General features: G+C 45.7%; 4 protein-coding genes across 10 annotated transcripts; 2 read left to right on the top strand and 2 right to left on the bottom strand.

Annotated features, from left to right (window-relative positions):
- Positions 1-29,542: 29,542 nt before the first annotated feature.
- Positions 29,543-32,592, top strand: stmn4 (stathmin-like 4). The gene is made up of 5 exons (XM_034527674.1): positions 29,543-29,620; positions 30,140-30,235; positions 30,444-30,649; positions 31,260-31,451; positions 32,431-32,592. The coding sequence occupies exons 1-5, from the start codon at positions 29,608-29,610 to the stop codon at positions 32,488-32,490; spliced, it is 567 nt and encodes a 188-aa protein (XP_034383565.1). The 5' UTR covers positions 29,543-29,607; the 3' UTR covers positions 32,491-32,592.
- A 1,562-nt stretch (positions 32,593-34,154) lies between these two features.
- On the bottom strand, positions 34,155-36,206 carry il17a/f3 (interleukin 17a/f3). Of its 3 annotated transcripts, none has more exons than XM_034527841.1 (4): positions 36,186-36,206; positions 35,779-35,954; positions 35,481-35,624; positions 34,155-34,635 (listed from the first exon to the last, which is right to left on the bottom strand). In XM_034527841.1, the coding sequence occupies exons 1-4, from the start codon at positions 36,192-36,194 to the stop codon at positions 34,500-34,502; spliced, it is 465 nt and encodes a 154-aa protein (XP_034383732.1). In that variant the 5' UTR covers positions 36,195-36,206; the 3' UTR covers positions 34,155-34,499. The 3 variants fall into 3 exon arrangements, with proteins under 3 accessions (XP_034383732.1, XP_034383733.1, XP_034383734.1); XM_034527842.1 differs by having other exon boundaries at positions 36,094-36,195; XM_034527843.1 differs by lacking the exon at positions 34,155-34,635 and adding an exon at positions 35,046-35,191.
- A 4,062-nt stretch (positions 36,207-40,268) lies between these two features.
- On the bottom strand, positions 40,269-48,637 carry mcm3 (minichromosome maintenance complex component 3). Its single transcript, XM_034527976.1, has 17 exons — positions 48,390-48,637; positions 48,005-48,117; positions 47,562-47,770; positions 47,312-47,442; positions 44,225-44,463; positions 44,033-44,141; positions 43,775-43,928; positions 43,540-43,671; positions 43,243-43,451; positions 42,993-43,167; positions 42,786-42,912; positions 42,494-42,644; positions 42,246-42,386; positions 42,044-42,147; positions 41,885-41,958; positions 41,262-41,358; positions 40,269-40,811 (listed from the first exon to the last, which is right to left on the bottom strand). Exons 1-17 carry the CDS (start codon positions 48,462-48,464, stop codon positions 40,613-40,615), a joined length of 2,439 nt encoding a protein of 812 aa, XP_034383867.1. The 5' UTR covers positions 48,465-48,637; the 3' UTR covers positions 40,269-40,612.
- A 10,361-nt stretch (positions 48,638-58,998) lies between these two features.
- znf395b (zinc finger protein 395b) lies at positions 58,999-69,965 on the top strand. Of its 5 annotated transcripts, none has more exons than XM_034527095.1 (10): positions 58,999-59,299; positions 61,222-61,322; positions 61,546-61,703; positions 61,877-61,989; positions 62,683-62,882; positions 62,998-63,098; positions 63,335-63,659; positions 65,584-65,679; positions 65,898-66,004; positions 67,099-69,965. In XM_034527095.1, the coding sequence occupies exons 1-10, from the start codon at positions 59,275-59,277 to the stop codon at positions 67,208-67,210; spliced, it is 1,338 nt and encodes a 445-aa protein (XP_034382986.1). In that variant the 5' UTR covers positions 58,999-59,274; the 3' UTR covers positions 67,211-69,965. The 5 variants fall into 5 exon arrangements, with proteins under 5 accessions (XP_034382986.1, XP_034382985.1, XP_034382988.1 ...); XM_034527094.1 differs by having other exon boundaries at positions 63,332-63,659; XM_034527097.1 differs by having other exon boundaries at positions 59,000-59,249; positions 63,332-63,659.
- The last annotated feature ends 885 nt before the right edge of the window (positions 69,966-70,850 follow it).

The following is a 70,850-nucleotide window of genomic DNA, read 5'->3' as shown; positions in this document are numbered from 1 at the left end:
GCCAGGAACTTTGTCTAGTATGTGCCAGCTGCGGGGGGAGGCCAGCCACCTTGACCTCAGCATCAAACCAGAGATAGGCAGGGCTCACTGATCTGTGAACAAGATTTCTTTTTATCTCTGAGAACTGGCAGGCAGAGCCCTTTGGGCTTATCGGGGGCATGTTCTCGTGCCAAACCATGATACCACCCCCTTTGATCCAAACACTGGGTATATTTCAAATGCATGTGTCTGACGGGGCTCAAGCGAAGGAATAGAAATGGTTCAGTGGTTCAAGACGTTGGGAAATGTGACGATGTTTCCCTTTTCACTCCTATGCCTTAATTTGTCCAACGTTGTCAAGCCACTCCTTCATCTTTATGCTTCACTGGATTGTGGGAAATACACACACTGAGTCAGCACCTCCCTCCATGGGCCTAATGTTATGGTATAACATTCCTTTGACATTACCTTATTTCTTCTTTCTAATTTCACACTGTCTTTTGGGAATCTCCCTTTTCACAGGCCGCAGCGCCGGGTCCAGTCGATGAATGTCTGCCAAGGTTGGAGCTTGTGTGTGTGTGTGTGTGTGTGTGTGTGTGTGTGTGTGTGTGTGTGTGTGTGTGTGTGTGTGTGTGTGTGTCTGTGTCTGTGTGCGTGGGTTTGTAAAAGTGTGGGAGAGACGGTAGGCCTACTTTACAGCGTATGCCTAACATTTGGGGAAATATAATTTGTGTGACTGTCTGATCATCAAAGGCAAGAAATAACATGAACCAGGATGAACAAATCCGCCGTGCGCATGGTGCACAACGCACGTTTCCATAAGCAGGCCAGGTATTTGAGCATTGGAGTATCAGTGACAGAAAGTATTGTGGTTGCAGAGACCCAGTAGCCGTGCAGATTAGCAGCCGGTAGCCGACGACTGGCTGTTTGGGGGGGCCGGAGGGATCCGGCCCACTTGTTTACTTGACCTTGGCCTTCCATCAGGTTCTCCCGACCCACAGTGGGACTGTTTATAGAGGAATCTAAGCGGCTCCCGAACATTATTAACTTCTCACACAAACCATTGTTACTCATACTCACATCAATATTTCGCAACTATTTAACAATATAAGCAAAGAAAATACAAAAAGATGAATATATAGTTTCAACCAATAATATCATGACATCCATGCAGCAATCAATCTGCAACTTTTAGCGACAAGGGAGATGTGCGTGGAGCCACAGTCCTCTGTAGTCACATTATAAGCCCGCCCACATTTTAGTGGTCCAATCAAATGCTTAGCATTTAATTAAATTAAAATCCCTCTTGTGAATTAAAAAAACGCTCACATATTCCGTTTAAGTGGGGGAAACGCAAATTATCATATGTGTACAGGTACATCTGGGAAATTTGACATTTAACTATCCTAAACATTTAGCATTTAATCACCGTCTTGTCAGAGCCGGGCTTTATGGTTTCCAAACTGACCGTAATTCCAAGATTAAAAGACATAAAGGCAAATGTGTCACTTGAAGAAACCTCAGACGTTTCACTTTAGACACACACGTGAGAGCAGCGCTTTCATCACTTCCACTAATTCTGAGTCAAGGACATTTGAATTATTTTTCATGTTCAAAATCATCAAGTTAAAGTGAGATCCTAAAACTTGGAGTCATAACTGGACAGAAACGCTTCTGTCTGATTATGCGATGGCAGTCTCAGGAGCTGAGGAGCCCTGCTGGTCTGGGATCAGAGGCTGGAGGCTGTTGGCTGTGGATATCAGCTGCAACAGTGAGGAGCTGTCATGTACGTTTAACCCCGAGACTAAATGGAAGGAGACAGAAGTTAATTTACCACACACAAACACACACACACACACACACACACACACACACACACAGTAGTAATAGCACCAACAAAGCATAGCTTCTGCAGACCTGCCAGGCACTGTAACACACACACACACACACACACACACACACACACACACACACACACACACACACACACACCGACTCGTTTAACACCCAGCCCTCCTCCCAGGCCTCTCCCCAATAAAACCCCCAAAGCTCGGAGCACACTCCCTGTCGGGCAGTTTAATCATTGCACACTTCCTCTGAGCTGCCACGGTGACAGTTTGAGAAACAGCCAATGGTCAACGGTCATGTGAAGTTATGGTTGCTGTCAGGTAAAAACCTTGAATGTCCAATAAGTCACTTTCTCACACGTCTTCCAAACTGAAGAACAACATCAGGTTGTTTCTGCTTTTGCCAATAAAGCTGTCCTAGCTGCAGTGCTGTAGTCAAGACTGGAGCAACTGAATTAAACAGGTGGATCTGTTATCGGTGGCAATTTGTTAATCTGGTATCTGACTGTTATTCTAATAAGTAACAATTCAGTACATGTATATATATATATATATATGTATTTAGTTTTACAAAGTTAGCAAATGTAGTAGCAATGTTGCAATGTTTAAATCAGGCTTGATGCTGCCTTACACATCCAGCTTATTACAAAACTGGTAATAATTCAGAACTGGTTATCGGCCGATACTCAAAGCCCATGTATCGCCATCCCTAGTGAAGACCAGCTCAACCGAGTCAAAGTCATGGCCAAGACCAGAGTGTATTGAGGCCGAGACAAGACCAAGGCGTTGTGTCAGGACCAAGGCAGGTCAAGACCAGACCAGACCAGACCAGTCCGAGTCCCACACTGCATGATATGCTGACAATAAAATGTGGAACATGCAAACCATAGAAACTCCTCACATTGATCTGAAAGACCTACATGAACATAAAAACAGATGAAGATTTCTCTTCTTTCACCTCTTTTATTGCCATATGTATATATTTAAGAGTACCATAAGAAGGAATATTCCTTTGCTTTCTATGAGCAATCACAGTAATGATGAAAACAAATAAATCAAACAATGCATACACAGTTTAGTAAGTAGTCTTGAAATACAATCCAGACAACGCTGCTCTCCTGTGTCATTGGATGAAAACAGACTCATTTAATTGGTTGAGAAGCAGAACAGATCCACAGGAACATTTGCATGAGGTCATCATCACAACTTTTCAGAGGCAGAAATCACAAGAGTAGTAAAAAAATTAGTTTTTATGTGTTTCATCAACCAACAACCACTACGTGTATCATCAAAAGGTTCATTTCTGGGTCGCCTAATGGTCAAGCTGGATTGATAATACATGCTTTTCTGAAAGAGCACGAGATGGCCCGGTTGACGTCCTGCTTCAAAAGCATGAAGCTAATCTTTAAAGAACATTGTGCACAATGAGATCACAGGGATGGACTGTAAAACTGTAACTAATGTAACCGCTATAGCTATATAGCTCTGTGTAACTGTACATGAGCACAGCAGTGCTTTGACCTGAATGCTCACAATCACATTTCCATGCAACATCTACCACGTAGCTGTATTACAAAGTGAATGAAACACTGTAAACACACAGGGGTAACGTATAATTCCAAACATGCAACACAGGTTTCTCCGGCGTACTTCCCGTTAATCCATAGTATATAAATCCAGCTAGATTAGTGTGTTAGCCAATGGGAATAAGTTTTGGAGGTATCAAACAGATTGTTATTTGGACCTGTTATGGCACTGGATAGAATTCAGGGGACCTCCAACTTTGGCTGCATACAAACCACGAATATTTCTACCCAATTTCTCGCCAATGCATCAAGTAGCTGCTAGATGTCGTATTTTGGGGGCATAATTAAAAACTTTTGACCCGCTTGCGGTGCTTGATGAAAAGTCTGGAAATGACCAGCGTCATCACCTGGAGACATTTTATATCTGCACCAAGTTTCATGGCAATCTGTCAAATAGTTGCTGAGATATTTCACACAAAAAACAAAGATGGTGATCCGAGACAGATCACAGAAGACTTACTGTAGATGTTTCCTGGGGACCGTGTGGGCCACCCATCCACCAGCTGAGAATCCATTCTAAAGACATGATAGATATTCCAGATTACAGGCTACATCAAATCTGATTTTAATCTTGTGTTTTGATTATCTCTACCACTGGATGACTTACTTTTGCAATCGGTCTTCACACCACCTTTGCTGTAGTTGCACTAAGTTTAACCAAATCCATATAAAACTGTCAGCGGTGCTTCGTGTCTGACTGCTTCTCCCTCACATTATACCAGATGTCTGAGCTTCACTGTCCAGCGCCATTCTTAGCATGCACACACACACACACACACGCACGCACACACACACGCACGCACACACACGCACAAGCACACACACACACACGCACTCACGCAAGCACGCACACACGCACGCACAGACACACACACGCACACACACACACACACGCACTCACGCAAGCACGCACACACACACACGCACGCACACACACACACACACGCACACTCGCACACACACACGCACACACGCACACACACACGCACACACGCACACACACACTCACGCAAGCACGCACGCACGCACACACGCACACACGCACACACGCACTCACGCAAGCACGCACGCACGCACACACACACGCACGCACGCACACGCACACACGCACTCACGCAAGCACGCACACACGCACGCACGCACACACACACGCACGCACGCACACACACACGCACGCACACACACGCACAAGCACACACACACACACGCACTCACGCAAGCACGCACACACGCACGCACAGACACACACACGCACACACACACACACACACGCACTCACGCAAGCACGCACACACACACACGCACGCACACACACACACACACGCACACTCGCACACACACACGCACACACGCACACACACACGCACACACGCACACACACACTCACGCAAGCACGCACGCACGCACACACGCACACACGCACACACGCACTCACGCAAGCACGCACGCACGCACACACACACGCACGCACACACGCACATGCGCACACGCACACACGCACTCACGCAAGCATGCACGCACACACACACGCACGCACGCACACACGCACTCAAGCACGCACACACACACACACTCACGCACGCACACACACTGTCCTGTCTGAAGTGCTGCTCCGCTCCTAATTGATTGCCAGTGTCAGTCCTGACACATTGAACTGTCGCTGAAAGGAGGCGACGAGGGGAAATGATCAGCATTTCAAAACAAAAGCCCATATGATAAGCCCATATGATAAGGCCATATGATAAGCCCATATGATAATCCTCGGTGAAGTCCCGGGGCAGAAGTAGCGCTGTGTTTTGGAAGGTGATTCAAACCAGGCCTGGGCCTTGCAGAAACTTTCCAATAACCTTCTTCTTTTTTTCTAGCACTCCGCTGAGAACCAGATGGGGAGGCTTATCAGACGCATTCCGATTATGTCAAGTGACTTATTGCATTTATTTTTAAATGCTCTTATCTGGCTGCTAATTAGGCCAAAGATGTCCCACCTCAAATTAAAAACAATATTAATGTCTTTTAAAATGCCACCTACTGAAGTGTTACTGAGTGTTTGAGGCAGTGTAAGAGGGTGGCTTATGTTTTCCCCCGGCACGTGTCCGAGTCGGGGGGGAAGGGGCTGCATTAGTTCAGGGTATCCATCCATCCATCCCTCTTCCATTTATTCATCTGTATCTGTCCTGCCTTCAGCTCCCAGGAGTCGTCCTGCCCGTCACAGTCTTTCATGCATGTCCGAGCTGCAGTATTTCATGTTCCCCTCTGCCCCCTGCAGGCCCTGCTGCTGTGATTTAGGGTGAGGGGAGAGGAGCAGAAGCAGGAGGCCCTGGATGGAGGAATGCTTCCTGCTTTTTAACAGCACCGCTGGGGGAAACACCAGCGGGGAGCTGTAAAGGTAAAATCTAAGATGTGACACTGCGGGTTGTACGGAAAAGGCCAACGTGGGGGTCATACTTTTAGAGGCACTCTTACTACTCATGTCTTTATGGCTGCTAGTAAACCTTCAAATAAATACATGAAGTCACAAGGTTGTTAAATTATTTCAGGCATGAAGGTGAAATTATGGAAATTGTGGATTTTAACTTAAAACAAAACAAAAATTAATTTACAGTGTTGACACATTTGTTTGTGTGCAAATAAAAAAAAGCACGTAAAAGCAGGTGGTTTAAAACAAACTCATACAGTATATAGCTGACATGTTAGCATTCACTCTCTTTTAGCTCTGTTTTGGTCCCGAGCGACTGTCGACGGAAACATCTGTCTGTCTAATAATACCCACTAACTTTATTTGTGTCCGTTGCTGGGAGGATAAAGTGCACCAACCACAAGCAAAACAATCAGAGTTGGGTGATAGCTCTTTCAGGAAGTGTTTCACCACACATGTTAATATAAAAATATTGATTAGCTCGGCTTTAAATAGTGATCTTTTTGTGTGTTTTCCACTTGTCCTGGTTCTCGTGCTCTTTTCCAAAGACGATACTTGTTTTGTAATGCAGTGTTTCTGTGTTGACGGAGCACCAGTAAATCTCCGTCTAAGAAAACACTGATGGAACACGGGAGGAATGCATCAGATCATCGGATCTCTGAGCGCCCCTTTAAGGCGGTGATATATACGAAGCAGTTCTTCAAGGTGCAAGGTGATCAAAGGCGTGGCAGGAGTCTGGCCTCGGTTTACGAGAGTGCGCTGGTCAGGTGACGGGCCCCCGGTTCACAGTGAGGGAAATTCACTTTTCCACAAGCAGACATCTGTGTTCGACCCCATAAAGGCGCTGAACTAATGCAGAATGGTCTCTTCGGACCTCTTCACCAAATTCCTGTAAATTAGGGAGACTTGTGTTCCTCAAACGGCGTCTTGTTATCAGTGACAGGGTCAATTGTATTCCTCCTGTCTTCACAGAACACCCTTACTGTCCCAAAAGGAACCGTCTGCCAACATGTTTTCACGTGTTTTGCTTTGTGCCAGGGACAGAAAACAATGTTCTACTCATGCAAGGTCAGGCTCGGGACAAACAGAATCCATTTTTTAATTCATAAAGCAGCAGAATAGTCTTCTTTGATAATATGAAGCATCTGTACCGCATGTGTGTTTTCTCACAAGAGCCAGATTTATTTGATTTAAAAAACCAGGTGAGGCTTGGACAAACTTCAACATCGTGAAACAATATCTTAAATATGTTTTCGTTCCCTGAAGTTATAGGTTGACACGGACTATTTAGCCAAACCACATGAAATGAAATGAAGTTTAGTCCATGCATGACAAGCAGTATTGTGGATCCTGGCAGACAAAACAAGGTATAGATTTTGACAAAATTGGTTAATTGATGGAAATATGATTACATCTAAGAATAGAAGACAGACCCCTGACTGACTCAGCCGAGGAATTTCCAAGGTTGAAGTGCACCCATCAAAAGGAGCCCATACTGGAACTGCTTATGCTGTATTGTAGATCCAAATCCCCAGCATTCACTGCTGGACCACTGGAGAACACAACATTGTTAGCACAGACTGAAGAATAAGGAGAGGCTAAAAACAGTTTATTTTCTTCTTTTCACATCTTGGTATACTTTGCTCACTCTCTTATTTCTTTGCAATATTCTTAACTTAACCCTAAATCACTTGAGCTTTTGAAATGTCTTAATCTCTGTCTGTTTCCATGCACCACAAACAACAGCTCACGCAATAAGTGTAGCTTAGTGCTACATTTTAGAGGTGTCACACAGCAGTCAGGGTCTGATGTGCTGTCCAAGTGTTGCTTAAAGGAACATCCATCCATCCATCCATCCATCCATCCATCCATCCATCCATTTTCAATACCGCTTATCCTCATTAGGGTCGCGGGGGCGCTGGAGCCTATCCCAGCTGACATAGGGCAAAGGCAGGGGACACCCTGGACAGGCCGCCAGTCCATCGAGGGCACATGTAGGGACATACAACCAATCTCACATTCACACCTATGGGCAATTTAGAGATCAATTAACCTGCAGCATGTCTTTGGACTGTGGGAGGAAGCCGGAGAGCCCGGAGAAAACCCACGCTGCCACGGGGAGAACATGCAAACTCCACACAGAAGGACCGCTCCGACCGGGAATCGAACCCGCGGCCCTCTTGCTGTGAGGCGACAGTGCTAGCCACTACACCACCGTGGAGCAATGTCTAGTATTTAGTTTGTAGTATTAAGGATGTATTGGCAGTTCGAGACTTGTCGTGATTTCATTAGCTTAGAATGAGGCCTTCGTTTCTACATGTAGCAGGTCCGCCATGTTGCACCGCCATGTTTCTACAGTAGCCCAGAATGGACAAACCAAACACTGACTGATCAAATCACCTAAAGGCCACCGTAGTTCTCTGCTATCAGAGGGGTGTTCAGTCAGGTGGAATTTGGGGGGAAATATCTGTTTCTAGCTGCTAAATGCTCACTAGCTAGTTGCTATCTTTGTCTGCTGTTGTTGCTGTACAGCTTTTACAGCGTTGTTTCTGCTGTTGCTGGAAACAATGCTGATGAGAGCCGTGAGAGTGAATCAAACAGTGAAGTTCTGCTCAGTAAAACAAAAGCCACAATTAGCATTGAGGTGATAATTATTCATGGGCTGACCCCTTTGACATAATGTAGTCGTTTGAACCATTGTTGATGTCAAAATATATATTAGTAGTTGTAGATATTCAGTAATAAAGTAGTGATTCCTTACTGACTTTGTTAGTTAGTCACAAATCCCCCAAAACAGTCCTTAAACCTGTCTTAAAATAGTCTCAAAGTCAATGTGTTTTTTGTTTGTTTTTTTAATGTGTTTTTAGTTGGATGCCTGAAATAAAAACTGGTTAACACAAGCTTACATTTTATTGTTTTGTTCTACGATATAATGAATTTGGACATTTTTACGTGTGGTTTAATGAGAAGACAAAACGCCATTGCGCCGACTTGTCTGCTTTCACAGCCGCACTGTGTGTACTTGTGCTCATGTGACCAAGGTAGTTTGCTTATAGCCTACACGTTTTTACATCCTGCTTAACAAAACGTGTCAGTATCATACGGGTTTGTTTGCCCGAGAGCTTATTTTTCGACAATAATACAAAATCCAATGGAAAAATCCCATTGACTTCTTGTCAGGGCACCCAGCAGGGGGTGGGCCCACAAAAACACATCATCCCTGCAGCACTCTGTTTCTTCTCAGTTTCTCAGTTCCCTGCTCATGTTTGCACAGTTCACAGCTGAGGTTCAACACCATTATTCCCCCACAGCCACGAGGTTAACGGTAGCCGTAAATGAAGGGTGCGCTTTGTTAAATGAGCCTTGACAGCAGCCGCCAAAAACACATGCTCAGTCTCAAGAAGAAAAGGCCGGGTGTGTCCCCCAGAGAAAATGTTTAAGCGATTTGCCCGAGGGGTCAAAGGTCAGCCCAGAGTGACCCTGACGCTTTGTTTGTTCAGCGGGTCACCACCTGGATCTGTTTCTAATTGTGGACGCTGGCCTAAAATATGCCTTTGTTACAGTAGGGGGGTGGAGTCGTTTATTAAACAGGTGGGGGGGAAACAGGTTCACAGCTCACTTTGGTCTGATAGTTGGAGCCGGGGTGGAGGAGAGTGTATATATATAGATATATATATCTATATCTATACATAGATATGTGTGTGTGTGTCACTTCTGTTACTCTTTCCGTCCCCAGTTGTTTTCTGTATCTGCTGCTCGTTCTCCTCCCTCTGTCTTTGGTCTTTGTGTCTCTCCCCCACTGTGCGGAGGTCACTCGTCCTGCTCAGTTGTTTCTTTCTGTCAGAAAGGGGAACAAAGATAATGGATAATTGCACCTTTTAAAAACACACAGTGTCCCTCCTCACAGGCACTGAAAGACAACGCAAGTGTCATTCTCTTCACTCATTAACTCGCAGTCGTTATCCTAAAAACAACACGCACAGCCTTTGAAGGGCGGGCCCATTATTTTTAAGGGGGCGGGGGGAGTTTCAAGGGGTGTTCCTTATGTATTTAAATAACAACATTCATATTTTGGTTGAAAACGTAGGTGCCTGCATAATTAAGCTGCTCCACATCCTTATAATCAGCTGGGGCCTGAGGCTCCAAAATCCACCAATCCGGCCTCGCTCCTTTGTGAAGACCATCTCTCCGGGACCCAGTTGCAAGAGCAGTTTTCTGACGTGTTCTCTCTCCTGCCAGGACGCACAAACCTCATCATGCACCAGATTGAGACTCCTCCAGGCGTGACGGTGCGGTTACGGCCCTACAGGTTATTTAACCTACTGGCGGATTCCTCTGTCGCCAGAGTCCAAGGAAAAGACTGCCTTCTCCACTCCGTTTGGTTTGTACCAATTTACCACGCTTCCCTTTGGGTTGTTCGGGGCCCCAGCCACTTTTCAGCGCCTCATGGACCGGGTGCTGCGTCCGCACTCTGCATATGCCGCCTACAGCAACACCTGGGCGGAGCATGTGCAGTGGGTGGGCGCGGTGCTGGAGTCCCTGAGGCAGGTGGGGCTCATCGCCAACCCAGGGAAGTGTGCAGTTGGACTGAGGGAGGTACGGTATCTGGGGTACCACTTGGGCGGCGGGCAGGTGCGCCCTCAGGTAGACAAGACTGCTGCTATCGCAGCCTGCCCGCGGCCCAAGACTAAAAAAGAGGTGAGGCGTTTTTTGCGGCTAGGAGGATACTATAGGCGGTTCATCCCAAATTTTGCCGATTTGACCAGCCCCTTGACCGACCTGTGGTGCCTCAGATCCGGTCCAGTGGACGGAGCAGTGCCAGTTGGTGTTTGAGAAGGTAAAGCAAGCTCTCTGTGGGGAACCACTCCTCCACACCCCTAACTTCTCTCTTCCCTTTACTCTGCAGACTGATGCGTCGAACAGAGGGCTGGGGGCTGTTTTGTCCCAGCAGGTGGAGGGGGTTGACCTGGAGCAGTAGCAACTGGGAAGAGGATGGCGGCGCGGCAAGAGTTTGCAGATACAGCTGTCGTGTGAGACTATGCAAATAAAAAGGTTTTGGAAACCACAACCAGCCGTGTCATTTCCTCTATTCTGTCCAAGACTCACGGGATAACAGGGAAACTCATTACAATAGTATTTGCAGACCTCTGGGCACCTGTGCAGAGCAGACGGGGTCCAAGGGGCCACTGGACTCCAGCTTCACGCCCCTGATCCACGTTTTTTCTGGGTCGTGAATAACTGTATCCTTTCAAATGCGATAACCAACCCCGGCCGATCCCAGCTCCCCGTGTCCCGTCGGCGCCCGACCGACTCAGGCTCCCTGTGTTCGGTCGCCACCCTGGCCGCTTCCGGCTTCTACATACTTCTGTATGAAGGAAAGCCCACTGACACACAGACGGTGAAGAAAAGCCCACTGACATACAGACAGTGAAGGAAAGCCCACTGACACACAGACAGTGAAGGAAAGCCCACTGACATACAGACGGTGAAGGAAAGCCCACTGACACACAGACGGTGAAGGAAAGCCCACTGACATACAGACAGTGAAGGAAAGCCCACTGACACACAGACGGTGAAGGAAAGCCCACTGACACAGACTGTGAAGGAAAGCCCACTGACACAGACAGTGAAGGAAAGCCCACTGACATACAGACAGTGAAGGAAAGCCCATGACAAAGACGGTGAAGGAAAGCCCACTGACACAGACAGTGAAGGAAAGCCCACTGACGTACAGACGGTGAAGGAAAGCCCACTGACATACAGACGGTGAAGGAAAGCCCACTGACATACAGATGGTGAAGGAAAGCCCACTGACACAGACAGTGAAGGAAAGCCCACTGACACACAGACGGTGAAGGAAAGCCCACTGACACAGACAGTGAAGGAAAGCCCACTGACATACAGATGGTGAAGGAAAGCCCACTGACATACAGAGGGTGAAGGAAAGCCCACTGACATAAAGACGGTGAAGGAAAGCCCACTGACACAGACAGTGAAGGAAAGCCCACTGACACACAGACGGTGAAGGAAAGCCCACTGACACAGACAGTGAAGGAAAGCCCACTGACATACAGACAGTGAAGGAAAGCCCACTGACATACAGACGGTGAAGGAAAGCCCACTGACACAGACAGTGAAGGAAAGCCCACTGACATACAGACAGTGAAGGAAAGCCCACTGACATACAGAGGGTGAAGGAAAGCCCACTGACACAGACAGTGAAGGAAAGCCCACTGACATACAGATGGTGAAGGAAAGCCCACTGACATACAGACGGTGAAGGAAAGCTTACTGACATACAGACAGTGAAGGAAAGCCCATGACAAAGACGGTGAAGGAAAGCCCACTGACACAGACAGTGAAGGAAAGCCCACTGACATACAGACGGTGAAGGAAAGCCCACTGACACAGACAGTGAAGGAAAGCCCACTGACATACAGACAGTGAAGGAAAGCCCACTGACATACAGACGGTGAAGGAAAGCCCACTGACACAGACAGTGAAGGAAAGCCCACTGACATACAGTGAAGGAAAGCCCACTGACAAAGACGGTGAAGGAAAGCAGTGGTGGTTTTCCTTCACTGTCTGTCAGCACAAACAAATATACTAAATACACTTCAAATTGTGCTTTATTACTATTTAATCACAACTAAAATATATTTAGTACAACATGATTTGTTCCAAAATAGCACTCTTTAAGTATACTTATAATTAGTAGGGCTTTAAGTATACTCAAGTATGCTAAGATTAAATATACTTAGCATATTTATTTTTCACCTGGTAAATAATGGGATTTTAAGGAATAATCTTGAATGTATTTAACAAAACAAAAACATTACTGCCAGACAGACAGATGTTTATGTGAATGGTATAATATATTCATTTTTTCCTAATAAGGGAAGTTTTATTTCTGATATATAAAATGATATATAAAAATACAAATCAAAATAATTCAATCAATATAAAAATATCTTTTTTTTAAAAGATTTTGTCTACCTAATAGATGAAATACAACTAAAATGGTCAGAGGGACTCAGATCGTACTGTATTTTTGTGGGATGATTCATATTCCAGTATGATTTCCTGCTGCATATCACTGCATCGATATTAAAGTCAACTGAGGCTGGTGGGAAATGGAGTCATCATCACAGGCACCAGAGGGTGACAGAGCACTGCAGCCTCAATGGTTTACTGCAGCTCAGTTTGTGGCAGCAGTGAGAATAAACTCATTCTCTTTTTCTCAAAATCAAAAAATATATATGTATGTTTTTTCGGTGTTTTTTGTGAATGGCTTGTCTCTCAATCGGCGGTTCGATCCCCGGCTCCTCTTGTCCATGTCGATGTGTCCTTGTCAAGACACCTAATCCCAAATTTCTCCCGAAGGCCGTGCTAATGCAAATGTTAGTTAGTCTGATGTCAGGTGGCACCTTGCATGGTAGCTCCTCCCATCAGTGAATGATGACACGTAGGGTTCAAGAGCTTTGAGTGGTCGAGAGACTAGAACATTTCTACAGTCTGTAACGGATCCCCGTATATGAAGTGGCATGAAACTTACTGCTGGTGAAATTACACTTTTATTTTCTTCTTTTGGGTCACAATACATTCATTAAACGTGTAAACTATCACCACCGTAAGAGCTTTAGCCTCATACGGGTCCATTAAACTATTACACTTTCTTGGTCCGTAAGACGTTCCGTAGTCGTACCGTCAAGTTCGCATTCGAACGTAAAACAAAACTGCGTTTCCTTTTAACCTTTTCAGAATAAAAGTCTTATTTACCTATTAGAGAGGAAGTAGCATAAAGCCTCTATAAATTCTTCAAACAATACAATAACTATGCATACGTCAAAGGCAATAAGGCAAATACAATGCAGGCAATAAAAACAAAACAATAAACCTTCCATGGGGTTATTTACACAGTCCATTTACTATTTACTTGTGAATCTATGTAAGAAATTTCTAATAACTCAATACATTATTATTCAATCATTCTCATCTTCTATTTTTTATAAGACCATTTTTCTCAATAACACTTCAATTCTTTATTATGTTCTTTTTATCATTTTCATAATGTCTTTCATACTTAAATATTCAATATTGGACACTTTGGGCCCTCAATGAGTTGTTATTCAATAAAATATTCACATTTCCCATACTTTGACACTAATTGAAATATAATAACTATTTAACCTAATGATGACTATAGAAGCCGCTTGTTGTATTACACACAATTCTATAATTATTTAATTCCTTTTTACCATAACTTCAGACGCAGCAGCAGTGTAAGTCAGGCTTCAGTAGGAGCTGCAGGTAAATGTTCACAGTGGTCAATGTCTCCCTGTCTGTCTTGACGTCATAATAAATAGACGCTGTTGACAGCAGGTCCATCCGTGGGAGTTATTCACAGAGAACCGTTTCATCACGCTGCCTTTGAGGAAGGCCTCGCCCACGGGATACTCAGAACCGTCATACCGGCCCATCACTGGAGAGCTGCCGTTTTAAACCTCTGACGCTGCTGCACACACACGCACACACACACGCACACGTTGGCCCTGCGCTTAGCATGTGCACTGCATAAAGGGAATAGCAAGAATAAATACCTGGAACACCTGACCTTTGAACCTCAGGACCCCGCTGCACCCAGGGGATTTTAGAGGGGTTTAAAGGTGTTTGCAAGAGGAGACGCAGTGGAAAGAAAAGAAAACACAAGGGAATCTTTACCAGTGCAGAAGTCGGGGCCTGGTTCCAGAGAGCAGGTTCAGTGAAGACTCTCAGGGTTAGTTAGTCCACTCAGGGTTCAGGGTTAGGCTCAGAGTTTGTTAAACCTGCTCTCTGAAACAGGGCCCTGGTGTATTCTAACTGTGCAGGAGGCCATCGCCACTGCTGGGACTAGTTACTGTACGTATACCTCTTTTATACCTGCAGGAAAATGACTGTGATTGGCCAGAAGAGGGCACTAAAATGTGACCAGATAAAGACAAACGATGCCTGTTTTTCTCTTGTGCATCACAGAGTGTATGATGTAGTTTTCCAGCTAAGCTGGCAGGCTTTGACATGATACATTTTCTTATTGAATTAATTTAGTCATTTCCTTACACGTATCAGGCACTGCCCTGAGTAGTAGTATTATTATATTTGTATGTATGTATGTATATATATATATATATATATAGAGAGAGAGAGAGAGAGAGATAGAGAGAGAGATAGATAGATAGATATAGATATATAGATACACTAGTAGAAGTAGTAAAACGTTATAAATCACTGCTTGGATGTATTGATCAGCTAAAAATTGCAGCAACTCATAATTAAACTTCAGTTGTTCTGGCCCTGTAGAGGAAGATGGGGGGCGCCATGGAAACACATGGCACTCCCCCCTCCCCCAGTCAACAGCCTTTGTTTCTTACTAACTGGCATCTTGCAGTAGACCAGTGAAAAACTATGTGTGTTCTGTGCTGCCAGGTTGTTATTTATACCTTTAAGTACCTTCAGTGTCCCTTGAGGAATGTGTCTTGCGTTGTGGGCCTTCAGAAACATTCAGAATATAGACCCTTATATATAACTATAGTTAATTATAAATTATTTAAATATAAATAAAGCATATTCAGCATCATGCCAGTTTAATATTATTAAAAAGAGAGCTGGCGTTATACTCAGTGTGTCAGTTACAATAGCAGTCCTCAATCTTTTTTTGCACCACGGACCGGTCTGGTGTAAGACAATATTTTCACGGACTAGCCTTCATGGTCTGGGGGATAGATATGACGAAATAAAATGATACGACCGGCATAAAAATAAATATAAAGTGTGCAACAACTCCTGTCACAATCCCCCTGGTTTCCCCCCCAGCACCAAGGAATGAGCACAATTAAGGTCATGTTTGGCTAGATACTTTATTGTGTGTCTCTGCCGGTCCCGTGCCTTCATCTCTATTACACCTGATATAGGGAGGAGACACAATACCCCTGATCCACGACAGCTGAGGCCAATTAGGCCAATTAGGCCTCTTCCCGGCACCTGTACGCTGAGCCACTCCCCTCCGCAACTCAGCCTAACCTCGCACCAGCCACCACATACTGTTTCTTATAAACATCAATTAAACATATTTGAACATCAATGTATATACATACATTTATAACAAATACCACATCTCCTCTTTCTAGAGAACTAAGAGGTAGAATGCTTTGTCTCTTCAGGCCTTAGAGGATTATTCTGCCTCTTTCGTTGGTAGGTCTGTTCCTATCTAAACCTGAACATCAATGTATATAATATATATAAAAGTGGTTTAAAGAACCGCTTTTAAACACTTTTTTCGGCTGAATGGAGTGTCATCCATGGCTCTATAATTCGGCGTGCAGCGTCCGTGTGGCAGCGGGGTGTGGTCTCAGCTGCAGAGTGGGTGGAGCGGGGTGAGGGGGGGTTCAGGGAACGGTGCGGGATGAGGTCTAATCAGCCTCAGCTGGGGTTAATCTGTGTGTGTGTGTGTGTGTGTGTGTGTGTGTCTGTCCCCAAAAGGAGCAGTCGCGACATAGAAGGGGGAGGAGCAGGAGGCAAGAGTTCGCGATATACAGCTGTCGGTGTGTCCATGTGAATAAAAAGGTTTTGTGAAACCCAAGATTCAGTGTTGCTGCCTCTGTTCAGTCCGGGACTCAGGGGATAACGTGGAAAGCTGTTACAGTAGGAAACCCAGTTTCTAAAAAAGGGCTTTCCATGATTATAAGAGGGACTTTCACAGACAGCACAGCCGAATGAGAGAGCATCCTGCCTGGATGTCGTGCATGGTCGGCTCATTTTACCCAATTTTTGGAGCTTTTATGGGCGGTTAAAGCAAAAGTTTGTATTCGATTTTCGAGCATTTTCCCAGGTTAAAATGAGTTAACTGACCCAGCCAATGGGCCGAATGGAGCACCATCCCAGGCTCTATAATTCGGCATGCTGGGCGTAAATGTGGCATCCGGATTTCGAAATTGTACCACACATATTGCTTTTGTTTTCCATTTGCATGTTGCAAGTGTCTTCTCAGAAGCAGGCTGTAGAGTTTGTTTCTGTGATGGAGACCGTCTGTCTTGAGCAGCTATGTGTGTAGGGGTATCAGGTGATTTTAGGACATAGGGAGAAACCTCTGAAAGGCTTTTGGAAGAGAGGTCACCTCTCCTTGGACAGCTGGACACTGGTTCCTCAGCGTTGACCTCTGCAGCATGGTAACAAGCATTGGTACCACTTTCTCCTCGGCTGCCTGTTGGAGATCTGGTTTTGGAGGTCTTCAAGCTGCAAATTGAAGGAGCTCTCGCTGGTCTGCCGCTCCTGTTGCTGGTCCTGCAGAGTCTGCTGGAGGCTCTGTGTGGCCTCAAGGAGGGAGGTATTTTCCTTCTGCCACGTCATGTTCTGGAGCTCCACCAGCTTCTCAGCCTGGGTCACAGCAGCCAAGAGGTTTCTGTTGTCCTACTTTTGGTTGGCGAGCTGGACCCCAAAGGAGTCTTTCTCCTGCTGCCATCGGAGATGCTCACTCTAGCTGGTCTTCAAATGTGTCCTTTAGAGCAGCAATGAGGTTCTTGTTCTTGCAGCTCCAGCTTGGCAAGAGTGCAGCTCTGGGATGTTTCCAGTGCTCGGTAGCAGCCACGCATATTTTCCAGAACTCCTTCTGTACTGGTTACAGTGGCCTTCACCTTCTGGTTGGCCTTCCACAGGTCGGCCTTCAGCCTCCCAGTTCTACCCTGCTGGATGTCCAGAGCCTGCTGGTTGGTGGATGACTGTGCATTCTTGGTATTTATCAGGGCTTCGGCCATTTTCTTATTTTCAATGGTGAGTCTCTGTGTTTCATTCCTCTCGTGGACCAGGTAGTTCTCCAACTGGATCTCTGTGTTGACCATCGTCTCAGTCATATCCTTCACCTTCTGGTTGGCCTTCCACAGGTCGGTCTTCAGACTCTCATTTTTACTCTGCAGGATGTCCAGAGCCTGCTGGTTGGTGGATGACACTGGATTCTTGGTATTTTTCAGGGCTTCGGCCATTTTCTTATTTTCAATGGTGAGTCTGTGTTTCATTCCTCTCGTTGACCAGGTAGTTCTCCAACTCCAGCTCTTTGTTGGCCATTATCTCAATCACAGCCTTCACCTTCTGCTTGGCCTTCCACAGGTCGGTCTTCAGCCTCTCATTTTTACCCTGCAGGATGTCCAGAGCCTCCTGGTTGGTGGATGACACTGGATTCTTGGTATCCATATTTTCAATGGTGTGTTTCAGCCCTCTCGATGACCAGGTAGCTTTCCAGCTCGAGCCCGGTGTTGGTTTTGACCTCCGCCATCATCCGGCAGTGTGCCATGTTGTCTGCCTCTTTCTCTCTGGTGATCTTTACCAACTGGACTTTGTGCTCATGGATGATGCAGGTCTTCTACTCCAGCTGTTTAACATGGGCTGGAGACTGGCCCTTTTTAGCCTCCCACAGCTGGGCTTTAAGGCTACGAATGGCCTTCTGCAAATCTCCATTAGATTTCTTGAAATCATCCATGGAATGCGCGTCCTCCGTGTTTCCCAGCTGGATCTTCATGTTTTCTAACTTCGGTCCTTGGCTTGTCTTCTTCTGTGTGTTTGCCATCGGGATACTCACATTTGTCTCTGTACTAAAATGCATTGAGTAAAATTTGTGTGAGCACAGAACTTGTTTTACTTCTATTCATAACCTTCTCAGAAGCAAATAAACACACTAAATACATTATTTTTTTAAACAAGGGCTCATATTTTCTCAATATTTGTTATTAAGATACTGAAATACTTGATAGAACTTGAGTTATTTTGAATTGTCTTCTTTCATGCTTATATCTCTGACAGTGTAAAACGTGTTCTATTGTTCCCTCTTGACAACAATTTGAATGTCTGGTCTGAATGTCTGGTCTGAATATCTGATCTGAATGTCTGGTCTGAATGTCTGATCTGAATGTCTGGTTGGTCTGAATGTCTGGTCTGAATGTCTGGTCTGAATGTCTGGTCTGAATGTCTGGTTGGTCTGAATGTCTGGTCTGAATGAACTGGTCTGAATGACTGGTCTGAATGTCTGGTCTGAATGACTGGTCTGAATGTCTGGTCTGAATGAACTGGTCTGAATGTCTGGTCTGAATGACTGGTCTGAATGTCTGGTTGATCTGAATGTCTGGTCTGAATGTCTGGTCTGAATGTCTGGTCTGAATGTCTGGTTGGTCTGAATGTCTGGTTGGTCTGAATGTCTGGTCTGAATGTCTGGTTGGTCTGAATGTCTGGTCTGAATGAACTGGTCTGAATGACTGGTCTGAATGTCTGGTCTGAATGTCTGGTCTGAATGACTGGTCTGAATGTCTGGTTGATCTGAATGTCTGGTCTGAATGTCTGGTCTGAATGTCTGGTCTGAATGTCTGGTTGGTCTGAATGTCTGGTTGGTCAGAATGTCTGGTTGGTCTGAATGTCTGGTCTGAATGACTGGTCTGAATGGCTGGTCTGAATGTCTGGTCTGAATGACTGGTCTGAATGTCTGGTTGGTCTGAATGTCTGGTCTGAATGTCTGGTCTGAATGTCTGGTCTGAATATCTGGTTGGTCTGAATGTCTGGTCTGAATGTCTGGTCTGAATGAACTGGTCTGAATGTCTGGTCTGAATGAACTGGTCTGAATGACTGGTCTGAATGACTGGTCTGAATGACTGGTCAGAATGTCTGGTTGGTCTGAATGTCTGGTCAGAATGTCTGGTTGGTCTGAATGTCTGGTCTGAATGACTGGTCTGAATGTCTGGTCTGAATGTCTGGTTGGTCTGAATGTCTGGTCAGAATGTCTGAATGACTGGTCTGAATGTCTGGTCTGAATGTATGGTTGGTCTGAATGTCTGGTCTGAATGTCTGGTCTGAATGTCTGGTTGGTCTGAATGTATGGTCTGAATGTCTGGTCTGAATGTCTGGTTGGTCTGAATGTCTGGTCTGAATGTCTGGTTGGTCTGAATGTCTGGTCTGAATGTCTGGTTGGTCTGAATGTCTGGTCTGAATGTCTGGTCTGAATGTCTGGTTGGTCTGAATGTATGGTCTGAATGTCTGGTCTGAATGTCTGGTTGGTCTGAATGTCTGGTCTGAATGTCTGGTTGGTCTGAATGTCTGGTCTGAATGTCTGGTTGGTCTGAATGACTGGTCTGAATGTCTGGTCTGAATGTCTGGTCTGAATGTCTGGTCTGAATATCTGGTTGGTCTGAATGTCTGGTCTGAATGTCTGGTCTGAATGAACTGGTCTGAATGTCTGGTCTGAATGTCTGGTCTGAATGTCTGGTCTGAATGTCTGGTCTGAATATCTGGTTGGTCTGAATGTCTGGTCTGAATGTCTGGTCTGAATGAACTGGTCTGAATGTCTGGTCTAAATGAACTGGTCTGAATGACTGGTCTGAATGACTGGTCAGAATGTCTGGTTGGTCTGAATGTCTGGTCAGAATGTCTGGTTGGTCTGAATGTCTGGTCTGAATGACTGGTCTGAATGTCTGGTCTGAATGTCTGGTTGGTCTGAATGTCTGGTCTGAATGTCTGGTCTGAATGACTGGTCTGAATGTCTGGTCTGAATGTCTGGTTGGTCTGAATGTCTGGTCTGAATGTCTGGTCTGAATGTCTGGTTGGTCTGAATGTCTGGTCAGAATGTCTGGTTGGTCTGAATGTCTGGTCTGAATGACTGGTCTTAATGTCTGGTCTGAATGTCTCGTCTGAATGTCTGGTCTGAATGTCTGGTTGGTCTGAATGTCTGGTCTGAATGAACTGGTCTGAATGTCTGGTCTGAATGAACTGGTCTGAATGACTGGTCTGAATGTCTGGTCTGAATGACTGGTTGGTCTGAATGTCTGGTCTGAATGACTGGTCTGAATGTCTGGTTGGTCTGAATGTCTGGTCAGAATGTCTGGTTGGTCTGAATGTCTGGTCTGAATGACTGGTCTGAATGTCTAGTTGGTCTGAATGTCTGGTCTGAATGTCTGGTCTGAATGTCTGGTGGGTCTGAATGTCTGGTCTGAATGTCTGGTCTGAATGTCTGGTCTGAATGTCTGGTGGGTCTGAATGTCTGGTCTGAATGTCTGGTCTGAATGACTGGTCTGAATGTCTGGTTGGTCTGAATGTCTGGTCTGAATGTCTGGTTGGTCTGAATGTCTGGTCTGAATGTCTGGTTGGTCTGAATGTCTGGTTGGTCTGAATGACTGGTCTGAATGACTGGTCTGAATGACTGGTCTGAATGTCTGGTCTGAATGACTGGTCTGAATGTCTGGTTGGTCTGAATGTCTGGTCTGAATGTCTGGTCTGAATGTCTGGTCTGAATATCTGGTTGGTCTGAATGTCTGGTCTGAATGTCTGGTCTGAATGAACTGGTCTGAATGTCTGGTCTGAATGAACTGGTCTGAATGACTGGTCAGAATGTCTGGTCTGAATGTCTGGTCTGAATATCTGGTTGGTCTGAATGTCTGGTCAGAATGTCTGGTTGGTCTGAATGTCTGGTCTGAATGTCTGGTCTGAATGTCTGGTTGGTCTGAATGTCTGGTCTGAATGTCTGGTCTGAATGAATGGTCTGAATGTCTGGTCTGAATGTCTGGTTGGTCTGAATGTCTGGTCTGAATGTCTGGTCTGAATGAATGGTCTGAATGTCTGGTCTGAATGTCTGGTTGGTCTGAATGTCTGGTCTGAATGTCTGGTCTGAATGTCTGGTTGGTCTGAATGTCTGGTCTGAATGACTGGTCTGAATGTCTGGTCTGAATGTCTGGTCTGAATGTCTGGTTGGTCTGAATGTCTGGTCTGAATGTCTGGTTGGTCTGAATGTCTGGTCTGAATGTCTGGTCTGAATGACTGGTCTTAATGTATGGTCTGAATGTCTGGTCTGAATGTCTGGTCTGAATGTCTGGTCTGAATGTCTGGTTGGTCTGAATGTCTGGTCTGAATGAACTGGTCTGAATGACTGGTCTGAATGTCTGGTCTGAATGACTGGTCTGAATGTCTGATTGGTCTGAATGTCTGGTCAGAATGTCTGGTTGGTCTGAATGTCTGGTCTGAATGACTGGTCTGAATGTCTGGTTGGTCTGAATGTCTGGTCAGAATGTCTGGTTGGTCTGAATGTCTGGTCTGAATGTCTGGTCTGAATGTCTGGTCTGAATGACTGGTCTGAATGTCTAGTTGGTCTGAATGTCTGGTCTGAATGTCTGGTCTGAATGTCTGGTGGGTCTGAATGTCTGGTCTGAATGACTGGTCTGAATGTCTGGTTGGTCTGAATGTCTGGTTGGTCTGAATGTCTGGTCTGAATGTCTGGTTGGTCTGAATGTCTGGTCTGAATGTCTGGTCTGAATGTCTGGTGGGTCTGAATGTCTGGTCTGAATGACTGGTCTGAATGTCTGGTTGGTCTGAATGTCTGGTTGGTCTGAATGTCTGGTCTGAATGTCTGGTTGGTCTGAATGTCTGGTCTGAATGACTGGTCACATGCACACTAACGCACACTTTTCCTGCATTCAGTGACTTCCCTCTCACTGTCAGTTCCTTGTTCCCATGGTGACAGGCTGCTCCTGACTGATGTCTGCACAGTGAAGGAGGTCAAGACTTGTTTATGTTATTATAGCGATGGCAAAAAAGAAAGAAAGAAAGTCGGGACCGTGTTATGTTATTATGTTTTTCGAGGATATTGTGCATGAACTAAACATTGTGATTATGCCCTAAATGTAAAGCTTTCCATGCTTTGTTTCTGTTGATGCAGCATTACTGCAGATGGAAGTTTGCAGTTGTTTATAAGAGGACCTAAATCACACTCTCCGTGTTTAGCTCAGCAGCCAAAGCTCCTCCACAGACCGGGGAAAGGGACTTTCTGTGGGGTGGACCTGCTGTGTTTCCCCTTGAGAGCAGACCATGCTGTCAACATCAATGCTATAAAAGCCCTTCAGCTCTGTAGAGCATTTGACCTGTAATGGAATTACCCTACAGTGGACACCTGATGTACACACTGTGTCCATCCTGCTCACTTATTCACCAAACTCACAATCCAGTTTGTGTGCACACACACTTTCAGTAGAGGGAGTAAGGCTAGTAGTTATGGAATGATCTCATCCTGGGACACTGAGCGATGATGTCAGACTTTAGAACAGGGCCCTGATGCTGCCACTAAGCTACTGCAACTGTTTATGTTTTTACAGGCCATGAGGGCCAGCAGGGCGGGGGAGTGTGTGTGTGTGTGTGTGTGTGGGGGGGGGGGGGGGGGGGGGGGGGGGGGGGCACTTGAGTGCTTTAGGAAGCTGACTTTTGCTTTTATTATCGACTCCAGTGATGTGTGGAGATCATGCGTTCGAACGTGTGTGTATCCGTCTGTCCACGGCTTATCTCGCATATACTGCTGATATTGTCTGTGCTTATTTAGGAATAAATACCCAATGGCTTCTCATGGTTGTGGTTAACAACCTTTATCAGGCCACATTCCAGACCCGATATGTTAGGATCCACTTAAGATAGGCACGATACAAGAAGAATAAATCTGTGTTTTTGTTATCTTAGCCACCTTCTTGGCCTGTTTGGGAGGGGGGAGGGGGACACACCTGCACACAGCTGTACTCTACTGAGTTTTATTGCATCTGTGATTCTTTTCTTTTATTATATAGTGACTATGAATAAGACAATCTAACCAGACCATCAGCTCATATTTTTGTTTACTTTGATTCATATCTATTTCTATTCCTCCATCAGTTGTGTGGGTCTGCAGAGATTTAACATGTATTCCTTCTAGGCAGAGGCACCTGATTTGTTCTCTTCTCGTCCTCATCTCACTATTCAGCTGCGTTCACATCCAGGGAAATGAGTGATTCTACATCCTCCCTCCTCAGAGCATTTTATTTTAACAACCGTCTCCTCCCAAGGGTGCTCCCTGCTGTTTCACTCGGTCCTCCCTCCTTATGGTTTTCCCCTGCTCTGGTCCTCCCTCTGTTCTTTATTCTCCCAGAATCCTTGAAATAATCTGTTTGATCTTATTTCCTCGTCTTTTCTTTTCCTTACACCCTCCTCCTCCAGCTCTCTCTCTCTCTCTCTCTCTCTCTCTCTCTCTCTCTCTCTCTCTCTCTCTCTCTCTCTCTCTCTGATGATCTCATTTCCAGGATGTGTGAGATGTCTAATGTCACACACACACTTACCATCATTGGTGGTGAGAGGAGAGGAGACAGCGACAACAGGACACACCCTAATGTGACCTCATGCATATCCCTCTTTCTCTTTCATCTCGTGTGCCTGTGGACCGGCGGTGACATCATGTTAGTCGTGTGAACTGGATAGAGGATCAAAGGGCGGCAACCACAGAGTCTCCTGGCTGTTCGTCCTCTGCCATCCGGACAGCTTTCCTTCGTCCCTTTAATGTCGTCACCTTTTTGGAAAACATTTTGTAATCGAAAAGACCATTTTTGTAATCAGTAGTGCTTTTATTAACTCCAGCGCTGCTATCACCAGCAGCAGGTTGCAGTAATAACGGGAGTGACAGTCATTCACATCCACACCTGCAGCAGGGGCGTGCACAGGCTCTCCAAGGGGCGGGGCCAAATAGAAAAAAAGCATTAGGCTTACAAGACTCTAGGGACTGCAGCCACAGATCAGCATTAACCAGTCAAATGAATGGCAATCGACCACCTGTCATTCCCAGCAGCTTGGGAAGACACTGGTAATTCAGTGTTCCATTAATACCAAATTACATTATTATATTATTATATATGGCCCCTTGGGGGCAGCGGAAACAACCAGCTGCCCCCAAGAAAAAAGATTTTGGTTTTTGGCATTCTGATGTTTGATGAGAGCTGTGAGAGTGAATCAAACCAGTAAGACCGAAACAACAAGCATGGCTTGAGTTTTTGAGTTTGTCCCAACAAGCGACCTCTTTCTTGCTACAAGTAGTACAACATATTCATTATAGCTGCTTCACATTTCTATTCAAACCACAAACTCCCCTACAAAGCAAAGTCAGATAGTACCCATGTGAACCCATTTGTCTGGGAGCAGGGCTTGAATATCAAAGTGGGAAACTGCCCAAAGACCTCCAGCATTCCCAAAGAACCCCATGTTCACTGTGTGGTTTGTGGTACATTAATTATTGTATAAGTTAAGGCCCTTCTCATGCAACAGGCCTGAAGTGGATCCTGAGACCTTGTGTCAAAAACCTATTTTTTACTGAGCTGAATTTGAGCGTTCATTGTTCATATTACTAAATTAATTTGTATTTAATCAAATTATCACACAGCAAACCCCGGGGTATGTAATATTCCAGGAATCTGCCTACGGTATGCTCAACTACATACTACATAATAGGAAGATGAACTATCTGACTTTCTAATCAAAAAGGAATGCAATCATAAATTAAACACAATTCAACTTGGCTGGTTAATACATGTATATATATATTATAATATATTTAATTTGAAGTACAGCAAAAACATGCCTATAACACAATAGCAAAATTATTAGCAATAGTGCTAATAGTAGAAGTTGTAAAGTAGCTGTTCAGGTAGTTGGTAGAGGTACCAGTATTTGTGATCTTAACACAATTATATAATATTACAATATATTCAATATGAAGAACCACATGTGCTTCACACTGCAAAAGGTTCTCGTTCTTGTATATACTATTAGGTTCTAAATAATTTAGCGTCCTCTGTGCTTCCAAGCTGGGACCCCTGCTGAGATGCACACACACACACACACACACACAAACATCCAATCTTCACCAATTCCTCCCACTACTTCACTCAACTCTCCACCATGCATAATAAACATACACACACGCACACACTCCTGCAGCACATAATAAAACAGCGGTCCCACCGCCCACCCCGCAGTACAGCACAAAGAGCTCGCGACCCTCCCCCGATCCTTCCTCTGTCCTCTCATTGGTCGAGAGGCTCCGATGCTGGCCGTGTCTCGGGCCAATGAGATGTCTCCAAGGTGATGTCATGGAGGCAGCGTTGGTGCTGATGCTGTTGCCCGGCGCCTGTATCCGTGCAGCCAGACGGGGGTAACCGTAGTCACCGGTCCATCAGCAGCGGCGGCGAAGACAGGGACAGAGGGGGGGTGAGTCTGCATCACAAGACGCACAGCTGCACACTTCTGCATTTCACTTCGTCATCTTCTGTGTTTTAATGCGCAACTGAAGGTTTGTGTGCGTGTGTGTGTGTGTGTGTGTGTGTGTGTGTGTGTGTGTGTGTGTGTGTGTGTGTGTGTGCGTGTGTGTGTGTGTGTTGTATAGGGGGCAATGGGGCGAGGGGTGAGGGTAGTGATGATGCAGTGGTTGCTGCTGACGAGAGGAGTACAAACTGTACGCTGTGTCATTAATTATTGATCCGCCATGTGTGCAGACGCAGCTTTGTGTCTGCATTTGGGAAGGGGAGAGGGAAATGAGTTTGTACGTGCGAAAAGGTGTGTGTGTGTGTGTGTGTGTGTGTGTGTGTGTGTGTGTGTGTGTGTGTGTGTGTGTGTCTGTGTGTGTGTGTGTGTGTGACGGGAGGACAACAGTTCACGAAAGCAATCTCCGTGAAACCAGGAAAACCAAACTGACTGAATCAAAATGGCTCGTGAAGATTTCAGTTATGAATGGGTGTTATGGGCTACATTTACCAAACGTTAATATTCTCTTCACACGTATATGGTATGGGGAGTTGTGGTGATATCAGCTGATTCTATAAGGAATCCCAATATTACACTCAGAATATTATTAAAAGTTATTAGAGGTGAAGATTGTGTTCAGGATTCATGCCAGAATACGTAAATGTATATGCCAACTTAAGTTTTAAAACAATAATTTGCCATTCATACACCAGTATATAGCTTTTGGCCACAAACATAAACTTTCTGAAGTATTTGCTAGCCCCGGTCAAAAATGTGTCCTGTAAATAACCGCCCATAAAACAGCACATTTTTATTTCGACACATTGGTTTTTGTACAGATTAAACATTTTTAATGAGTGACCTTTGGAGCTGCTGGTCGCCAGGTTTTGTTACTGAGGGACAGAGCCAGCTGCATGCTGGCTTTATGCTAAGCTACGCTAACCGACTGCTGATATAGTTCAAAGTATAGAACTCTTACTTTAGATTTAACATTTAACGTGTGATTGGACTTGAGTTTGCCGAAAGGCGAAATATTCCGTTCAGCGAAAATTAATGTCGGTTGTCTTCCTGAAAAGACTTTCCAAGAATATCATACAATTGTTTCATGAACAACTTCGTAATGATATCTCTCTCTGAGTGTACACCAGAGAAAGGGAGCACCCTCAGTCCTGCAGCAGGAAGCAGAGCATTGATCTGCGGCCAGGGTGGTTCCATCAGCTGTGTGCACCGTGCACGTGCACCCCAACGCTGCACGTGCTTCTGTCTGATTAGTAGGGGTTTTGCACACCTTAACGTATATGCTCATTCATGTTGCATGTGTGTGTGTGTGTGTTTGTGTGTGTGGTTTGGATGTACAACGCTATTTTAGAAGATGAAGGGGAGGTAGTAGCAGCAGGGGGCGTCCCACCACCATGTTTGGTTACATTGGTCCCCCACCAGGAACCACTGGGATGTTGCTGCTACTCCTCAACACCTAGGTCCGAGTGAGCTTATGATACTGAATACCAGAATTAAAGCCTTACTTAATTAGCATTCAGCTGTGGATAGGTCAACAAACTGTGCAGCACTCCTGGAACCTTGTGTGATGAAATTCTCCAATTAGTAATCAAGACCTGTGAGTGCTTGTTGATTTGATTAACCGGGAGCAGCAATGTTGCAGGAAGTTGTGTCCATCTCCCAAAACACGATCACATATTCATTTGCTGTAATGGTCGTCGTCATACTCTTCAGATTGAAAAGGAAACCTTTCTTCTGTCTCATTATGTAAGCATCTCCTTCACTAGACCGAGTCGGGTGTCCCTCATATGACCATCAATTCAGTGTTGATGAGACCATCTGACAGACAGCAACGGGATAGACAGAGGGAGAGAGAGAGAGAGAGGGAGACAGAGAGACAGAGAGACAGAGGGAGAGAGGGACAGTCAGGAGGATGGCAGGTGGTGGAAGGTCTGGTGAGACAGTTCTTTACTTGCCCTATACTTGTAGTGCCATTTACTTGCAGCGCCCTCTACTTGTAGCGCCCTATACTTGTATAGGGCCCCCTCCTCCCTACCTCCTTCTGTTTCATGGATTGGAGTTCCATTCATACATTGTCATATTCATGTAATGTGTTTATGTAACTCTGTAATGCGGTTCATTCTGTACACATGACATCTATTGCTTCTGTCCATCCGGGGAGAGGGATCCTCCTCTGTTGCTCTCCTGAAGGTTTCTTCCCTTTTTTCCCTGTCAAAGGTTATTTTTGGGGAGTTTTTCCTGATTCGATGTGAGGTCCTGGGACAGGGATGTCGTATGTGTACAGATTGTAAAGCCCTCTGAGGCAAATTTGTAATTTGTGATATTGGGCTATACAAAATAAACTGAATTGAAATTGAATTGAAATTGTAGTGCCATCTACTTGCAGCGCCATCTACTTGTAGCGCCCTCTACTTGCAGCGCCATCTACTTGTAGCGCCCTATACTTGTAGTGCCATTTACTTGCAGTGCCCTCTACTTGCAGCGCCCTCTACTTGTAGCGCCCTCTACTTGCAGCGCCATCTACTTGCAGCGCCATCTACTTGTAGCGCCCTCTACTTGCAGCGCCCTCTACTTGTAGCGCCCTATACTTTTAGTGCCATCTACTTGTAGCGCCCTATACTTGTAGTGCCATCTACTTGCAGCGCCCTCTACTTGCAGCGCCCTCTACTTGCAGCGCCCTCTACTTGTAGCGCCCTCTACTTGCAGCGCCATCTACTTGCAGCGCCCTCTACTTGCAGCGCCCTATACTTGTAGTGCCATCTACTTGTAGCGCCATCTACTTGCAGCGCCCTCTACTTGTAGCGCCCTATACTTGTAGTGCCATCTACTTGTAGCGCCATCTACTTGCAGCGCCCTCTACTTGCAGCGCCATCTACTTGTAGTGCCATCTACTTGCAGCGCCCTCTACTTGCAGCGCCCTCTACTTGCAGAACCATCTACTTGTAGCGCCCTCTACTTGCAGCGCCCTATACTTGTAGCGCCCTCTACTTTTAGCGCCATCTACTTGTAGCCCCCTATACTTGTAGTGCCATCTACTTGTAGCGCCCTCTACTTTTAGCGCCATCTACTTGTAGCCCCCTATACTTGTAGTGCCATCTACTTGTAGCGCCCTCTACTTGCAGCGCCCTCTACTTGCAGCGCCATCTACTTGTAGCGCCCTCTACTTGCAGCGCCCTATACTTGTAGCGCCCTCTACTTGTAGCGCCATCTACTTGTAGCGCCCTCTACTTGCAGCGCCCTATACTTGTAGCGCCCTCTACTTGTAGCGCCTTCTACTTGTAGCCCCCTATACTTGTAGCCCCCTATACTTGTAGCCCCCTATACTTGTAGCGCCCTCTACTTTTAGCGCCATCTACTTGTCAAGCCCTCTGTTCTCTCATTGGTTGAATTAAACCTGAATGGGAGGTGCTTGCACTGCAGCTTGCCGTCCTGTTCATTCTCTCCGTAGTCACATTTATTATATGACGTTTGAATGTGCTTCATTCCCTTCCTCTCTCCCTCCCTCTCCCTCTCCCTCTCCCTCACCCTCTCTCTCTCTGTCCCTCTGTCTCTTACTCTCGCTCTCCCTCTCTCTCTCCCTCTCTCTTTCTCCCTCTCCCTCTCTCTCTCTCTCTCTCTCTCTGACAGACTGAGAAGGATCTTCAGCATCCCAGGAGAGTTATACATACACAGTGAGAAGATGACTCTGGCAGGTAAAGTCACACACACCATTGCAGCTCCTTAAACTTGAATGTATAAAGTGCTCATTGAGGGAATGATGACGAGAATGCACTTATTATTTGAACCATGTGTCTTGACAGTGTTAACACAATGTCAAGCATCACAAAGCAAGTGCAATAGAGTTAACTCAAACCTTAGCTATAGGTCAGGGTTAGGTTAGGTTTAATTTAAGTTTGAAGTTAAGTTCATGTTAGGTTTAGGTTTGGGTTAGGATCAGGTTAGATTCAGGATTAAGTTGAGGTTAAAGTCAAAGTTAAATACCAAGTTTAGGTTGAGGTTAAGGTTAGGATTAGGGTTGTAGGGGTTATTAGGGCCAGGGCTAGTCTCCAGGAAATGCATGTAAGTGGATGTAATGTCCTCTCAAGTGATGGAAACACGACTGTGTGTGTGTGTGTGTGTGTGTGTGTGTGTATGTGTGTGTATGTGTGTGTGTCTGCACGTGTGTGTGTGTGCATGTGTTTGCTGGCGTGTGTGTGTGTGTGTGTCCTCAGCCTACAGAGAGAAGGTCAAGGAGCTCCCCCTGGTGTCTCTGTTCTGTGCCTGCTTCAACCCACAGACTGCAGACAAACCTACATACAAGGCAGAAGGTAACAATAAATCACTTTAGCGCACGTGTTAACGACCATACAGTATTATTGCCAAATATACGCATTCTGGGAAATGTAGGAATTATTGTTCCCAAAGCACTTAGCAGAGACCTGTAGAAGGGACGAACCACAAACCACATTGACGATGTGTAATAGTGTATTGAAAATGCGTACAAATGAAGAGTCTAAACCCAATCCAACGCCACAGATGCGGTGGACCTGGGCTGGTGCGTCATCAAAGACGTGGAGGTAATTGAGCTGAACAAGCGAACATCTGGCCAGGCCTTCGAGGTCATCCTCAAGCCCCCGTCCTTTGACGGGGTGCCAGAGCTCAATGGCTCCTCGCCACAGCGCCGCGACCCGTCCCTGGAGGAGATCCAGAAGAAGCTGGAGGCGGCCGAAGAGAGGCGAAAGGTGAGGTCATATTTACGACTAACCCAACCGGACCGGCCCCGAACCCTAAACTTGTAACCCTGGCCCCAGCTGCTGCTCATTCAGGCATTGTCAAACATCTGTCAACACTCTTTGTGGGCAGCGTGATTTATAAACTCAGGAGGAAATAGGGTGGAAATTGATCAAAGGAAAGTGGGAGGGAGTGTTGGAGGAAGCAGAGGGAGGGTGGGAAACATGAAAAGAGAGACATGAAAGCACAAGGAACGCAATCATGAAAGCTCCACTCACGGCGGCTCATATTCATCAAGCAAAGAGGACGGTGGAGAGAGGGGGAGGAAGGGAGAGGGGAGAGGTGAGGAATGATAGCTGGCACAGAGACTATGTCCTGCCACTGAGCAACACCTGCAACATCAGATGTTTCCTTTAGTAATCCTTTGTTTACTAAGTGCCTTCAACGCCCCGTATGTCCTCAATCAGGTCCTTGAGTGATGGACAAGTCGCGATAGGTTTGGTTCCTTCACATGAGAGCACAGGTTCGTAGTGGGCAGGACTTAGTTTGAGAAACTAATCCCAGTGACATGATTAAAAGTCCCCAGTTGACATACCTTCGGTGCTCTCTGTCGCCCTCCAGTGCCAGGAGGCGGAGCTGCTGAAGCACCTGGCGGAGAAGAGGGAGCACGAGCGCGAGGTGATCCAGAAGGCCTTTGAGGAGAACAACAACTTCATCAAGAACGCCAAGGAGAAGCTTGAGCAAAAGATGGAGGCCAATAAGGAGAACAGGGAGGCCCTGCTGGCCGCCATGCTGGAGAGGCTGCAGGAGAAGGTACGGTCCAGTTGATTTGATCCAGAGACTTTTGCTCTGAAGGTCTCCCACTTCATGAAAAATCCACTCTAACACACCACAATGTACCAATGTGTCTTTGCAAATGATGATGGATTTGATGAAAGCCCAGTCCCCCAGAGCAGTGAGGGCTCCTGTATCGATGTCAAACATTTGGAAGACATTTATTAGAGAAGCAAACCTGATCAGCTGTGCACTAGCAGTGTAATCGAGGAAATATTCAAGGAATTGCCCAACAATTTGAGAAATGTGAGTTACATGAGATGGTCGATTGCACTTGTCATGTCTGTGCCACAAGTACGGCGCTAGAGCCGGGAGACAATAAGCTTAACTAATTAAGAGCATACATTGTTGTTTTTATACTTCTGTTTCTATGTGGGTTAAACAAACACAATACAATGTGTTAATCAGTCGGGCCTTTTCTCTTTTTTTACTTTGAGACAGCCAGGCAAACTGTTTCCCTGTTTCCTGTTTTCTTTATGCTAAGCTAGGCTAATTGCCTCATAGCTCCAGCTCCAAAGTTAGTTAACTCTCTTTAGTGAAGCAGATGAGGTAATTTCCCAAAATGTGGTAGTATATATTATTTAAACTTCTACATATTTAGTTTAGTTGTGTTGGTATCAGTGTCATATGTGTAGACCAGCAGCCGGAAACAGCTAGCAATCCAAAGGTAAAACAATCCGCCCGCCAGCACCTCCAAAGCTTGCTACTTAAGAAATTATGTGTTGCATATGAGCGTATTTTGCTAAACATTTTCCTTTCATCTAAAGTTGAATGTTTTCTTGAGTGCGAATGAGGCACGCTACATACATAAAGTGGGCTTTTCTATTTTAATGTGGTTCAAAGGCTTGATCAGTAAGCAGGAATATTAAATGAGGTGGCTCTCCCCACTCTGGAGCTTTCCCCTGTTCAATTCTTCATGACTGCTAACACAGTCTCTGTATTTGTATTTGTCTGGCAGGACAAACACGCGGAAGAAGTGAGGAAGAACAAGGAGATGAAGGAGGAAGCCTGCCGGTAGATGAGTGGAGAAGAAGAGAAGAAGAGAAGGAGAGAAGAGAGAGAGCAGGACTGGGAGTTTTGTGATTGGTAACAACATTTAAATTTGAAAAACAAAGGAAATCAAAACAGTGTTCTACAGGAAAGGTGTGTGTGGGGGGGGGGGGGGGGGGACATCACAATAAACATTAAAAGGGTTGATTGGTGAAGAACAAAAGCATCAAGGCGGAAAGATGCACATGTTTGAATCCCGGCTCTCATTTCTGCAGCAGGACACTCTGTATCGATCACCGAGCCGTGTTTGATCATCAGGAGTTGCCAATCACACCGTTTCTACCCAATCAGAGGAGTGAGTTGTGATCTAAAACATGACAAATATGTGATGAGCGCAAACTGAACAAAACACTGGACACACAGATGTAGTTTAGGAGTTCTAGACAGTCACAACCAGGACAAAGCTAAGAGTCCCAGACTGATGGACTATTACCAGTCAATACACATAAACAGGAAATTACACACAAGCTTCTGCTGTTTCCCTTATTGAATAAAAAGATTTAAAAAACAGATTTCCCTCGCTCCACCGCTCTCATGCATTTTGTGGGATTGTTGTGTCTGTCTTTTGGGAATCCTGCATGTGCAGTACTCATGTGAATCTCACGATATGGTTTATGAATATCAAAGGGAAGAATCAGACATCGCTCCAGGGAGAAACACGCACAAAAAAAAGCTTGAAAAGGGGGGAGGAAGCTCTGCTGCATTCTGCCTCGTTCCAGCTCTTTATTAAAAAAAAGTAAAAACTTTTAACCGTAGTGTCTAGTTATAGATCAGTGACATGCATTTGAGTCTTAGATTTAGAGCACTGATTGCACTCTTATTTCAGTAAGCACAACTCAAAAGCACATGGATGGATATGTAGTTCAGAATTTGGATGGATTTGGTCATGAGGAGGAGGAGTTCTGATGGGGGGGCCTGGCCAACCAGCGGTCTCACTTTGCTTTGCCATGTGTCACTGTGCTCTGATTGTCGGTGTTTGATTTTCAAAGGAATGTAAACCAAAAAAGAGTCAAACAGAAACATGAAGTGAGCTTGTTGAGTCATACTGACTTGATGGAGGTGTGTACATGCTGCACTGTGTCTGTGACGGGTTGTACTTGCTGTGGCTGTGTCGCTGTGTATCTTCGAGGCTGGTTGATTGTATCTATTTGGCATGGTCAGTAAAAAACGGCTTGACTGAAACTCTGCTTCTCCTCATTGTTCCTCAATGTTTTGCATGCACTTTATGGTCATTCAAGCCAATAATATAAATTAAAGAGTGTTTAAATCTATAATGTATGTGACAACTTACATTTCACATAATCATATATATGCTGGAATAGAAAGTCTAAAATAATTCTCTTTTTAGTAAAGATGAAAATAGAGGGATCTGATACTAACACTGGCTGCCTGTGAGACTAATGTTTAGGTCACATCCATGAAACATGACAATACACCTTAATACATGCCTTAATATGTATTAGCATCCTATGTGGATCTAGAGAGTTCACTTTTACAAGATGCGTATCGGTTGATATGGGACATATATTATTTGACATTGCATGTCAATTCTCATAAATAATATTTTTTTTATAAATCAATGTCCGATTGAACAAATTATAATATTTTATCACAGTCCAAAAGACATCAGAATTGAATTAAAAACCTTTTAATAAAGCATTCTGGTATGGTTTACAATAAAATAAGAGCAGTTTTTAAAGGTGAATTTAAAACAACAACAAAAGACAACATTATTTAGCATATACAAAGATACATTTCCAACAACTTACTTCTCATGACTCATGACAGACAGTAAATGTGTTTGTCAGACACTGTTTATCATTTTCCACCACTAGGGGGCAGAAAGCATCGCAGCTCTGAGCATGTCTCTGATCGCCAGTAATTGGCTGGTACAAGTTAAAGGCCACACTAGACATTAGAAATGGGTGCAACAAAATTCCTTCTGTGTGTCTTTGTAAAATACATAATAGCCTAACATCAGAAGAGTGCTGCGCGTGGCGGCTGTGGCACCACACTGGGCCTCACACAGGTGCAGCCCACTGAGATCACCTCCGTCCCCAGTCTGAGGCTGTACCATTTCCTCCTCCTGGTACCGGGCCTTTGCTTCGAGATTCTGGGGCGGGATGGAGAAATGTGTGAGGGCCGATTGAACGCAGATGATGTAAGATTGTGAAACAAAATCACAGAGAAAAGATGGGGAAGAAACAACAAGAAAAGTGTGCAATCACGCGTGTTTCCATTCAGTTTATTGCCCTGAATGCAGCGTCTGTAAAAACAGAAGCCAACAATTCCTTGACATGATAAACACCAGATATGTGTTGGTTTTCACATTGCTCCCAACTCATTTATCAACTATGCATCCCATAATGTTCACTCAAAATACCTGTACTGTATGTGTATGTACAGTTCAATAACTCTTGGAAAATAGAGTTGATTCAAATTAAAATACCAGCAGATCGATACCATCTTCCTGTCTGTCAAGTAGAGCAGGGAGACGATTAGCTTAGCTTAGCATTAAGATCATATATTCTGTTTCTGTGTAGACGTAATTATTTAATTATTTAACTTTGAGCTAGCTTAGCATAAAGACTGCATCAAGTCGTTTTGCTAAGCTAGGCTAATGTGCAGAAGAATACAGTATCAAGTAGTTGGGGAAGGAGGGTAATATTCTGAAAAAGAAACCAGATTAAAATCGTGAATTTCTGCGAAAGAAACTTATTTCTCTGAGATGCATATGACAAATATAGGAGAAAGAAAATCAGAAATACATTTAAAAATCAATTCATGATAACTGCCCAGCAGCTTGTTTTCCAGACTACATTTCCACCTTGTCCAGTGGACCCACTCAATGTGTTTTTTACGACTACGAACTGGTTGTTGCACAGTGACCTCAACCAGAAACAGAAGCACAGGCCCGACTACTTTTCAGCTGCTTTGACCAAAACTGCGGTTGCTCACTTGTGGAGGACCAGGACCTGGTGGTAGATGGGTTTGGCCTCCAGGCCTGCGTTCTCTGCTCCCCCCTGCAGGCTCAGACAGCCAGAGGTCAGGCACACAGCGTGGAAGATCTGCCGAGGCAGCCGAGACTCCACACGGGACTCTCTGGAGAGGGAGGAAACACATCTGTACCGATGGGACCACAGGCTATGAACGCCCACAACAGAGAACTGAACGACCAAACAAATGGGAGCAGGGTTTTTATTTTTTGGCACCGACTGGTGCAAAGCAATGAGATAAAAGCCCGGCGAGGCCTCACCTGTACGTCCACGGTGACAGAGACATGTTGGCGATGGTCGAGGCGGCCCTGCCGATCTGAGGCATCACTGAGGGATCCAGATCCAGTCTCACGGACGCGCCCCTCAGTCTGGCTCCCTGCCCCGACTTCATGGAGACCGTCAGGCCCAGCACCAACACCAGCAGAGCTCTCATCACCTGAAGGCCAGAAACAACATCAACGTCTAACACACAAAGGGACACATAACTGGTTCTGAAACATCGACACAAATAGGTTTCCCATCTGTTTGCTTCACGGCGATAAAACTGTGGGTTTGGAGGCAAAAGATACATTTACTTTTCATTTAAAGTGTCCTATCCTATCAGCACGTGTCCATCACAAACCCCACAGCCTCCCTCTTTGGCCACGGAGGAGTTCGGCGCACTCACCAGCGGCATGGTTCCTCTGGTTCTGTCTCCGGCTCTCTCTGTGTTTTTATATGCAGGCGGGCTGTGTCGGTGTGTGTTGGGAAGATCTGCGGTGCATTTCCGCTATGACTGTCACTGATTTTGAAAGATGGCGATCTGGAGATGAGAGCAGCGCCTCCGTGGTCTTTGTTTGTCCCTGTTTCTACCCGTGTGTGCACTTTTGTCATTGCCTTGGTCCTCGCTGTTCAAGCAGACGATGGCCTTCTCACACTGGATGACAGTAGCTTAAGATATTTTGTACATTGTTCTTTTGACTTGGCCCCATTTTGACCCGCCAGTGCCTAGAAGAAGTGGGATGAGCCTGGTGACACCCAAAGGTGTGAAAACCTTTTTGATGTGGTTGTGAAAACAGAACACTAACAAAACACACTGGTGTAATAACCTGCAAGTCATGCTTGATTTATTTTCTTTCAGTGCACAAAACCAACTAGGGAGGATGTTGTCAACCTAAACCACAGGAAAACAAATCATCATTCATAATGTCTTTTCAAAAAGAAGGTCTTCGCTTGAGATGGGCCTGCGGGTGGGACCGGTCACCGTTAGTGTCCCTTTAAGAACCGACTCATCGTGGTGAACAGCCTTAAACTTTGATTTGACTTCTGCGAGTCATTTAAAACACTAAGGTCCACCTACACACTGAGCGATGTAGGTCAGGGAAGCGCTGATGACACTTCTGGGAATGAATCAGCAGAATTACAGAATAACATCCTCCGAACTGACGGGTCCAGAACCTCTGTGCTACTTTGCTGCATCACCAGTGTGACGAAATATCCTTCTCACAAACACCTGAATATGTTGAAAACATAAGGCGATCGTTGTGACCTTCAACCTGGTGCTCAGATAGAAACTGACCACTTCCTAAAAGGGTTTATTAAAGGCCGGCCGGTCGCATGTTCAGCTTGAAACACCTTTTTAAACCCATGTGGAAAGGCCGGGAACAGGGAGTCTGGCATTCGGACCCAGGCAAAGGGGCCGGAGTCTATAAAAAGGGGGTGAGAAGCTCACCTGGGCCTTTCCTCCTGAGCTGAGACCCACCTGAGAGAGCAGCTGAGGCTAATATCTCTTTGTTTGGGGACGGATTTAGTCGGCTCTTTTTTTATAAATGTGTTGAAAAGCATGGTTTTAATATTGAAAATGTAGAACCATGATGTATTCTTTTAAATTCATAGTATTAAATGAAAGGTTTGTGGGGGTCAAGTGGCAACCTAGCCATCTACTATTATGTATCTATTGTGTGTTTTGAGTCACCGTAGCTTGCAATTCATTTGATTAGTTGCCGACATATTTCCTGTCCTGTTCCTGTTTATGCCCTCTTTTTATGCATAACTCTACACTGACCTCCCGGATGGTGCAGTTTAGTGCCACATGCATGTATTAGTTGTACAATTGAATCCACCCCACCTTTATCATGACCTGCATTCAGGCCTTCTATTGAAAGTTTTTTCTGTCTTTGTAACATTGCCGTATCTCATGGCGAGGTGGGTGGAGCCTGTGTTGAGACGGCAATGGCTCGTCAGAAGCACCCAACAGAGGGGTGAGCCGTTAGTCCACGACGATGTAGCAAAGCATGGCTTGTGTTCCGGGTTCGGCCAACAAGGATGCATGGTAACAGAGCAGTAACATGAACACCTTGAAGGGATAGCTCAGTCGGACCCGTCACTGGTATTGGGACGAGAGATCCTCCAGTCGACTGCCCCCATGCAGCAAGAACGAGGACATGCTACTCACCTTATTAACTCTGCTTCCTCCCCGGAGTCGTTGTGACTTCACGTCTCATAGGGTCCATTGGACCTGGAGGTGTCTGATACCTGGTGAGCCGGCCTCCCGCGTTGGCCCTGCTGATGCGCCTCGCCCCCCCTCCTCTCTACCTCCTTCTGTTTCATGGATTGGAGTTCCATTCATACATTGTCATATTCATGTAATGTGTTTATGTAACTCTGTAACTCTGTTCATTCTGGTCACATGACATCTATTCATCTGTCCAGAGAGGGATCCTCCTCTGTTGCTCTCCTGAAGGTTTCTTCCCTTTTTTCCCTGTCAAAGGTTATTTTTGGGGAGTTTTTCCTGATCCGATGTGAGGTCCTGGGACAGGGATGTCGTATGTGTACAGATTGTAAAGCCCTCTGAGGCAAATTTGTAATTTGTGATATTGGGCTATACAAAATAAACTGAATAACTCCCTTTAATATGAAGCTACTGCCGGTTTTCTGAGCATAAAGAAATGATAAAGAATAAGGAAATGCAGCAAAACCATCTGTCACTCTGTTTCTCGTGGACATTAAACACACCAAATATGACATGTTAATCAGTGATCTTTATAAGGGCCTGTAGGTAGATTTAACCATTTCCCCCATTAGCCTAATGCTAAGCTAACCAGCTGCTTGCCGCAGCCTTTTATTTACCGGACAAAAAATATGAAAGCGATATCTATCTCCACATTTATACAAGAACGCAAATAAGTATATTTCCCAACATGTTGAGCTTTAAGACCTAACAATGCCAGCTCTTTTCTTCGGGTTTTACCAAAAGCTCTCAAGCTAGCTCTGCTGATCTGCTCGCCGCTGTACTTGACAGGGCCACGGTAACTTTGAGTAATTAGTTTATTGTGAACAGCTGCCATCACCTGAACCCACGGCTGACTCATATCGAGTATGGTATCCTTTGATACCATACCTCCCACACAAAGTGGATGCTTCGAGGGTTCAAACGCTGTGCTTCTTGTAAACACTCCAGTACTGAACAGGAAGAGGTGAAATCATTCAAGAGCAGCTCTTCTGGGAAATCACAAAGTTCCCCAGCATCTCCGACATAAGCTCTTCGTTTAACCGGTGTTCCAATTCACATTTGTGACATTAAAATTCCTTTCTGCACCATTTCTTGGCACACTGGAAACACATTGGTATGAACAAATTCGATTTTTATTAGTTCAGATTCGGTGATCATTTTGTTTTTGTGACAATTTCTCTCAAATTAGACATTTTGTAAAAGTAAAGAGGTAAAAATGAAACACCAAAGTATGCTTTATATTTTGAACTGCCTTCATCAATTCAAAATAATGTTTTATTCACATAACATAAAGCTAGGGTCGGTTGCATGCACAAAGAAAACGACCTGCATGAGGCATGCAGTGATTTCCTCAGGATGCAAAGTATGAATATATATATATATAAGACACATCACTCCTGCTCCCAGTCGAAATAAAAACTGCAATTCAATTCACTTTATTTTTTATAGCCCAAAAATCACAATTTAGCAAATGGACTGTCCACCAGAGCTGCCGATCGGTCTCTCACTGTCGTTGAGAACTTGGCGGTACATTCAAGTCAATTCTGTTTATTTTGTATAGCCCAATATCACACATTTTCCTCAGAGGGCTTTACAATCTGTACACATACAACATCCCTGACCTTTGACCTCACATCGAATCAGGAAAAACTCCCCAAAAATAACCTTTGACAGGGAAAAAAGGGAAGAAACCTTCAGGAGAGCAACAGAGGAGGATCCCTCTCCCCGGATGGACAGATGAATAGATGTCATGTGTACAGAATGAACAGCTTTTACAAAGTTACATAAACACATTACATGAATATGACAATGTATGAATGGAACTCCAATCGGGTGGGGCGATCAGCAGGGCCAACGCGGTAGACCGGCTCACCAGGCATCAGACACCTCCAGGTAGATGCAAACATCCAACAGTTCAACCTCGTAACCGACTTGCGTGGCAAAAAACCCAAAGAAGTGCCCATCTGTAGTGTTAGTCACGTGAAGGCGATAGTTCAGTGTCTCAAATTTTATACTGGCCTGTTGGGACCAGCCCAAGGCCCACCTGGTTGATAACGGCTCACCTGTCGGGTGGATGGGTTACCGCGGCAACGGAGGAGTGCTCGCTGACAGGCTTCCAACTGAAGTGTAACCAAAAGTATGTGCGTGTGCAAAGAAAGTCTTTAAGTTGACATTTCATGTCAACTTGTAAATAATGGGAGCAACATAAAAAAATGTTAAAAGGTATGAAGTAACAGCACTTTAACACAAGAACCCAACTCATGTCCCATCACATGTTTATTTTCTAATAGTTAGAACAGTTACAATTTCAAAACTTCTTGTGAACTATATACAAATCCAGACGTGTTGGTGAACCCCGACGTAGCAATGAGCAGTAGAGGGGTCAGTGCTCAACGGAGCCATCGCCCCACAGTGGACCCCAATCCATCGGGAGAATAAACTGTGTATAATCATGGGTAGGGACAGAGATCAGCTGTTTAGTGGGTTTTTTGCGTGTGCAACATAAAGAGATGAACAGAGGGTGCATGAGAGTAAAACAATTAATGTACATTTGAATACAAGTCCCGGTTTCTTTTTAAGACCATGCAATCTCCGCCAGCCCCTCAGATGAGGAAGATGATGTCGTCGGCCATCATGACCTGGTTGTCATCCTGCATGCGAGCCAGGGCGCTGCGAACCTCGGGCTCCGTGAAGCGGCTCTCTCGCCCCTTGTTAATGTCGGCCGTCAGGTTGGTCATCTTCACCGACTGGGCGTGAGCAGACTGGAACACGGCGAACAGGGACGACTTGAACTCCTTCAGCCTGGTGGAGGAAGCACACGGATTTGGTTACGATTGTGGCCACACCGCTGTGGTTTAAGGCCGCACGTGTCATATGGCGACTAAGAGTACCACCTCACCTCCAGGCCAGACAAGTGCAAAGGAACGCTGGTGAACCTGACTTTATACGGACGCAGTTGAAACATTCAACCCGTCAACTTTTGAAAGGTGATGTAAAGTTAATTTGCATCTACACTATTAAAATAATATATAAAGTAAAACCGTAAAGGTTATTCACAAAAACTATTTTTTTTAAATCTCCCCAACTAATGAAGCGGCTGCTTGGAGGTCGGACGTTTGAAATTCCAACTGGTAAAGATTCCGACCTACGAGCTGTCTGGAACGCAGCGACACTTTCAGCAAGTAGCAGCTAATCATGAAGAACATGCATCTGCAATACATCGATGCACTTCTGTTTACATGAGTCGCCCACCTCTCTGCGGAAAGCTGCGAGTCTCCAGCATGCGAGGCGGCGTCCATGGGCTCCTCCTCCTGCTGGGGCTTGGCTGGCTTGGGGGTCCCGGCCTGAACTAGAGAGCAGAAGGACCGACGTGAGAACTCCCATACGCACAGAGGACGGTTGCAAACATGCAAGCTGAAGGTTAAAGGCTCCACCCTCTGAAGCCGAGGCTGCTTTGCTTGGTTACTACACGCGTAACGTACAACTCAATATACTGTTACAGTCCACCATGCACTGTCAAAACAAATGGGCCACACACCATGCAAGTAACACGTTGTAGGAGTTAGTTTTCCATATCCATATGTTTATTACACAGTACATATTGAGTTTACTGTGACTGGATCATGTTGATTGGATATTCTCAGTCATTTCATTTAAATGGAGTGATTAGTACAAACAGATGTTCAGCCTCAACAGTGGTCATGCTACAAAGTTCATATGCAAAAAATGTCATTTGCAGTTTATCCTTCAAAAAAGGAGTGTGTCTCTTAAAAACAGAATAAATAATAATAAGTGAGACTGAATGTCAGGAATGGGTCCCTGAGAATGTGGAAGCAGACTAGAGCTGCGTGGGGAGGTAATAAAGGGATGCTTACTCTCAGGAACCTCCTGCTCCTCACTGAACTCATACGGGCTGTAGGGCTCGCTGCCCTGAGAACCAGGCCGCCCCCTGCAGGACACACAGGATAGTGTGATCAATGATGGCTGTGAGAGCCGTTGCATTTCTTCATCATTATGAGTGTCAAAAGTGTCACCTCTTTTTCTCGGTTTTCTGTGAACGTTGCGTGGAGGACTCCTCTTCTTCCTCTGAACCCGAGTCCCGCTCCTGTCTCGAGCGTTTCTTCACCTTCTCCAGGACCTGCAGAGGAAACCGGACAATGTGAGCATCATTCACATGTTAACGCGGGACAAAAAGAAAACACATAATTCGGTCCTTGAGCAGACAGTGGGACAGACCTTTTTAAAGTAGGCAAACTGGACGAGCTCCACGGCCACCTCCGAGTCCTCCAGCTCCACGGCTTTGCTCATGCGGGCCTTGGCGTGTGCCGTGGACAGCCGGATCAGCGTCTCCAGCGTACGGGCCGTCACCGGAGAGGTCTGAGGGACAGGAGGGGCGGGGTCAGAGCAACATCGAGTCAAGACCTCTGCTCAGAACCTCTGTCCACCCCCAATATAACCTCTTCATAAAAAGGCCCTGTGCTCACCCGGGCCATGTCGGCACCCATCTGCTCCTGGCTCCTCAGCCTCGAGTACTCCTCTGCAATGTGATTGGCTGCCTCCTCAGTCAGCACAGGTGTCACCGCCTTGGCGATGTGGATGTACTTCCTCATGAACTCCTTGCTCAAAATCTTATCTCTGAGAAAAAGGACACAGTGCATCTCTCTTTAGCCAGTTACCCAGATGATAGATAGATAGATAGATAGATAGATAGATAGATAGATAGATAGATAGATAGATAGATAGATAGATAGATAGATATAGTGTGCCTGTGTGTACCTCTTCTTCTTGGTTCCATGCAGCAGGTTGTTGTGTTTCTCGTAGATCTGCAGCTCCTCGTGCTCCTCCACTATGGCGTCCGGGTCTTCAGTAGCCAGGACGTCGACCGACCCGCCAAAAGCCATGGCTAAATAATTAACAACATTTAAAAACAAATAGCAACCTTTTGCAAAGATTGCAGTTACAAGACGTCCTCGTGTACAGCACCTGCTCCCTCCTGCTCGCGGGGGTCTCGGTAGCGGTGCATCCTCAGCACGTGGTCCGAGATCTCACGGTCCTGCTCGGCATCCATCTGGTCCAGCACGATGAACAGGAGGTCAAAACGCGACAGCAGGGAGTCCTGGAGGCCGATGTTCTCCATGGGGGTTTTGTACTGGTCGTACTGCACGAGACGAGAGCGGGATTAACACTTTCAGAGAAGAAGAGTCGAGTAAAACAAGTGAGGAGTTCTCGTTACCCTGCCGTAGACGGGATTGGCGGCCGCCAGCACGGAGCAGCGGGCGTTGAGGCGCGCGTGGATGCCGGCCTTGGCGATGGTGACGCGGCCCTGCTCCATCACCTCGTGGATGGCTGTGCGGTCCATGTCGGACATTTTGTCGAACTCGTCGATGCACACCACGCCGCGGTCGGCCAGCACCATGGCGCCCGCCTCCAGGCGGCGCTCGCCTTGGGGAGACAGACGAAGAGGGTTAGCACGCAGGCTAAAGCGGTCGCCAATAATGTTAGCGTGCCAGTGCGGATGTGCACGTCATACCGGTCTCCTGGTCGGTGGTCACCGCGGCGGTCAGACCCACTCCAGAGGAGCCCCGCCCGGTGGTGGGAATGGCCCTGGGTGCTGTGTGAAGCACGTAACGCAGCAGCTGGGATTTCGCTACCGATGGATCGCCTGGTGAAGAAGACGAATGATGAGATGAACCGGTCTCTCCAACAAAGTGCAGCAGAACAGCTCATTGATCAATACTTTTTGGAAATTGAAAAGAGGGCAGTACCAATGAGCAGGATGTTGATGTCTCCTCTGATGCGCGACCCGTTCTCCAGCACCTTCTCCACGCCGCCCAGCAGCATGCAGAGAATGGCCTTCTTTATGTACTGGTGGCCATGGATACTGGGAGCCAGGGAGTGAGCCAGCTGATCAAACACATCCTGAGTATAAAAACAGAAAAGGAAGAATTCAAGCAATCATTCAATAAAAGTAAATAAAAAAGGGAGCCGATTCGCATAGGTAGTTAGGGGGATCCAAGTCTTACCAAGGAGCGGATCCGGCTGAAGTTCCTGATCTTGGCCACGTCGTCCGCTGAGAAGTTGGGTGACACTTCCTTGCTCATCGGTTTGACGTGACAGGCGATCATGATGGTCCTGAGTGGGGAAAAGCGCGAATTAACGATAAAGAACTCGGGGGAAGTCTGCAGCGCCGGCGCACACGCTTGATCCCATCTCACCTGAACGTCCCGGAGGTGAACCCTCCCTTCTTGCCGGGCAGGCAGCGGTACGTCCCGATGGCCTGCACTCGGTCTCCCGGCTTGACTAAGTCCACCAGATCGTTGTCCAGGATGATGTCCACAGAGCGGGGCAGCTGGCCGGCCGGGGCTTTCTCCGGCATCTCCTGCACCGTGATGGTCTGGTGGTCCTTGTAGGCGGAGAGGCCAAACTCTGTCTCCAGGGGGTTGTTCTCCTCGTCCTTGTCAAGTGAGAGAGAAACACAGTAAGTGGTGTGTGTAAGTGGCATCGCTGTCTCTCTTCCGGTAAGCGTATTGCATCACTTCCGGTTGCCAGCTTAGCAGCTTGCGATGTTTTCCTCCCCCCCTCCCGCTCCCTCTTGCTCAGAGTGTCTCATGTATAGCTATTCCTCTGCCTCCCTTAATGATAACAGTACATGCAACAAGTGTAGTTCATTAGTTTAGTCCTTAAAACTGGTTATTATTGTAGGAGATTTTAAGATTCATGTGGATATTGACAATGATTGCCTTAGTACTGAATTTATCTCATTGTTGGACTCGATTGGCTTCTGTCAGAGAGTAAAGAAACCCACTCACTGCTTTGGCCACACCCTCCACCTTGTTCTTACATATGGCATTGACTTTGAGCATTTGGAGGTCTTCCCACAGAACCTTCTTCTGTCAGACCATTACCTCATAACTTTTGAGTTTATACTCCCGGAGTGTACACCGTTAGTCAAAAGTTTCTACACCAGATGTCTAACTGACAGTGCTGTAGCTAAATTTAAAGAAGCGATTCCTTCTGCATTTGATTCAATACCACGTCTCAATGTGACGGAGGACTCCTGTGCTAACTTTAGTCCGTCCCAGATTGATCATATTGTCGATAGTGCTACAGGATCACTGAGAGACACTAGACTCGATAGCCCCACTGAAGAAAGACAGTGAGGCTAAGGAGGTTTGCTCCCTGGTAGAACCCTCAGACCCGCGACCTAAAGCAAACTTCACGAAAGCATATGGCGTTCCACCAATCTGGAAGAATCACGCTTAATTTGGCGAGACAGCCTTAAAACATATAAAAAGGCTCTCCGTAATGCCAGAGCAGCCTATTACTCATCAGTAATAGAGAAAAATAAGAACAACCCCAGGGTTCTCTTTAGCACTGTAGCCAGGCTGACAGAGTCACAGCTCTGTGGAGCCGTGTATTCCTATAGACCTCAGTAGTAATGACTTCATGAACTTCTTCAATGTAAAGATTTTAACTATTAGAGGCAAGATTGATGATCTCTTGCCCTTAACTACTGCCGATCTGTCATCAAGAGGAGTGGCCTTGGAAACGGCTGTATGCCCTGGTGTATATTTGGATAGCTTTTCTCCCATTAACCTAGATCAATTGTCTTCAACGGTTTCTACTTCTAAACCGTCTACCTGTCTCTTAGACCCCATCCCAACGAGGCTGCTTAAAGACGTGTTGCCTTTAATTGGCACCTCTCTGTTGGATATTGTTAATGTGTCTTTGCTAACAGGCCATGTACCACATTCCTTCAAAGTAGCTGTAATTAAACCTCTCCTGAAGAAGCCCACTCTTAATCCAGAGGTGTTGGCTAACTACAGACCGATCTCTAACCTTCCCTTCCTCTCTAAGATCCTTGAGAAAGTAGTCGCAAATCAGTTGTGCGACTTCCTACATCAGAATAGTTTATTTGAGGAGTTTCAGTCAGGATTTAGAAAACACCACAGCACAGGTGAAAATTACAAATTACCTCCTAATTGCATCAGATAAAGGACTCATCTCCGTACTGGTATTATTAGACCTTAGTGCTGCATTCGACACCATTGATCATGACATCCTATTACAGAGACTGGATCAGTCGATTGGCATTTCAGGTACCGCACTAAGTTGGTTTAAATCCTATTTATCAGATCGATCTCAATTTGTATTTGTAAACGATGAAGCCTCAATGACCACCAACGTTAATCACGGAGTTCCACAAGGTTGTGTGCTTGGACCAATTTTATTTACCTTATATATGCTTCCTTTGGGCAACATTATCAGGAAACACTCCATAAACTTTCATTGCTATGCAGATGATACTCAATTATATCTATCGATCAAACCAGAGGAGACCAACCAGCTCGCTAAAATTCAAGAATGTCTTAAAGACATAAAAACATGGATGACCTGCAACTTCCTGATGTTAAACTCAGAAAACTGAAGTTATTTTACTGGGCCCTGAACACCTCCGAGATCAATTATCTGGTGATGTGGTTTCTGTAGATGGCATTGCCCTGGCATCCAACACCACTGTAAAGAATCTAGGCGTTATCTTTGACCGAGACATGTCCTTTAACTCCCACGTTAAGCAAATCTCAAGGATTGCATTTTTTCATCTACGTAACATTTCAAAAATCAGGCACATCTTGTCTCAAAAAGATGCAGAAAAGCTGGTTCACGCGTTTGTTACTTCCAGACTAGATTACTGCAACACCTTATTATCAGGCTGCTCTAATAAGTCTCTCTGTAAAATCAAAAATCACATTTAAAATTCTTCTCCTCACCTACAAAGCCTTGATTGGTGATGCACCATCATATCTTAAGGAGCTTGTAGTACCATATTGCCCCACTAGAGAGCTGCGCTCACTAAATGCGGGGCTACTTGTGGTTCCTAGAGCCCCGCCCTCCCTCCCTACCTCCTTCTGTTTCATGGATTGGAGTTCCATTCATACATTGTCATATTCATGTAATGTGTTTATGTAACTCTGTAATGCTGTTCATTCTGTACACATGACATCTATTCATCTGTCCATCCGGGGAGAGGGATCCTCCTCTGTTGCTCTCCTGAAGGTTTCTTCCCTTTTTTCCATGTGAAAGGTTATTTTTGGGGAGTTTTTCCTGATCCGATGTGAGGTCCTGGGACAGGGATGTCGTATGTGTACAGATTGTAAAGCCCTCTGAGGCAAATTTGTAATTTGTGATATTGGGCTATATAAAATAAACTGAATTGAATTGTGTGCGCGTGTGTGTGTGTGTGTGTGTGTGAGAAAAGCATGGAGCCAAAAACTGCTCAGATAAGAGTACAGTGTGGTTACCTTGGTGGGGTAGATGGCACTGGTGGGGAAGGCATCGAGCGAGGTCATGTCGGTGTACTTCCTCTCGATTGTCTTCTTGGTGGCCGGGCAGTAGTGGACGCTGCGCACTACTTTAGGACGCACCAGGGAACCTGAAGGAGGAGACAATGACAGGAGCGGTTTTAACATCCCTCGACCATTCTGAAGCAAATATTGCATGACGGTTGAGACCCGGGGGGGACGGGGGACGACGACGACGACACACACTCACACTTGGTGATGATGCCCTCCACACACACCATGCTGCCCAGCAGGCGGGAGGTCAGGGTTCGGGGGGTGACGTGCTTGGTGCCGAAGCTGCCCTCAAGGGCCACAAAGAACTCCTCGTACTGCTTGGCGTAGGTGGCGTCCACGGTGGCCACGAAGTCCTTCAGGGCCCGCTGAAACGCCAGCAGCTCCTCGAAGGCGTTGCTCATCAGTCTAGCGGAGAGGACACGGATGGAATATTACTTTCACTGTGCAACAGGCTTTTTGTTGTTGTTATTGTCACATACAGGAATGATGACGCAACAAAAACAAAGGCTACAAGTTCAAGATGCAATGAATCCTAATGTGTGAGAATTAAAACAGGTCAATTATGTAGGCACAGTTTCTTAGATCAGCTTAGACTGCTTTCTCAAAGTGTTTGATTCGCACGCACACACGCACACTTACTTTGCAGCCCGGGCCTCGTTGCGTCTCCTCAGGTCGTTGATGTTGACCACCAGGCGGCCTTTGTTCTCGCTGATCATGTCCCGGACCTTGCTCTGGTAAACCCCCTGGTCTTGCTGCAGGACACGGACATAAAAAGGTTTTACTAAAACTCTTGATGACGTAAACAACTACAAGATGCGCTTCCGATTGGGGGAAGAGACTCGAGTGTCGCACCGAGAGCCGCAGCAACGTCCGCTAACTGTCACCGGCGGCATGACTGATCGACCCGGTTCTTTTGTTATGGCCGCGTGGGTTCCCGTGGGTTCCCGTGGGTTCTCGTGGGTTCTCGTGGGTTCTCACGTCTCGGCCACAACAAAGAGTTTAACCGGGTAGAAGTCGGACTTACGTCGTCGTCCAGGAAGTCCAGGTAGTCCCTCTGAGCCTCTCTCATCGCCTGGTCGTCTGCGACGTTGGTAGACATGGTGGGAGACGATTGATCACGCTTTAGAGTCAGACGCTGTTCTGCGGGTCGTCTGCGGGTCTTCTGCGGGTTGCGCCTCGCTGTCGTCCCACTGCACACTGACGAGGTTTTCGCGCCACTGCGTGCCGGGTGTAAGAACAGCGCGAGAAGGGATTGGTCAACTCTGCGCACGCGTTGTGCATCGTCGCCCAGCTGACCAATAGAATCCACCGTGAGGAGCACATGGGCCCGCCCCTTCAAGAACTCGCGCGAAAGTGGCGCCGGAAGGGGGTTGTGTGTGTGTGCGTGTGTATGTATGTGTGTGCGTGTAGGCGCGTGTATGTATGTGTGTGCGTGTGTGTGTGTGTAGGCGTGTGTATGTATGTGTGTGCGTGTGTGTGTAGGCGTGTGTATGTATGTGTGTGCGTGTGTATGTGTGTGTGTGCGTGTGTATGTATGTGTGTGCGTGTGTGTGTGTGTGCGTGTGTATGTATGTGTGTGCGTGTGTGTAGGCGTATGTATGTGTGTGCGTGTGTGTGTGTGTGTAGGCGTGTGTGTGTGCGTGTGTATGTATGTGTGTGCGTGTGTGTGTGTGCGTGTGTGGGGGGGGGAGAGAGAGAGAGAGAGAGTGTGTGTATGTTTGTTCAGTGCTCATTAGCAAAGCTAGCATGCTAAACCAAGATGTGTAGCAGTTGTACCTGCTAAACACCGCTGTTAGCATGTTAGCATGTGGGATCCTGGAGGTATGTAGTGGACTCGGTTTTTAATGTTTGTGTGTCATCCACGCCAAGCTTCCACACAGACACAACACACAAGCATTTTCAGTTATTAACTGCAAACAAACTCAGTCTGCACCCTCATTAAAAAACTGGCAATTAAAATCAAGGAAGAACAGGAAATCTGTCGCACAATCAAAACACGCCTCCAACATTTCATGTTGAGTACAAAACAGTCAGTTTACAATAGTCCTTCTATCATGTTGTGCAATGAACAAAGAGTCTGAGTGACAGCTACATATCAAACTTAAAAACCAAGTCATGCACCATGAAGCACAAATGAGTAAGACATCCAGTGGGTGTTGGCCTCCGCCAGGGCTGCCCTTTATCACCGGTCCTGTTCGTGACCTTCATGGACAGAATATCTAGGCGCAGCCAGGGGGCGGAGAGGATCCGGTTCAAGAGTCTCGGGATCGCCTCTCTGCTGTTTGCGGATGATGTGGTCCTGTTTGCCTCCTCGGACCGTGACCTCCAGCATTCACTGGGGCGTTTTGCAGCCGAGTGCGAAGCGGCAGGGATGAGAGTTAGCACCTCCAAATCTGAGGCCATGGTGCTCTGCCGGAAACCGGCGGATTGCTCCCTCCAGGTGGGGGCAAACTGCCTGCCCCAAGCGAAGGAGTTCAAGTATCTCGGGGTCTTGTTCACGAGTGAGGGTAAGGTGGAGCGGGAGATCGACAGGCGGATCGGTGCGGCTGCAGCAGTAAAACAGGCGCTGTACCGGTCCGTCTTGGTGAAGAGGGAGCTGAGCCGGAAGGCAAAGCTCTCCATTTACTGGTCGGTCTACGTTCCAACCCTCACCTATGGTCACGAACTCTGGGTCGTGACCGAAAGAACGAGATCTCGGATACAAGCGGCCGAAATGAGCTTCCTCCGTAAGGTGGCCGGGCTCAGCCTTAGAGATAGGGTAAGGAGCTCGGACATCAGGGGGGAGCTTGGAGTCGAGTCGCTGCTCCTTCGTGTCGAAAGGAGTCAGCTGAGGTGGTTCGGGCATCTAGTCAGGATGCCTCCAGGACGCCTCCCATTAGAGGTTTTCCGGGCACGTCCAACTGGTAGGAGGCCCCGGGGAAGACCGAGGACATGCTGGAGGGATTATATCTCCCGGCTGGCCTTGGAACGCCTCGGGATCCCCCAGAATGAGCTGGAAAGTGTTGCGGGTGAGAGGGAGGCCTGGGTCGGCCTGCTGAACCTGCTGCCACCGCGACCCGACCCCAGATAAGCGGCTGATAATGGATGGATGAATGGATGGAGTGAGACATCCACAATGTCAATATGAACTGAATAAAGGAGAAATTATGAAAAGAAACAACATTAAACATCGATACATAGATCTGCCTTCTTTGGAGACAAATTAGACGATAATAAAAAGTGAAAATGTCAATCTTTTAGAAAGTGTTGTACATCTGAGTGTATTCACTCTGCAGCTTCATACTGGTACTTTATTCTTTATACTTCTGTATCTATCTTCTATCTTCTGAGAATGAGTCAAAACTAGGTCCCATCTTTGAGCACAGATAATATTCTCAAAACTCATTACAGTATTATAACATTTCCAATACACAATTTTTATCTCAAGAAGGCCACATTTGTTTTCACCAGATTATTTTGTGATAATGAAATATTTGTAAAAAAAACAAAACAGGTTATAAAAGATTATTCCAAAGTATTTCACCTTATATACTAAATAACGACATCATTATCGCCTTCCTCTGGATCAAATGTGTTGGGTGGATGTAAACTGCTTTATTATTATGTTCTTATTGAACAAATTGCACATGCATCATTTCACACATTGTCAATAAGAAACAGCTAAATACATAGATTCAAAGTAACATGCCAGGGGGGACACACGCAGAGGATAGAAATAAAGACAGGTACTCACAAGTTCTGATTGGGTAATACATGTATCACAGGCAATACATGCCGTTACTGTTTTTATGTTGGTACAGCATTTCATAGTTTTTATATGCAGTTTGAACTCTTTGTAAAAAAACATTTGTAAACTCATACTTATGTATATAGAATTCGTCAAGAATCCGATGTCCTTAAATTGTCTGTCATAGATAAAGAATCCAAATATAACATGTTAATCAGATAATGCAAAATCTTTGAAGAAAACATCGATAATGCATTTTTAAATGTTCATAATTCAATTCAGTTTATTTTGTATAGCCCAATATCACAAATTACAAACTCTCCTCAGAGGGCTTTACAATCTGTACACATACGACATCCCTGACCTTTGACCTCACATCGGATCAGGAAAAACTCCCCAAAAATAACCTTTGACAGGGAAAAAAGGGAAGAAACCTTCAGGAGAGCAACAGAGGAGGATCCCTCTCCCCGGATGGACAGAAGAATAGATGTCATGTGTACAGAATGAATAGAGTTACAAAGTTACATAAACACATTACATGAATATGACAATGTATGAATGGAACTCCAATCCATGAAACAGAAGGAGGTAGAGAGGAGGGGGGGCAGGCCGATCAGCAGGGCCAACGCGGGAGGCCGGTTCACCAGGCATCAGACACCTCCAGGTCCAATGGACCCTATGAGACGTGAAGTCACAACGACTCCGGGGAGGAAGCAGAGTTAATAAGGTGCAATGGAGAGATGTAAATTCATCCATAAGTAGAGAGAGGAGGAGATAGGTGCTTAGTGTATCCTAAAACATCCCCAAGCAGCCTATAATGCTACAATGATTTCAGAAAATGAGCCAAACCAAGTCATCATGCTGTAACTGCGAAACGTCGTGAGTCTGCCACTTGCATTCAATCTGTTTTGATGATACATAAAACATCACTAATGCCAACAGTTCACATTAAACATGGCCACCCGCTAACCATCCAACCAGGTGAATTTGAATAGGGTTGCTTCTTCTCCCATTTTATTTCTATGGAATAGTATGCGGGAAGAAAAAACACCAAAAAGTATTGGATGTCAAAATATCTTTGTACAGTATATCATAAAAAGTCATTAATAAGTTGCAGTATATAGTATACTGGGAAAAAAGTCTTACAACTTTGAACAATTCAGTTTGCCTTTGAGCCACCAGAGGACCCCAAATCACTATAAATACCATAAAAATGGGTTCAAAGAAGTGAAGCTTCATTTTGTAGTTTGGCTCACAGCTTTAATTTGATACAGTTAATTAAACCTGCACGCAGAATCCGTCATACCAGCTATGGATAGTTCACTGAAGGGTTTCACCGCCGATTCACCGAAGAACGAGTTGGTGGAGTGGACCACCCTCAATGAACCAGGAGACTGAGAGGGAAGGGAACTGGTCTCCAACATGTTCTCTTTCACTGGTTTATTTGTCACATCATTTAGTGACACAAAAAGCCACACAATGGGCCGTTCATGGGCTCGCTGTCAGCGCCTCCTTCTCTCCTCACCAATGGAACGAGTCCCTCCCTGAGTCACCTGCCTGCTGCCAGCCCCATAAAAGCACCGGCGGTGGGATGACTGACAGCAGTTGGTGACAGAGCTACAGCTGAGTCAAGCGGCATACGATGTGAGTAATGAACCCTGTGGGGTTGGGCTTGTGTTTGGTGTTTCGCTATACTGTCTTTTTGAAAGAATATGTTCATCGGAAAAAACTGTGACATGCTGTATGTTGGCTGGACATCATCAGATTGTATTTTATGGAATAAATACATGTTAATTGCACATCTCCCACACCCACTTTGGTTGCTCATGAGTTTTGCTTTGACGACGTAATCCTGTACTTTGCTGACACCTCTGGCTGCGTCTCGCCGTTCTTCCAGAACCCCGGCACAATGGCTCCAATCGGGATGGTAGGCACGCTGGGTTGGCTCTCATCCCCAGAGGTGGGCATCGTCTCCCTCGTCGTCCTCCTCGTCCTCAGCGCCACTCTCCTCGCCCTCTGCGTCCGGTGTCACAGGTGAGGGGTCACATGTTTGATGAGGGAAAGTGACTGTGTACTTGTACTCCTCGAGTAAACCATAGAACATAAGCCCGATGGCTCTCTTCCATGCTGTCACTCAAAGGGGGTTAGATCATTAAGAACAGTGTCACCCGAAGGAGTGTTGAATGGTGACCAACCCTGCCACCCAAAACAAGTCTGCTCCAGTTTGCCCGGCTGATTCATTCCCCCTCCCAGACGAGAAAAAGGCTTAAATTGCTAAACGTCGCTTTTCAGCGGCACAGAGCCAAAGACTCGTCGAACTCGATGTGTGATTTCACTATGAAGGGCGTTGTCCGTTTGAAGAGGAGGAAGCTGTCAGTTTCTGTCAGAGATAATTTTCTTTTGAGGGAGTTGACGCCAAATGGGATGGGCTTGGATCAATAACCCTTCAACAGCTCTGATGTTCCCAATGAGATCGTTGTGTGAGTGTGTGTGCGTGTGTGTGTTTGCACGGCGTTCGTCACATACCAGTGACACACAGGTGAAACAGCACTCTTATGATCGGCAGCCTGTTTCTGTACATTCCATTGCTGGTTTGTCACTCAGAGGAATGGACCAGGAATCATAACCCGTGAATTGTTTGTGTAATTGAAGGAGAGGAACGCAGCGGCGTCAACGCGTGCTGATTGAGTTAGGACACGGGTGGCCTCCAGGAGTTATTGGGTACATGTCCAATACCCCAGTTGGTTTGCTCCTGAGTGTTGCTTGGACAATGTAATCCTCTACTTTGCTAACACCTTTGGTCCTTTCAGAGGAGGACAATGGGTGCAGCAGGGATGGGAGGCACGCTGGGTGGGCGTTTTCATCCCCAAGGGTGGGCATCGTCTCAGAGTAACACCTGACTTGAGAGCTCACAAGTTCAAGTGCTGGAAACTTTGTGAACATTATTAATGCGGGGGAGCATTTTTTGGGGAACGTCCTTTGAGTGGGACTAAATCAAGTCCCAACTGAGACACATCTTGATCAAGTCAAGATTTGTCTTACCAAAGCAGGTTTCAGGTCAGCCAATATAAGACTGCACTGGGTTATCATGTTGGAGCCGTGAAGCAGGACAGAACTATAGGCACACAGACTTGTTGTATGTGTTGGAGGACCTGGTGAACCAGGATGTTATTAAGGATACAAACTCATAAAGAGCCAGAGGGGAAACAGGTGACAGACGGACAGCGTTTTAAAGGTCTTGAGCCATCAGTCAAAACCACATATGTAAATATAACTGTCTGCACCTTTGTCCCCATAACGCACATCATCGTAGCACCTGATAGCCTCTCAATTTATTCTTTGTCATTCACAGGAAAACTGTCAACGCCTATGACATGAACTCCGGCACAACGGTAACTGTTTCTCATCTTCCTCTCTCTCTCTCCCCCCCTATCTCCCTGTCCCTCTCTCTCTCTCTGTCTGTGTTTCCACTTCTTTCTCTGTCGGCCCGTCGCTAAAGAGCTCGGAGGACAGTAGAGTCTGTGATACTGAAGCCACTTCTGGCCTCATTAGATTCACACTATGTAAACCCATGGGACTAATGGTAACAGATTAGGCAATCAATTAAAATATCTAATTATGTGAAACATTAGAAAGAATGTTTCAGGCTGTTAAGACTGCATCATGGCCATTATTTCCTGAAAATGATTAATATCAGCTTGCATAAACAAACGTTTTGGGTATGACATATGGAATCAGCAGTAACATATTTCCTATTGTGATTACTTCTATTTACTTCTAAAAGTTATCCAATCTGAAAACCCCAGCTCAGTGTGGCCAACTATTTTACAGTGTAAGCAGCCAGCAGCACTCACCACTGACAGCCTGTCTGTCGCATCAGGCCTCCCTCTAAAGCCACTCCCCCAAAATAATCATCAATTACGTAAACAACCAAGAAGCAGGTAGCCCATTCAATCATTTGGCCCAAATGAAATAATTGGACGGGATAATTATACTCCTGCAACAGCCAACGATACCAGATATATTCTGTCAGAGCATTTGATCCATTGATTACTGCCATAGAATTCCCCCCAAAAAAGAATATCCCAAATGCTTTTACAGAACATTACCTACCCTGATTTTAAGATGTTAAAAATACATATAATATGCTGTAACGCAGTTTGAGGCGTTGTCTGACTCAGTATCGAGAGCAGGAGCTCAGAGGAACCAAAGGTGACACAAAGGGCCAAAACCCCCTGCTGACTAACCTACTCAAAGCTACGAATGGTAGCGCTTCATCTTGAGGCCGGGTGTGGAGCATGCCACCCAGTGAGACAAAGAGTCCCAGCTTGACACCGTAAACTCTCTCTGATGTGCCGCCTTCCTCGACTTGAGGGAACACACCTGATTACAGGAGCAGCACGAGGAAACGGTCGTCACGGCAATGACAAAAAACACAAACACATTGTTGGTTTATTCCCCGCCTGTTGCTTTCCTGTGTTAGCGCAAGACGTCACTTTGAGAGTTTGATATGGAGAACCACATACCACGCGTAAAACTTATGCTAAGCTACGCTACCCGACAGCTTCATATCTACCCTATTTACACAAACCACGCCCCTATTTAACCTTTTCTTTCTGTCTCTTTGACAGACTGATGGAGCAGGAAGACCCAACGGGACAAAGTCAGGAGCAGCCGCCGGTGAGTTCTCTGTCGATGGAAAACAAAATGTTCACTCAAACGTTTACTTACGTCACTTACAGTTGTTTGTTTCTCATCGACGTTTCCAGACCCCGGGGCTGTAGGCTGGAGGGACCATAAAAACATGCCTCCCAGCACACTACCGAAATCCATTGCACTGACCAGCTAACCACCCAGTTACAGTCCTGAACACTACCCCCCCCTTACACACACACACACACACACACACTCTCCCACCTACCCCCCACACACACAAAAGAGAAGAAGGGCAGGAGGGAGAGTCGGCCTGGTCCTCACCACGCCCACCTTGTCTTCTTCACATCAGGCTTCACTCGTCTGGATACATCATCAAGGAAGAACCCCTTTGCTCACGTCTCTCATTCATGGGTTCTGAATTATTCTGAGACGAACATTTCTTATTCTTCTGCTCTGAAGTATTTTAGCATCATGAGAGTTTGGATTCTGTTTGTTTTTACATTTCTTTGTTAGATTCTAAACTAGCCATTGAGCTTTTTTTGGAGTGGAATGCAGTGGAACATTTTGAGGGCAGAAATCTTCAGCTTTAGCATAAGTCGTGTTTACTGATTAGTTCCACAGTTTTGGGAAAATATGCTAATCGACTTTCTTTTATTAGCCCCCCCCGCCCTTTTCCGGTCTTTATGCTAAGCTAAGCTAACAGTGCTGACTGCAGCTTCATATTGAACAAACAGGTATAATAGGGGTATCAATGTTTTCATCTAACTCTCGACAAGAGGGAGAATAAACATGTTTCCTTTATTATTTTTTACTGTTGAGTTCCTGATTATGTGATTAATTATTATTCATGCCACTACCCTTGCAATCCCTAGTTTCCACTCCTTGCACCCTGCATGATACTGGTGGGCCTGGACACAAAGACAGTCTAGAAGCCATCCTTCTCCTTCCTGGGAGAGATGGGAGTGGCCCCCGAGCATTCAAAGTGAACCAAAGGTCAGAAAAGCTCAGAGTAGGGTGGAGCTGTCCTTCTTGTCATACCAGTTTGTCGTGCCATGAACCGCAAATATTGAGCTGCAGAACTGTCCTAATAAAGCCACCCAAGTGACACACTGATGTCCCTTCAGTCCTTGCCACTGTGCATTCCAAGCCCTGTTTTCTCAGAGTCCTATTACAATGTTAACGTCAAAATTTAAATAAATGTTTTTCATTCTTTGATTGATTAATATAAAGTGTTTGGCGTCTTCAAATGGGCCTTCAAAACCACGAATGTCATTGTGTATATCATATTTTGGATGAAATATGCGTCCTGTCCCAGTAAATATTATTTTCAGTTGTTACCTTTTACAAGCCAACCTAGTGCTACGGCATCAGTCCCTCGACCACTTTGGTCCAGACTATTGGGTGGATCGCTGTGAAATGTTCATGTTCCCAGAGGATGAACAAGACTGACTTTTCTCTTTTTTCGCCATGAGGTTGACACAGATTTACATATGTTCATGGTTCCCAGATGATGAAACGTACTGACTTTTGTTGTGATTGCTTGGCCTTTCCAGCCATAAGGTTGAAATATGTGGTTTTGATTTAAATTCATGGTTTAATGTGTCCAATAGGCTACTTATATCCTGAAAATGATGACATTCCCATCAGGAACAGCTGTACTTTGTCTTTAGTGCTACTTAGCACATGTTAGCATGCTAACATGTTACACTAAGATGGTGGACATGGTCAGCACGTTAGCAATGTCATCGTCTAGTTTCCATTGCATGGTACCACTCCACTCCCTTGGAACCGTTCTTTTTGGGGGTTTTAACATTAGCATAAATTGTGGGTACTACCTGCTACCTGGTAGGCCTACTGAGTTAAACACTGCAGACCACTGAGAATCCCACTAGGATCGTTGTTTGACATCCTGCACAAACCCGCCATTTTTTAAAGAGCCGAGTGACCATCATTAGCAGGCCGAAACCTTTCTTCATTCCCTCACAGCCAAAACGTCGCCCCCCAAAACCACGAAGAACTAGGCCACGGGCGAAGAGATCCAGCGAGAGAACACGCGGTGTTTGTGTCGCAGTGAAGAGGATCTCACGGTGCGGCGCTATGGCGATCAGTTTAGAATCACACCTACGTTGAGAGCAGGCGCCATTATTTCCGATGGAAGATATCTCATTTTGTAATGACCTACAATGGTACTTCACCTAAACTGGAGGCAACACCACCACCCATCTAAACCGACACTAACACCCAGCTAACCACTACTATTAAAATCATTAAACCTATTGTGCGATGGCAATGTCTCATCAAAACCCCGCTGTGAAAAATCACAGTTGCCAGAAGGCCTGATGGAAGCTTACATGATGTCATTAATGTATGAAATATTCTGTCTGGTTTAGCAATCAGATTGGGACTAGGATTGGGTCCTCTCTCTCTCTCTCTCTCTCTCTCTCTCTCTCTCTCTGATTGTGTTGGTGCTCAGACCCTAAAATCCCTGCTGACTGGATGTCTGGTGGAGAGGGTTGCAGACAGCCGGCACTAATCCGGTCTCTTGGACACACATAGAAACTCTCTCACACACACACACACACACACACACAAACACACACACCACACTCACGCTCACACACACACACACTCACACACACACATTGGAAACACACATGTACATTGTGTTTGATCTCCATGTGATGTTGTGGGGGTTGATATGGGCCGTACATGCCGTGGTGTCAGCAGTTTTAGTAGTTCTGAGCTATTGGATTAAAACTGTTCATGATGCATGAACGAGTTTTTAATCACTCATCTGTGTTATAATATAGTTGTTCCACTGCATCAGATCAGTAGCAGCATTACCCTGCACATATTCCTTCGTATATTTCACTATTATGATATTTCTATCGGCCCTTCTACTGCTCAATGTGACTTTGTGGTAGTTTGTGCTATATTTGATCCATGTTGGTATTATGTCTATATTGGATCTAATGTACTGCATATTTGCATAGCTATTTGTAGTATCTTCATACATATATAGAGAAATTGTGTGAGGAAAAAAAAATGCTGCAATACAATGCATTTTATGTCGAAATATCGAATTTTGCACTTTAATTTTCCATTTAATTTAATTCATAAAGCTCATGTGATTGAGGCGAACACAACACATATTTAAGACAGACAGGCAGACAGACAGACAGACAGGCAGGCAGACAGACAAGCAGGATGCTGTCTGCTGCTGCTGCTCTGGTAACCCCTCACCTACATCATCCTTTTGTGAGCGACGCGCCGGTGCTTGGTGTCTGCGCGCTCGGCCCCAGCTGCCACCGCGCCGACATTGGTTCGCCGAACAGACACACGTAGGCTCGCATCCAGCCGACCAACCCCCTCCTCTCCCCGCCCCCTCCCGACCGCCCCGGACAGACTGGAGAGCCGGCGAGCCGCGGGACAACCAAGCCAAGAAGCGACGACCGGCTGCTGCAACTCCGTGACGGGACGGACAGGACCGACAGGACCGAGGTGCAAGCGAGTAAGAGCGAGACGAATGCACGGGTGTCATTATTATTATGGTATGGAGCGGATATGTGTGTGTGTGCTGCAGCGAGGCAGCGGAGGAAATATTGTTTTCCTTCAGCGGCTGAGCGGGGGAGGTTGGGGGGGGGCGGCTCCTGATCTCAATCTGCGGTGCCGGGTGGAGATCAGTGTTGTTGCTGGCGGACGATTAAACTCTGACTTATATATTTATATATTCAAGTTACTGTCGCAACGCGCATCACAAACAGCCGGAGAGCAGAACAACGACGTGTTGTTTGGGAACGTGTGAATGGCGTCATTTTAAAGCTCTGTCTGCGCGTGCAACAATAACACATGTGATTGTAATGCCGTTGTGTAATGTTGTAATAAAAAATGCGTGTACGCTCATATTATGCGTCGCTTTTGCATCCACTAAATCAGTGGGAGGGGGTGACGTTATTATTGTGTGTGTGTTAATCTTAAACAACACGCGCTACATGTTCCTCTCCTTCTGTTGCATGATGGGTGGTGGTGGGTGTATATGTGGTTTTATTTCTTCAGGCCTTCAAATGAACGCTCGTTTCAGCAGTAGTCCCCCGTCCGGCTCGTGGTCCCCCCGTCCGGCTCGTGGTCCCCCCTCCGGCTCGTGGGCGAAACTCGTGTCCGCACACGTTGTCAGAAAGGAGGTGTGTGCCTGAAACGCAGAGCTCGGCCAATCAGCGGCGACTCCACCGCCCAGACTGTGCCACTTGTTTACTACTGTAGCCCGACGCTGATTGGTGCAAAAGGAGGAGGGGGGGGGGAGCGCGAGTGAAGCGGGCTTTGCGCTGCGTTCGCGTGCACGGAAAAGATTGGGGGAGTTGAGTACTCTCGTTGAAAACACTCCGACGATGGTTTAACGGGAGGTAAACAAGGTGAGAACGCGCAGGAAGGACTGTTTACACGGTTCACTCTGTGACACGGCCACGTGCATTGAGTATGACACAGTATGAGAACCATTTCAGAGCACAGCTGTGTTTATGCGCCGCTGTTTGACAGTCTGACGTCATGTGTTGTGTTTTTTTAAAATCGTAATATTCATGTTAACAAGTACTTATGTATGTGTAAATATGAAAACAAACAGATAATCATGGTCATTTTCATAATCACCAAAATAAACATAATCATCATTATTATTATTATTAGTAGTAGTTAGTAGCAAGTTGGCAAAGCCTCCAGAGTTGAGAGCAACATCTCAAAATTGTGCACAAATAGTTAAAAAATATAAAACTGGGGGAAAAAAGCCCCATGTCTGAAAAACAAAAATATTTGGCGTATTTGACACTTTTATTATTCCAATGTATTTATTGTAACGCAAGCTCAAATGTGCGTTATCACTCAGTTAATGTCCCATCCGTTATTTTTAAAATGTGTGGTTTGATTATGAATCAGCTGGTCAGACTCTTCAGAAAACTGATAGCCTTAAATGGACATAATACATGGATCATGGATGGTAAATGCTGCAAAAAAACAAGACAAATACAGTTTTGAACCACTGAACCATTCCATCAGCATTATTCCCACGTGCCCTGAATGCAGCATTACCCCCATTTTACCACTGTGGGCGTTAGGTCCCAGACTTCAGATCACGTCTCCCGATGGCATACCTTATCAGAATATGCAACACACCTATACATGAAGATGTTGCTCCGCCCACAAGGCGGTGCTCCCTTCAAATTCTTGCCATCATTTACAAATCCCCTGTGGCCTTTTGGGGCCGAGAGGTTTGAATGAAAGATGCCAGTGAGTTGCATTGTGGGAAATGTAAAATCCAGTGATTTTTTCTTTAAGCTTGAGCATACTTTGTTCAAACCAAACAGAACAGAAGTGCAATACTAACTTGCTGCAACTTTAATAAGCCATTAAAGGCACATTGCATTGTTGTGGGAACATGTGACAACCATCTGACCTCGTGTCGTCCCTGGTGTCTCGTCCGCAGAGAGGTGTGACCCCCTAACCGTGTGCAGCAGCACCGTGGCAGCTATGGAACCCGAGGACAGAGGAGGAGTGGGCAATGGGCCCGACACACAGCGAACTCTGGTGAGTGGACCACTCACGACCCAGCCAGCCCTTCTTATCTATTCATTCATTGCTTTTGTTTTGGTGGGGACGCACACACGTAAACAAAGCCGAAAAACTGTCGGTCACCACTCTCATTTAGCTGATGGGAGAGAGTCTATTTCCACTGCTTTACTGCCTGGGATTGAAAAACGTGCTGCAGTTTGTAACCAGGAGCTCTTCGTGTTGTTACCTCTAACCTAAGGTGTGCACACTGAGGAGCGGAAAGGCCGAGAAAGCGTTCGCGGAGAGCCGGCATCGCAAGAGCGCCACATCAGGCGAGTTGCAGCAGAGGGAGGCCGAGGAGCGAACCCCCACGATGCACCTCGGCAACGGGTCGGCGACCCCGGAGGCGCCATACTGGTGAGGGATGGAGGTGATGGTGTGTGACGGGCGGGACCTCGTCACGCGCAGGAATCTAAAGGAGTGTGTGTGTGTGTGTGTGTGTGTGTGTGTGTGTGTGTGTGTGTGTGTGTGTGTGTGTGTGTGTGTGTGTGTGTGTGTGTGTGTGTGTGTGTGTGTGTGTGTGTGTCCAGTTTCCGCAGCCCAGAGTCGGTGGAGATGGACGAGATCATGGCGGCCATGGTTCTGACCAGTCTGTCCTGCAGCCCCGTGGTCCAGAGCCCTCCACAGACAGATCCCGGACCAGGTCTCTCTCTCTCTGTCTTTCTCAGAAGGCCTTTTTATTGACTTTATTAAACAAAACACGCATTAATGCTTCATAGATCATTTTGCCAAGACAAATATGGGGTTGCTGGGTTGGTTCTGGTCCTGTGTTTGATAATAATACACTTATAAATGTTCATAAGTTGTAGTTGTGTGAACCAAAGGAAGCGTTGTTAATGTCTTATGATTGATCTTTAACAAAGACTAGAACAGTTTATGAACCCTTTGCAAAAGCCATATTCAACATGTCTGTTAGTAAAGCAGTAACAAAAGCAACGGGCAAGATAAATAAAGAAACACGCAGTACTGATGTAGGAGCTACTACTGATGTAGGAGCTACTACTGGGTCTACTTTCACTCACAAAAACCTTGATTAAAGTCAAAAAAGTAATATAAATAAAGTCAAAAATATATTTTAAAACTTTTTTTAAGAACCAACTAGCAGTAAAAATGGAACGCAGTGTTTACGTAAAGACAGCACAGTGTTGCTGCCTCCTGTCCCACGGGCAGAGCGCTCCCTAATAACACGTTCTCTTCCAGTCATCAAAGACAATATACAGCATATTTTCACAGGGAACTATTTGGCTGAGGATTGTGCAGGAAATGCCCGTGTTGATTGTATTCACATCTTTACAGTGTTGAGAGGTCATTCGCTAACGGGCTTCCTGCTTTCCAGCTGGCCAGTCTTCCTCCGCCGACATGGAGTGTGGCGGCGGCGAGCTTTCCGACAGCGGCAGCAGCGGCTACTGGAGCTGGGACCACGGCAACGTGAGTCCCGCCCCCTCGCCGTCCGTCGCGGAGCTGGACAGCAGCCCCGACGAAGGCCTGCAAATGGAACTGGAGCAGGGAGAGGAGCTCGGTGCCAAAAAGCCAAAGGTACGCGGCTTCGTGCGGCGGTCACGGCGGAGGGTTTCAGCGCCGTGTGTGTGATGACAGGCTTTGTGTCTTTCTGTGCATCCTGATTTGATCCCCTGAGTTCTGTCTCTCTCAGAGCTCGTTCAGAGGTGTGTACAAGTGTCTGTGGCCCAGCTGTGGCAAGGTGCTCACGTCTTCAGTCGGAATCAAGAGACACATCCGCGTGCTGCATCTGGGGTGAGTTGGATTGACGCGTCCTCGTTAGAGATGGACATTGCATTAGGAATGAGTCAACAAGATCACAGACGGTACATGACAGTTTTGTTTATTTGTTTATATAGAGGTATGGATATCCCTGTGTGACATCAGTGAACACCAGACCGTGCCGCCCTTTAGAACATTTATGTAAAGGTCCAAACCAACACCTCTCACTTTTTATCCTGCATGTCCACTGGTCCGTCCCCCCACAGCAGCGGGGCAGATCAGTCCCAGAGAGAAGAGGACTTCTACTACGCCAAGATCTCCTGTGAGACCGTGGACGCCAGCTCCGCTCCGGCTCCGGCTCCGGCTCCGGCTCCGGCTCCGGCTCCGGCTCCTTCCCAGCAGGCCCTGGGCCAGGCCCCGTCCTCCCATCTCAGCTGGGCCTGCGGTTCCCCTCCACCCTCTGGTCTCCAGATCCCCCCAGCTCACAGACCCAGATCCAACTCCAGCTCCGGGGCCGGCCCGAGCCGGCCCAGTCCGCTCAGCCAGTCGGCCCCCAGCAGCTTCTGGCAGATTCACTCAGAGCATCTCTATCAGGTGGGTGGTTTCTTATGGGATGGCTGTCAAGTACAGTCCATTGAGGATTTTTGGAGATAAAGTAGGAAATTGTTTATGAAACCACCTTTCTCTCGCAGGAATAGAACACGTTAGCATAGCTTAGCATAGAGACTGGAAACTGGTGAAAAGCTCAGTCCAATGTTGCAACTCAACGTCGACCAGCCAGCTGCACAGGAAGTAGTCCCACGCACGCTAACCCACGTAACGCCACAACATGTGATAGTTCTTTTCACTTCTGTTTTTTGTGCAAATATAACCTATTAATCAGTGAGCTATGGAGGCGCTGGTCGGTAGATGCAGTTTCACATGTAGATAATAACAGATGACGTAGGTTCCACAGCTCGTCACTAGCTTTTTAAATATTACTTTTTTCTTTTCGTACGACTGAGCAGATGATTGATTAGTGCAGTGTAGATGCTTAACCGGCCGCAAATAATGTAATTAGTCCCAAATGAATGGGAATTTTCCATTGCCTCATTAACGTCTAAAAGCTGTTTGCAGGCAGACATTTATTCTGAGAAGACACTCAATACATCTTTTCTTTTCTTTTAGGTCACATTGACGTTTTTGGCACAAAGTAGCTGTTTCAACATTGGCATTTGAGATACCTAATTTCAATAAATAATTGTTTACTTCCCAGAGTTGTTCTCTGCAAGCGAGCAGGCATAGCTACAAGAGCGACTAAAAGGAGACGTTAGCATGAATTATTAAATGTCAGACGTGGATGCGGCGTGCCAATACAGGAGCCCAAATTCAGTCGTCTTTTCCATGAAATCAGGCTGCAAATGGAAACAGAAGCAGATTTGTGTGGATTCAGCTTTATTCTTCTGCTAAATATCTCAAAAAGACATCCTCTCAATTCTCCAGGAGTTTCTGTGCAGCGGTTTTCTGTGTTGCGTGGTTGCCGTGTTGTTTCATAGCCCCCCTTCCCCCCTCTAACGAGCCAATGAGCTACCGCTTTGTTTATGCATCACGAAGCAGCACATTTCGCTGGTGACCCGCGTTTACCCTGTGCCACCGAGTCTGTAAATGGATGCTTTGTGACGGGGAGAGAGTAAGCTGTCTTCCCTCCAGGAGACGAGACCCTCACCAGCCTGTAAGAGGCACATTACGTGAAGTCTCCCATTGTGGTGTTCACAGCGGTTTAGGGCCCGATGGACACTTTGGACGGACTCCACCTGCAAACTTCTTTGAACGATTTCCCACGCAAATGTTTGCATGTTTTTGTGTAATGCAGATGTACATCTCTGTCCGTTCTTTGGACCACATTTGTCTTCTAGAGGGGAAGCCCTGCCTAGTGTGGGTTGAGTTGTGGGTCACGATTGCTTGCTCGGGCGTCATGGCTGCCGGAGGCTTGAGGTTTGAAATGCCCGACCACGGCGGTTGCACTTCTTTTCTGATCCAGGCAACTGGTAACTCCAGTGGATACTCACTGTCATCCTGTTTTCTGTTTACGCTGTGGGGTGAAGCGCTAGCAACCAGGGTTGCAAAATTCTGGCATGGCTCAATGAGAGCTGTTGCACAGGCGGGAGGAAGAGGACGGAGGGAAAAGGGAACAAGTTTGCAAGAAAAGACTGTTTAATGATGCTGTTTGTTACAGCAGCTGGGTAGAAAAGCCGTGAATTGATTTGTTGTTACAATTTAGCAACGTGGTCCGCAAACAGCTGGCACAGCAAAAGCGAACCCGCCTCCATGAGGCGTTAAGACGCTGCGACACCAGGAGAACAGAGGTGGAGTCACAGGGATGGACCAGTTGGGGAAGTGAGGTGGACGAGAGATGAGGCCGGTGCAGGATTAATGAGGGACGGTTCTGGGTAAAACTTCAACCCATCAGGTAGAACCTTTTAGAAGCCTTATTTCTCAGATGAATCATGCGTTGCCTCCTCTCTTCTACTCTATCCAGGCATGTAGCCCCGTCCAAGTATCTGTGGCCCCCAGGAGCCCCGGCTGCCAGGGTTGGACCCCCTCCACCACCGTCTCTGGCCACAGCAACACTCCGGTGGGTCTTCTGTCCTGTTAAGTCCTCATTTGTGTCTGTTGGTTTACCTGCCTGACAGCCTGTCTATCATTTCGTCTCTCTCGCATTGCAACATTAGACATAAGGGAGAGACAAGACTGATCTGAAGACCATAACCAATAAAACAATCCCGATCTACTTAGATCCAGTTGATTGATTGTGTAGCAACAGAGGAATGAAATGACCTTGTGTGTCTGTAGGTGGTCAAACCTCGCTGTCGGTCGGTCAGTGTCGGGGAACAGTGGCTCCAGCAGAACAGGCTGCAGCCCATAAGTGTGTCTCCCTCTCGCACTCACTGCTCCTTCAGGTGAGGCGTTGTTCCCGTTCAAGGTCTCGATCTGCTTTTAGGATTTAAACACAACAGTCATGCATGTGGCGCTGTGAGGCCGTACTTTGTTAGGCAGAGCTCTGCTTTGAGGGAAATGCTAACATTCTGATGTCCAGTCGCTACTGTTTATCTCCCTTTGCGTGATTCTTTTCCCCCAAGACTGCTGTGATTGCTTAGTTCTGGCCAGTAATACCGTGCTGTGATTGGTAGATTATCCGGCCATAGCGATGTGCTGGGTGTGAATCATTTAGCGGCAGGCTTGGTAGCGAGCTACACTTACTAATTCCCCCATGCTTTCATGCTACGCTGCTGACAGAAAATGAGCCCAACAAAGTCGTCACTCATCTGATGATAGCCAAGTGCTTTCCTAAGCTGTGATGTTACGTTGTTTCCTATTTACTCATTTAGCGGCTGGCTAGTTAGCTAGCAAGTACTAGCCAATGACAGCACATTGCTAATAGCCAATGACAGCACAGTAGGTTAGGACTTGGCGGAACACGCTTTGGGAAATAAAATAACGCCGTCACATCTTAGTTCCGAGCGTTAGCATGCTAACATTTGCTAATTAGCAGTAAATATAAAATACAGCTGATAGGGATGTCATCAGTTTTGCTAGTATAATAAAGTATTGGAAAAAGTTAAGTGATCACATAATTATTATTGAAACCAGCCAACCAGATTTAGCTGAGTTGCATAAATCATTTTTATCATAGTTTCTAAAAAGTATAATTTTTGTGTTCCCAATTGAACTGAAAAAATAGGCGAGTGTTGAAAACAGAAGTCTGTGTATCAAAGTGATTATTTTCATTCTTAATTAATCACAAATAAAGAATCCTTCTGCTGCTTTCTGTTTGGATTCCAGCATCTGGCCACTATCTTTCAGGTTGTCATTTTATCGCCCTGCTGTCTGTAAAAATCACATTTCCATGACATGGCTAGGAATTATTCATTTTTATTTATTTGTTCTTTTCCCTCAGTCTCATTTGTATTTATTTTTTGAGATTGCTCACATCATGCTTCCCTTTGCCCTCTCCCACCTCTCATCCACATGATTTGTGTCTCTGCGTCTGCAGGAAGGGTCGCGGGGAGGCCAAGAAGTGCCGCAAGGTGTACGGAGTGGAGCGCAAGGATCAGTGGTGCACCGCCTGTCGCTGGAAAAAGGCCTGCCAGCGCTTCCCCGACTAAAGACTGCTGATGGAGAGAGAGAGAGAGAGAGAGAGGGGGGGGGGGGGGGGAACAAGACGTGGATGGATGAATGAGTGATTCAATAAGAGGACATAAATCAGTGCCTGAGAGCCATCAAGAAAAACAACACTTCTGGTTTGTTTTGCTTTCAGGCCACATCCAAACTAATACGTTTTCATTTTAAAACGCATAACTCCTGCTGCGTTTTGCGCCTGGTTACGTTTGCCTGGTTTGTAAATTGCTACTCCCGACGTTGTCAAATGGAGAATTTTGAAAACGCTGTCACATTTGCTTCCTGATTGTCTTTCATCAGTCAAAGGCGTGTCCTTCCCTGATCACATGTGCGGTGCTTCATTTGTAAATCTCTGTTGTTTTATTTCTGTCTGTGATATTGCTGCCATGGCGGGAAAATCCAACTCTGGACGAAAATTGTATTTACAACTACGAAAAGCATGTTTGATCTGTTTAGACTGCCCAGCAGCTCACTGATTATATGTCCTGGGATTAGACCCAGCAGGCCAACCCGTGCATACAAGTTTTAGAAACAGGAGGTCTTAAGAATCTTCTTTGAGTAAATATTTTGTTATTATAGTTTACAGGATATTTAGCTGTTGTTTCTTTACGATGCGTTTAATACTTGACTTGTTTCTTTGCAGGGCTTTTATAAAGGAAATATAATAGTGCATGAACATGAGATATGAGTTTACAGATAATTACAATTCCTCCTCTGCATTGTGGAGGTTGGTTTATGGCGTTTTGGCCGGTTACAGCGACCGTCTATGATCATATCTCTATGATTATATCTCTGATCATATCTCTGATTATATCTCTATGATTATATCTCTGATCATATCTATAATTATATCTCTGATCATATCTCTGATTATATCTCTATGATTATATCTCTGATCATATCTATAATTATATCTCTGATTATATCTCTATGATTATATCTCTGATCATATCTATAATTATATCTCTGATCATATCTCTGATTATATCTCTATGATTATATCTCTGATCATATCTATGATTATATCTCTGATCATATCTATAATTATATCTCTGATCATATCTATGATTATATCTGATCATATCTCTATGATCATATCTCTGATCATATCTATAATTATATCTCTGATCATATCTCTGATTATATCTCTATGATTATATCTCTGATCATATCTATAATTATATCTCTGATTATATCTCTATGATTATATCTCTGATCATATCTATGATTATATCTCTGATCATATCTCTATGATCATATCTCTGATCATATCTATAATTATATCTATGATCATATCTCTGATTATATCTCTGATTATATCTCTGATCATATCTATGATTATATCTATGATCATATCTCTATGATCATATCTCTGATCATATCTATAATGATATCTCTGATCATATCTCTGATCATATCTATAATTATATCTATGATCATATCTCTATGATCATATCTCTGAGTTACACTCGTTGCCGTTTTGACTCTTCGGTTCTTTCGGTTTGTTTTCAGTTTCGGAGCATAATGCAGTGCACGAGAAGCAGCGTTAAGATCTGTCAATCATGCCTGGCTGTAATCATTTTCGACTTGTAATGCCGCGAGTCCCGGATCCTGGTCTAGACTGAATCCAGCACAAATCAGGCTTTCCAGTAGAAAAGGAACGGCGTGCGCTTTGCAACAACTCTCCCGATCTGTTTTCCGCCACCTTGACCTCCTCGTGCATGTCGTCACCTAGTGGTGAGGTTGCAGATTGCAACCAATTGAAACTCCTCTCCCGTGTGCCAAATGTCTGGAACCACAATTGGTCAACGCAACAGGTGTTTGGTCTGTGCATTCGGAGCTGCTCTGGGAAGAAGGCCCGTTTTGCACATCAAGATATACGGCTCATTTTAAGGAGACAGAAACACATTGATTCTTATTTTTCAGGTGATTATTCCCTTTCTGCCAGTAGATCCTCCTGAGGTCCAAACAAAGAACTCTGGTCCCGCTTTCCGCCATTGCTGATCTTTAAAGTGCAGCGCAGACGGCCCTGTTTGCACCGGCATCGCGTACACATAGCGCGTGCCTCAGTCCACGAGGTGTGTTGGTGTGGACGGACGTCGCTTCTAGAAACGGTGCTAACGGTATTAGTGTGGAAGTAGCCTCGGCCTTTCTGTTTCCTTTCCTAAAGAAATGCAAAATGGACTTTCTGTATCTTTGTAACTTGATCCTGAGAACTGAAGTCCGCGATGGTGCTAACTGTTGACTGACTTTGACCATGTGATGTGCTAATAATCCTACGGTACTCTCCTACTTTATCCAAAGGTTCATATTTCATGTCTGCCCCTGTAGCTCCACTGTATTAGACTGCTACTTGGCTGTTTTCTTTACTCCAATCCTCTCTTCCAGTGGTTATGATGTACATCATATTGTGTGCTTTGAGTTACGTACAAGTATTTTATACCGTTTTTTTATCGTCTTGTTCCGCCCGCGTATTGGGCAGATTTATTATTTTTCTTTTTTTTTCATGTTGTTTGGCACTTTGTTGTAATATAAACTCACAAAATAAGCTACTTTTGGTTTGACTCAATCAAGTTCCTGTTTCCTTCCTGCCCTTGTGTTGGCATACGACCAGTGTTTAATGGGTTATAAGCTACGGAGTCATGGCAGTGGGACTAGCGTTAGAGAAATGAGTTTGTAATAGCAATAACAAATAAGAATAAAAAAAGAGGAACTATATTGTCAAACACAAATTAAAAAGCACTGAGAATTTGAAAAATGTATTTTTTTCTTCTGCATGACAGTCCACAAAAGAAATAGCAAACTGTTTTATTGTAGTTTTCTCTATACACATTTTTGTATGAATACTCAGAACAATAGTATATTGTCAGAAATGTGGTCTGAAATGTACACTGTATTCACAAACTCCATTTTTTTGGTGTGTTGGGTTGACAGAGAAACGCACACATGCACGTGCACCGTCACACTGCGATCACACACTCATACGCATACATTATTACACCTCGTAATCAAAACACTAATAAACATTGAAACACTATTAAGATGCAAAATAACAGATGTGACCTGCAAGGGGAGGGAAATGTGCTGATGGGCAAGACAAATTAACACGTATTTTTCTGTATAATAATGAGCACAGCTGACATGCACTTTTCACTTCATCCCCCCTTCTCTTAAATGTGACATGAGGGTGGTTCTCAGGGCGGATCCCATTAGACCTCATCCACACCCAGCGGCCCTGCCACTTCCCAGCTTCATGCACTTCTGTACAGCGACATGAGTTGCCGGGTAAGTTAGGGACTGTACGATATTTTTGGGATAATTGCAATATTTGGAATCTGTGTGCGGGGAGAACTTCCAAGGTGCAAATTCATGACTGGAAGATTATTGCAATAATGACATTTTATGGGTTAAATCTTTTACTATATTTAGTATATTTAATATACTATTTACTATATATATAGTTTTTTTATCCAGGAGGTCAAACTGAGTAAAAGTGAACCAGCACATCACCTGGAGATGCAGACAGAAGAGCATGACATGAAGGAACATCAGTGTTCCTGTAAGCTGTGCTAACGTTAGCTCCACAGGTGTTCCTCCGCAGGTGTTCCTCCGCAGGTGTTCCTCCAC

The sequence above is a fragment of the Cyclopterus lumpus genome, chromosome 24 (genome assembly GCF_009769545.1).
Source record: "Cyclopterus lumpus isolate fCycLum1 chromosome 24, fCycLum1.pri, whole genome shotgun sequence".
NCBI classification, from domain to species: Eukaryota; Metazoa; Chordata; class Actinopteri; order Perciformes; family Cyclopteridae; genus Cyclopterus; species Cyclopterus lumpus.
This window is presented reverse-complemented; position numbering and strand designations above follow the sequence as displayed.

Excerpts from the sequence above, each read along its gene's own strand:
- stmn4 (XM_034527674.1), top strand. Across the intron at positions 30,650-31,259 it reads CGGCCGAAGAGAGGCGAAAG|TGCCAGGAGGCGGAGCTGCT; the intron begins GTGAGGTCATAT and ends GTCGCCCTCCAG. Across the intron at positions 31,452-32,430 it reads TGGAGAGGCTGCAGGAGAAG|GACAAACACGCGGAAGAAGT; the intron begins GTACGGTCCAGT and ends TTTGTCTGGCAG.
- il17a/f3 (XM_034527841.1), bottom strand. Across the intron at positions 35,625-35,778 it reads CTGTCACCGTGGACGTACAG|AGAGTCCCGTGTGGAGTCTC; the intron begins GTGAGGCCTCGC and ends CTCCCTCTCCAG. Across the intron at positions 34,636-35,480 it reads CAGGTCCTGGTCCTCCACAA|AATCTCGAAGCAAAGGCCCG; the intron begins GTGAGCAACCGC and ends ATCCCGCCCCAG.
- mcm3 (XM_034527976.1), bottom strand. The coding sequence starts at position 48,464 with ATGTCTACCAACGTCGCAGACGACCAGGCGATGAGAGAGGCTCAGAGG. Across the intron at positions 48,118-48,389 it reads TGGACTTCCTGGACGACGAC|CAAGACCAGGGGGTTTACCA; the intron begins GTAAGTCCGACT and ends CGTGTCCTGCAG. Across the intron at positions 43,929-44,032 it reads TCAGCCGGATCCGCTCCTTG|GATGTGTTTGATCAGCTGGC; the intron begins GTAAGACTTGGA and ends TTTTATACTCAG.
- znf395b (XM_034527094.1), top strand. The coding sequence starts at position 59,275 with ATGCACGGGTGTCATTATTATTATG. Across the intron at positions 61,704-61,876 it reads ACCCCGGAGGCGCCATACTG|TTTCCGCAGCCCAGAGTCGG; the intron begins GTGAGGGATGGA and ends GTGTGTGTCCAG. Across the intron at positions 62,883-62,997 it reads TCGGTGCCAAAAAGCCAAAG|AGCTCGTTCAGAGGTGTGTA; the intron begins GTACGCGGCTTC and ends TGTCTCTCTCAG.